The sequence below is a fragment of the Chelonia mydas genome, chromosome 2, assembly GCF_015237465.2.
Source record: "Chelonia mydas isolate rCheMyd1 chromosome 2, rCheMyd1.pri.v2, whole genome shotgun sequence".
Classification (NCBI taxonomy): Eukaryota; Metazoa; Chordata; order Testudines; family Cheloniidae; genus Chelonia; species Chelonia mydas.
This window is the reverse complement of record NC_057850.1, coordinates 243220850-243292938: the sequence shown is the minus strand read 5'-3', so window position 1 is coordinate 243292938 and position 72089 is coordinate 243220850. Positions and strand designations below refer to the sequence as shown.

Here is a 72089-nt window from a genome sequence, read left to right as displayed (position 1 = left end):
ACTGGCTTTTAAGCTGGAGACTTTCCTTTGTATTTTAAAGACACACGCATTTGCATGTAATATGACATTATGCTACTTACTTAATATCACTGCATAGTTGTGGAATTGGCCTCAAGTATAATTTACTTCTAGACAAGCCATTCTTTTGAAGTGGATGTCCTGGTGATGTTTCTGGCAAAGCTAGAAAAAGGGACATTATATTTCAAATTCTTTGAAATACAGAGGTCTTCCCCCTCCTCAAATAATAAGTTACTGATAATATTATTGCTGACAGAGCTGAGCTTTTGCATTACCATGCCATGCAATAATCAATACATCCTTGTTGACCAACTCCTTGGCCAGGTTCAAGCACAATCACCTTCTTCTACATGCTCCCGGTCCCACCCTTGCCATGAACTCCTTTCATTCATCCACAAGGACCCATTTCAGCAGCCGTCAAAAACTCACATTTGCCAGGCTCTTACAGTGAATTGTGCTGATTTGTATATAAACTGTGCTTTGTTCCCTTTTCCTCAACCTCTCCCTCTTTGTCTGTCTGTCTGTCGGTCGGTGCTGAGACTGTGAACTCCTCAGGGCAAGGACCCACCCTTCTTAATTGCTTGGAAAGCACCTAGCACATTTAGGGCACTATCGTGGAATTAATAAAAAAAAAAGACTGATTTTAGTAGTCCTTTCTTTCACATGACTTTGCAGCTATTCCATTTTTCTACGCGTGCACAAAATTCCTGTTGATGCTAGCGGAAGTTTTGAGGTGTACTGGTGCAAGAATATACTTTTGATGTTAAGGAGAATTATTTACACAATCCACCTCCACTTTCTGCTTTCTCATGCTTTGGAATCTATTATTATTTGATAATGATAATAAATCACCCTTTGCATTTTCAGAGCACCTTTCAATTCAGGCTCTCAATGAGCTTTACAATGATTAATTAAACCTCACAACATTCCTGTGATGTCAGTATAAGTGTGCCCATTTTGCAGATTGAGAAACATAGGCACAGTGCAACAGGGCTGATCGTCAGCTGGGTGGGGCTGAGCTCCCTCAGCTCCCAGTGACTTCAAAATGGGAGCTAAAAGAGACCAGCATCTCTCAGGGAACACTGTGTACTTTTTGAGCTCTCAGGTGATTAACTTATTTGCCCAAGGTCACACAGAGCCTGAGTGTGATCCTATGATGGACTCCAAGGGCAGCAGAAGCAGGCCCACAATGAGTCATATCACAGTGGAACAAGAAAGACTTAGAAGAGAAAGTGTGCTTCTGCTTTAAGACCACTCAGAGCTCAGTCTTCTCAATCAGCTGCAGGACTGGAAGAATATTTTCAACAGCTTACAGAAACTCTTTATTTCAGTCTTGGCAGAACATTGCAGTTGCAGCTTCAAAAGCAAACCATTTTAAAGGCCTGATCCTGAAAGATGCTGACTGACTCCTGTGATGCACTGAAGGCCTTCACCTCCCACTCATAAAATCATGGGAGTTGGCTACATTGCAACTTTAATTCTAGAGATAGGAAAGGTTTTCTCTAGTTTTCCCTTTCACTCATACTGTGCTTCCATGCTTGTCTAGCTCTTTTGCACACAAAGAGCAGATGCAGATGCAGATTTGGCAAGAGAAGTCAGAAAGAACATGGAATGCTTCATTTACTGGAGAAATAAAAAACCTACTCAAATATTAATTAATTCACTTATTATTAATTTATTATTATTATTATTATTTGCATTCTGATAGCACCGAGAGGTCCCAATTAGGGATCAGCTCCCTATTATACTAGGTGCTGTATACACACGTTACTTAAAAAAAAGTCATACCCTTTCCCAAAGATCTTACAATCTTAGCATAGGATGAGAGCCAACGGATGAATGCAACTACAAGGAAGAGTAGGAGAGTCAAGGTAACTGTGTATAAATTAGGGCTGGCTGGAAAACAAGAAATCCGATTCACAAAAAATTTTGAGGCTGTGAGATCTGGTTTTGTTACAATGAGGAATGAAATGGAGACCTTTCAAATTTGTTTCTGAAAAAACAGAGAGAGAGAGAGAGACCTCAGAACAGCCAATAGCCTGGTGGTTAGGAAACTCATGGTAGGATGAGGGAGACATGTAGGGTGTGTCTTTTTCTCCCTGTCTCTCTGGTTTTGACCACAGATTCCATCCTGGACCTGAGAAAGTTGAGTTGAACCAATACATTCCCAGGAAAAGTTTTGATTCTGATGAATCAGCATTTTCTGGTGGAATAAACAATTCATTGAAAAGTTCCCAGCCCGCTCCGGTACCTATTACATTTAGTATAATAAGGGGCAGATGCAGCACACCAACTGCCTAGCTGTTCTTGAATGTTTTGTAGCCATCACAGAAGAAATGAGTTTTAAGGGGGGTTTTGAAGCTTTTTATCGGGATATACACCCATGCATAAGGAGCAGTCAGGTGGTTTCACTGAAAGTAGGTTTTGTCAAACAAACCAGTTTTTTTTTATACAAGATTGTGGGTCTGGGTGATAAAGGCAACTGTGTTGCTATAGTATATGTGGACTTCGCCAAGGCATTTGGTTTAGTACCACATGACGTCTTGATTAAAAAACTTGCATTATATGGAATTAACAGGGCACACTTTAGATGCATGAAAAACTGGCTCACTGACAGATCTAAAAAAGCCATAGGAAATGGGGAGACATTCACGAGGAGCACTGTTTCTAGTGGGGTTTCCCAGGGAAGAGTTCTTGGTTCAATGTTATTTAACACTGACATAAAATCTTTGCTGGCAAGGTTTGCAAATACCACAAAGACTGATGGGGGTGGAAGACAGGTTACAGCTATAGAGTGATTTGAGTCACCTGGTTAAGTGGTCCACACCAACAAAATGTATTCTAATACAGCCAAATGCAAAGCACTACATCTGGGAACCAAAACTGCAGGCCATACCTACGGGATGGGAAAATCTGTGTCGGAAAGCAGTGACTCCAAAAATGAATGAGAGGCCATTGTAGATAACTGCCTCAGTGTGAACCCTCTGTGCAATGATTTGGCTAAAAGGGCTAATTCAGATCTTGGATGTGTAAGGCTTAAGGAGCTAGAGTTGGAACCAGAGTCAGAGGCCAGATGCCAGAGCCAAGGGTCAGAGTCGGGTTACCTGGAATGAGACGAGACAAGGCAAGGCAACAGTGGGAACAAGGCTGGGAGCAAGCCGGCACAGAAGCTACCTGAGCCATGGGCAAATGCTTTGAACAGCTACTGAACTGTTGCTGCTGCTGGGCTTAAGAGCCAGTCTGCTGACTTTTCCAATCAAGCACGTGGCATGGTCAGTCAGTCTGCCTACTACCAACTGCACTCATTAGGTTGCCCAGAGACTGGTTCCGCAGGCCCTGATTCCTGACAGCATGGTAAGAGAAATACCTGTGGATCGGCAAACATACACATTTTTGGGAAGGTGTGAATTTTTGCAAGGTATTTCTACATAAAAAAAAATCTTTGGAGATGAGTCTATAAATTGCAGAAGACCAGAGGTGGTGTTCATCTTCTCTTCCTTGGTGCAATTGGTTCATTGTTTAGTAAATCTTCTGTTAAAGCAAGAGTTCTATTGGGTTTGGTCATTGGACTGAACCACAGTTGTGGATCCAAACACACATGAATTCACTCATGAACTTCCAGTTCAGAGACCAGACAGGAGTTGATTATTTTGATTCCCCTTACATTCCCACAGCCACCACACTCAGCTCCTAGAAATCAAGAAAAAACAAGCCAAACTCTGTCACTCTTAAATGTTTCTGCGTCTTTCCCTTTTGTTCAGTGGGTTTCATACAACAAAGTGAGTGTCACGCATGTACTGTATTGATACGAGATAGTTTATAATCTTTATGTGTTGTACCAGTCATTTATTATCCCAGCATTCCAGAATATAACTTCTACTTTTTAAGTAATAGACACATCTATCATTAAAGTGGAAGGATGGATAATGAGCAGCCATTTAAATGGCACTAAACTCTCCATTTTCTGATCTGAGAACTCATTACATCTGCCTGTTATTAAATAAGTCTCATAACAATATTTTAATATGATTAAAGACACTGCACCTCATCTGTTAGGAACTCTAGAGACTAATCTGTGCAGGATGTTAATACGCTGGGAAAGGAAGGCATGTGAATCTTTTTTATTAGTTTCTTTCTTTGCTGCTAGTAGTGTCACTACCTTATCAGTTAAATACAGGAGCTTAACAATGAGTCCTCTGAGCAAGGCTCTCTGTTTTTGCTGGGCGAGGTTAAAGAGCAAACACATTGTCATGAGCTTTTAAAAGCTTGATCTCAATTACACGGTAGTAGGGCAAAGCTCTCAAACACACAACACTTTGACTTTATAACAATTCTGACCTTCCAGGTACATAGGTTCTATAGAGAAAAACTGTACTTGACATGCCCACTGCTGTTTCCCTGCAGGAGGCGGTGTATGCATTCAGAGGGAGGAGGAAGCAAATTCAATTTGCAATGAGATGAAGGAAAATTTTGTTTGAATGGCAAGAATTTGAGAGAGAAAAATATCCCTTATCATGGAATGACAAACAATGGAAATGGTGTTTTGAATAATCCAGTCTGATTTCCAGCATTTCGCAGGACTATTTACTCACACATTCATATTAACTTCTTAAATAATTTGTTCTTTACTAATACTTGTGGTAGCAACCCCTGTTACAGAAACTTTCCAGGCAGTCAAGAAAGGATGGAGCTTGCAGTGTATGGATGGACAGACAGACAAGTAGACAGAGGTCGAGGAAAAGAGACAACAAAAGGGATTTTCCATGCAAATCAAGATTTGCTATAGGCAGCATAGCAGGAGTGGGTTTTACCAGGAACTTAAAAGTAGAAAGTCAGAGCAGATGATGGCTATCTGCAGCGATGCATTGGTAATGATCACTTTTGTAAAATATTTTTAGCCTATTCTATCACTAGCAAAACTCAAAGCATCACATCTTCAAGAGTGTTTCTTAATTTGTTCCTGCAAGATTTGTGATTGATGCAATCTGTATGTGCAAAATGGGCACTTGTGTATGCAATATGGATAGGGTTTCCATCTCTTGAGCAATATTTTCAAAGGCACCAGGGGGCAGTTAAGATGCTCATTGAAAATCAGTGGGAGCTGGGTATGTAACTGCCCTTTGAAAATCTCCCCCTGAGTTTTAACAGATAACAACTGATAAAGCTATTCTAGTGTCATTGTTTGCTGTTCAGTTTAAAGTAAAATAAACACCAAAAAGAACTGATTTTAACTATTTTGAAATTTCAGTTTTTCTTTTCAACTTTTCTGTAGGATTCTGTCCAGAATCTGCTGGAGAGAAATTAAATAACTTACTGAGGCCTGGTCTACACTGGGGAGTGAGCTAAGTCGGTCTAAGTTATGAAACTTCAGCTATGAAAATAGCGTAGCTGAAGTCAACATACTTAGAGCTACTTACCGCGGTGCCTTTACTGCAGTAGGTCAACTGCTGATGCTCCCCCGTCGACTCCAGCTACTCTTCTTGCTCCAGTGGAGTACCAGAGTCGACGAGAGGGCGTTCGGCAGTCGATTTATCGTGTCTTCTCTAGACACAATAAATGGACCCCCGCTGGATCAATCACTCCGGAGTTAAGTGTAGACATGCCCTTAGGCTACGTCTACACTAGCACTCTTGTCAGTAAAACTTTAAAAAGCGCCAGTGTGGACAACGCTATGTGAGTGGGAAACACTCTCCCGCCAACATAGCTACCGCTGCTTGCTAAGCGTGGTTTAATTATGCTGACTGGAGAGCTTTCTCCCATTGGCATAGAGTCACTACACAGGAGACCTTATGGTGGCACAGCTGTGCCACTGTTGTGCAGACATAGCCGAAGAGAGAGAACTGCCTAATGGACTTTGGTTGTTTATGCAGTATTGTTGTAGCCCTGTCGATTCCAGGATACTAGAGAGACAAGGTGGGTGAGGTAATATCTTTTATTGGTTGTCCCTCTCGCCAGCAGAAGTAGATCCAATAAAAGATATTACCTCACCCACCTTGTCTCTTTGATAGATTATAATTTTTCCTATGTTTGGCCCATCAGAGGAACTGAAATTGTAACTGGGAGGAAATTTCAGCCTAAAATACAATGAAAATAAAATTTAACTTTAAAAAAAGTATTAAAACTAAAATAGACAGCTTGAAACCATGATATAAATTGCTTAGAATCAACACAGTGGGCCAGAGGATCTGGAATGATAAACAGATCCAGAAAAGATGCTTGGAATAATTAAGTCTGATTCCAGGCAGTTCTGTCCCCTTTGCACAGCTCCTCTTGGACAAAGGACACAGAATCATGCCCTAACGCCCCTGTTGGACATATTTTTGTGTCTCCCCTCCTCAGCTTTGCAAGTGCTTATTGCATGTAGCTAAGGAACTAGCAATAAATCCATCATCTGATCAACAAATGGATTGTCACTGTGTTTGAACAGTGTTTCTGTTTTTCTCTTACTTGTTTAGACTGTAAGTTCCTTGGGCAAGAAGAGTGGTCTTGGTATGGTATGGGCTGGCATGGTAATATATGGTATAGACCAGTACAGTGAGAAGAGATTAAAAATTTCTCTCTTTGTTATTAGGTGCAATATTACTAGTGTGAGCTTGTGTTTGCTAGTGTGAGCATAGGGAATACTGCTAGACCCAATATCTCACCTATTGGTAAACAGGTAAATGAAGCTTCTAACTGTACAGGTTGTGCTATAGAATTCCATTGGCATTCAGTGAATAATAAATAAATAATAATAATAATACAAAAATAATGATGATAATGATAAATAATAATATAGTTATTAAGTAAGTTCCCATTTGTGGGCGAAAATGTGCAGGAAAATGGCCCAAAGCTCAGGAAAGCTCACAAATATTTCAGGCATAGATTAGGAGGCCTTTTTGAAAACATTGTGCCTACTCTGAATGCAATTTTCAAATGAATTCATTTAAAGCCCTACATACACTGTGAAAATATAACATACCTGCATTGTGACTACATACTACTGTGCAATCCAGTTCTAATAGCATGTGCTATCATGCATGACCTACATAAATTATTTATATTGAGTTAGATTTGACCGTGTATTCACAGTACAATTAATTCAGGCCCTGAGACTGACTCTGCATGGGCATAGGAGTCCAACCACACAGTTAATTGCAGGACGGGGACCTTAATGTGTAACTATTTGTCTTCAAAGTAGACTGTAGCTAAACAGAATGTGTACATAATATATGTATGATTCAGACTGAAAGGTTACTTACAGTACATGGACATGTACTGACATGGCCCATGTGTTCATGTGTAAGCACATGCACAAGGCTAATGTAAATGTTGACATGAAAAACCACTTCATTTTCCTAATCTAATGTGCATCACAGGCCCGAAAGAAGGTTTTTATCCTTAAATTGTGGGAAGTGTGACCTAATTCTTGTGAAACTCATTTTGCAGTGGTTTGCCAAGTTCCTCCATTAATGGGCAATTTATGTCAGTTAATCATTTTGAAACATAGGAATTGCCATAATGGATCAGACCAGTGGTCCATATATCCCAGTCTCCTTTCTCCAACAATGCACAGTGCCAGCTGCTTAAGAGGAAGATGCAGAAAACCTTGTGCAAGACAGATATGGAGTAACGTGCCAATAAAGAAGTTACTTACTAACCCCCATCAGAGGTTTACTTATGCCATGAAGCATGAAGATGTACTTCCCTTCCAAAACTCTGGGGTAAAATCCTGGCCCCCTTAAAATCAATAGCAAAATTTCCATTAATTTCAATGGGACAAGGATTTCACCCTTGGTGTTTTATTATTTTTTGAATTCTTTCTGTCGTAACTTTGCATGTTCTTATTGTCCATATAAATGTCCAGTCCTTTTAAATTTATTTTTAATTTCTTATCATATAACACCCATCACCGCATACAGTGTTGGGGCCCTCTATAAAAGGCAAAAACAACGCTGTGAGTTTATGGCATACTATGCTTATGTACTGGAGCAAGTTCAGTATGTAATCCACTATATTCATGGATTATAAAGACAAAAGGGCCCACTGTGGTCATCTAGTTTGACCTCCTGTATACACCGGCTGTAGAAAGCTATTGAATCTTGTTATGTCTTTGTCTGCAAGATTGAAAAGCCCCTCATTATCAGATATCTTTTTCATATGTAAGTACCTTTACAGAGAGATCAAGTTACCCCTTATCTCTTTGATAAACTGAATAGATTGAGCTCCTTAAGATCTCCAACTCCTGGTGCCTGACACCTGTTCTAACCACTAGGGTTGATGCCCGCTCTAACAAGTAGTCATGACTACCATGTCCTGGTCACTGACACCCATTAGTTACCTGCAAACATAAATTTCCAGCTAGGCTTCTACCCACTCTCCACTTGTGCAAAGAGTTAAGGGAACTCCAAGGAACACAACACACAACAGTGAGAATGCTATGATGATGATATTGTCAAAGATGACAAGTTTCCAAGATCAATCAGTGAATTTAGTGAATAGTCCAATGGACAAACATTTTTCAATAGAAAACAGCTAGAAACCCAAAGATTCTTAAAGGGAAAACACTCAAAGACAGAACTTCACACTAAATGCATCAAAGGAGATTCTCAACCATTAAAAATGATAACACTCGAAAGGCAAGAGTTGTCTCAAAGTAAAATAACCCTTGAAACAGTAATAACTAAGGAGAATTCAGAATGACATGAAAATTGTCAATGATCTAGATCTGTGAAGAAAAGCTATAGGACAACCAGTGAAAAGGGAAATTTCCTTTCAGAGATGTAATATCTTGTAAAACTAAGTAGACCAAAACTTGTTTGCATAAATGATTTGTCAAACAATTTTGAAAAATGACCAAAGCTATAAAAATTTTGATCTCTTCACAGACAATCTGTGAAAAAAGAAAGAGGCAACAGTCACAAAGAATAATTTGATCCACTCTTGCTGACTGAATGCCACCCAACCCCCGCCTCCCCACACACACTGGTTATCCAAACTACTCCAGCTTTAGGGTGGGTTTTTTTGTGTTTTGTACAGCCGGGGACCAGACAGTCACCAGATAAACAGGCAGTCAAATTATTTAGGGCCAGATCCTCTGCTGATATAATCTGGCAAGGAAACTAGGCCAGTTTACACCATCTGAGGATCTGGTCCTGTTTTTATCGGTAGTAGTAACTATTTATTTGTATTATTGGAGCACTTAAGAGCCTTAGTCAATTTTCAATTGCTGGTTTTGGCCGCATGCATTATTGTTGTTATTCTGTATTGTTTTTATTGCAGGAACATCTAGAGGCCAGGGCCCATTGTGCTAAGCACTGAACACACATATAGCAAAAAGCTGGTTCCTGCTCCAAAGAGCTTATGCTCTAAATTTAATACGAGAGGTGGATACCAGCAAACAGTGACACAGCTTTGCACCAGGTAATAAGCAATGGTCACAGTACACCAGCTGCCTCCCCGTTGTTATGGGTTTTGTAGGCATCATGGCATAACTGTAAATAATTCACCTGAAAATTAGAGTCACATACAATCACAAATGATCCATCACTAGAATGACTGAAAGGCCTATAGGAAAACTTTTATATGGGCCATTTGGCTAGCTTCAGGACTGTCCCTTGAGATAAAAAATCACAGAAATGCCCCTCATGGGCACAGTACACATAGTCATTCTTATGAGAGGGAGAAGTTTATGCTCATTGATGAGTATGAGTGAAAAATATTTGGCTCCACTCCTGGTATAAACTCCCACGCATCACTTTGAAAATCCACTCCTATGTGTCCTTTGCACTGATTTTCAAAGTAAAACACAACAGCTTAGAGACAGATGTGCCATTATTGTTTGTGGTTCAAAGGGAGAGAACTGGTTTGGTGGGGAAATAAAATCCATAGTAATAGAGAAAGTACCCAGAAATGTTCTAAGAGAGGATAAGCATGTTCTAAGGTGTTTTAACAATCTTCTGGCACTTCGCCCAGAACTCAGTTGGCACAGTTGTATTCAGCACCAGGCCAGCACTCTTTGAACTTATGGAAACCTAGAGTCATATTTAGGCTTGGCAAAATTCATTTTTTTTAATCATTTCAACAGACAATTATTTAATGACAGTAGACACTGAGAATCAAAGAGGTAAAGTGTTATGAACTGTTCAAACACATTGTCAACATCACATGTCAGAATATACAAAGTACACAAAATATCCTTAAATCAACAAATCCATTTGTAACAATTCTAATTCAAAACCCTAAAGCACTGGATTTTGACTAGAAGAAGTTCTCAAACAGCACTTTTCTTACTTTGGCTGTCTGTACATTTTGATGATCATTGATGCAAATATAGTTATATTTAGCTAGTGGAAAGATCTATGACTTAGGTATAATAACCTGGTTGTCAAGGGCTCCCTAGTATAACTTAATTTTACTGGGGTTTTTGTTTGTTTGTTTGTTGTTTGTACAATTGCTTACCGCAGGGGTTCTGCTGAAAGGGATAGAACAATAGATGGATGGTTTGACAATGTCATTACAGGATGCTGTTTGGGCATTTGTTGCCTAGAAAAGCCAGCGTGCTTTAATCCTCCTCAGTAGTTGGTCTCAGTTTTACATGTGATCTGGACTATCCTCAGTATGCTAACTGGCCCTTACAGAACTGCTATCAATAAAAGCATTTGGTACCAGTCAAAGCACCTAATTTACCATGCACCTGGTTCAATACTCTTTGCAGATTTCAACATTTAACACCAGATATTAGCTAAACTACACATTAATAATTTCATAGGTATTAATTTTAAGGGACACAGACTAATACTGTTTTATTAAGGAAAATAAAAGGCGTTAGCTTAGCAAGTACAGACCCACATCTTTAAGTTACAATGAGCTTAATTTTCACTCACAGAGGTATAAATCAGGAGTAACTCAGTTAAAGTCAATAGAGTTACACTGTTGTAAGATCATTGTGAAAGGAGAAATAGGCCCACTGACTTCAGAATATTAATAACACTGTTATCTTCTTTTCTATTTGAAAATCACACAGGATTATAAAGATCAGTTTCAGAGATAATCTGTCAAATAGATCAGGCTATTCAAAACATTGCGACACACCATAGCTCCAGTCCAGTCTGGATGAGAGTCAATAATAGGTTTATTATTGAAGGGTATGACGCTAGTTCATTAAAACTTTAGCAAGGAAAAGTTCATGGGTACGTCTACAATGTAATATCCAGCTCAGGTGGACATACCCGCACGAGCTCTTATTGAGCTAATGTACTAAAAAATAGTAGTGTAACCACAGAGTGTTCGGATGGGCTAGCCACACAAGTGCGTGCCGAGGGTTCCAGATCACAATCTGGGTGGCTAATCCATCCCACCCTTGCAATGTCACAACTACACTTTATTTTTAGCTTGCTACCTCAATCACAGCCTGTGTGGGTATGTCTATACCAGCTAGAAATTACACCTCCAGTTCCAGTATAAACATATCCTAAGCAAATGAGAATATGAGTGAGAAGGGTTGGCTCATATGATGAAATGAGAGCAGACTTGGACATGCAGAAGAATTAGATGGCCTGGTTAAGGTTGCATTTATATCTACATCTATAAAATAGCAGCAAAGGGGCAAAGCCTGTATAAAGAACACCAATAGGGTTACAGCCTAGTAGTTTTATTTAATAAGTTATTCAAAAGCACGCCTAATACTGTGTTTGCAAATGTTTGTGGATGTATTAAATGCCTATTCACTGAGAAATTGCATTGCACTCTCTCTCTGTAGCAGCTGCTAGCAACACCTACATTCAGGGTTCTACATACAATAGCCCTGAGGTTTAACTCTGTGTAACACCTTTCTGAAAAGACTTATAGAAACAGAACTCTGGCTTCACCAGAAAAGTGAGATACGGTGCAGGAAAAAGAGGCTAATATAGTTACATATAATATTACCTCCTAACCCGTTATACACACTTCCTCCAAGCAGGCCCAAAATTCTTACCTGTTCATTGGTTTTCTGCAAGTCAGTGGCAATAAGCAACAAGAGTGTGCATCTCTCTTTCCTATAAGTAGAACATAGAACCATAGGTTTAGAAGAGACCACAAAGGACATCTAATCTAACCCCCATTGGTAGGCAGTTGAGGAGACCATAGCCATAAAACTAAATACCTTTTCTCTGATTCTTCTTTCCACTCTCTTCTCTTCTCAGACAACCTCCCTTGCTAATAATCTTGACATCTCCTCTGTATACTATGTTCTCAGGGCCATACTTCCAGTGAGGCTTGTCTAGGCATACCTGACAATATCTTCCAACAACAAAAACAAAACCCGGAGAATTAAGTTCCATAACTGTGTAAAATCTCAGAAATGCATTACATTTGCAAACAATGACAAAATTGCAGAAGAAAAATCTGTATGACAATGCAGGGGCTTTCAGGCTGGGAAGGTGGGGAGGGACAGCACCGGGATCTTCATCCTTCCTACTCTAGGCTAGGGGGAAAGCATGAGTATATGACTCCCACCCACACCTACAGGAAGGCTCTGATGAGGTGAGACAAAGCCCTTGGTCTTGCCTAGATTATGCAAACACAATATAAAAACAGAACTTACTGTGTGATTTTATAGGCTAAAACCAATTAATTGTAACAACTCTATACAAATAAAGTGAACTTTGCTGTAGCACACTGACGAGCCCTAAAGAAGCACATCAAGGATTTCAGACTGAGTCCATTAAAAAGAGGTTTATTAATTACAAGGGTAGAAACATATGGCCAAGAATTAATTTCCCACTCCCTTTTATTGAGTATATCATTTTCCATTTTCATTCTTCTTTAAATACCCACAATGGATTATTTCCTTCAAAGTTCATTTCATGCCAGTCTAGACTGAGATGGCTTTCTCTTTGAAGAAGGCTACAGAGCAGAACAGTATTTCACACCTCACTACACACCTGATCCTACAAGGGTTTGAGGCCCATCAACTCCCTCTGACTTCAGTGGAAGTTGAGGGTGCTCAGTACCTAAATAGAGAGTCTAGCATGTTGCAGGACAGAAGCTTAGAAGAAATTCAATGTGAGTTATAAATAGACTTTCTTGGAGCAGAGGAATCGCACGAACCAGAGCTTTTCCATCCATACGGCTTTTTTGGGTCATAGAATTTTGTTTCCTTCCTCTGGACTAAATCAGTTGTTTATAGATATGTCAGGTTTGGACTATGTCTCATCCTGCCTGCTGACAAAAGATTCCTCTTTCCACGGCCGGCTCTACAGTTTTTGCTGCCCCAAGCAGTGAAAAAACTGCCGCCACGGATGGTGGAACAGAGAAGCTGCCGCCGAATTGCTGTCGCAACTGGCAGCACAGAGGGGCTGGCGCCAAATTGCCACCGCTGCGGAAACACTGCTGCCCCTTTCTAACTGCCGCCCCAAGCACCTCCTTGGAACGCTTGTGCCTGGAGCTGGCCCTGCCTCCTTCTCACCTTAATGAGCCTACTGGGGCAGGTCTTCAGCACTTTTAAATAAATTATTAAGTTAAACTCCGTTTTCAGTTACACTACTTGTTAGCATATGTGCAACGTGACCGGGGTTCATAGAATCATAGAATATCAGGGTTGGAAGGGACCTCAGGAGGTCATCTAGTCCAACGCCCTGCTCAAAGCAGGACCGATCCCCAATTAAATCATCCCAGCCAGGGCTTTGTCAAGCCTGACCTTAAAAACTTCTAGGGAAGGAGATTCCACCACCTCCCTAGGTAACGCATTCCAGTGCTTCACCACCCTCCTAGTGAAAAAGTTTTTCCTAATGTCCAACCTAAATCTCCCCCACTGCAACTTGAGACCATTACTCCTTGTCCTGTCATCCGCTACCACTGAGAATAGTCTAGAGCCATCCTCTTTGGAACCACCTTTCAGGTAGTTGAAAGCAGCTATCAAATTTCTCCTCATTCTTCTCTTCTGTAGACTAAACAATCCCAGTTCCCTCAGCCTCTCCTCATAAGTCATGTGTTCCAGTCCCCTAATCATTTTTGTTGCCCTCCGCTGGACGTTTTCCAATTTTTCCACATCCTTCTTGTAGTGTGGGGCCCAAAACTGGACACAGTACTCCAGATGAGGCCTCACCAATGTCGAATAGAGGGGAACTATCACATCCCTCAATCTGCTGTCAATGCCCCTACTTATACATCCCAAAATGCCATTGGCCTTCTTGGCAACAAGGGTACACTGTTGACTCATATCCAGCTTCTCGTCCACTGTAACCCCTAGGTCCTTTTCTGCAGAACTGCTGCCTAGCCACTCGGTCCCTAGTCTGTAGCGGTGCATGGGATTCTTCTGTCCTAAGTGCAGGACTCTGCACTTGTCCTTGTTGAACCTCATCAGATTTCTTTTGGCGCAATCCTCTAATTTGTCTAGGTCCCTCTGTATCCTATCCCTACCCTGCAGCGTATCTATCACTCCTCACTGAATTTGGTCCACTGCTGCATCACTAGCTTCCCCAGCCCAGGTTGGGTACTGACAGTGAGAGTGATATGAATGCTGATCCATGCCCCCCTCAGTTACACTGGTACACCCCATTCAAATCAGTAACGTACCTGAGACCAGAATTTGGCCTATTATGCGGTGTGCAAAGAGAATTTCTCCCATGGTTCCCAAAAGATAGTTATATCTTTGGTTATACATGGTTATAAGTAAGCTACTGTGATATTCTGTACCTCAAAGTAGCACCCTGGACTGCCATATTCACCATTGTGATATGATTATGATATGTTTTGTGCAAAGTATGCCTTGTGAGGTATCATTTAAAAAGTCTTGTCCATTGAACATTGCTATCCTGTTGGATTGTATGTACTATCATTGTCTGCGAAGTTATGAAGTATTGCTATACGTTTAGTACTGCAATATCTGGTGAGTGGGGAATGCCCACAGCTAGCCTTTCATTGGCAACAAAGGAACAACTATCACTTGCCAGACAGGCATTGATGGCCCATCAAGAAGAGTCAGCTCTCCCAGAAAATCCTTAGAGAGAGCATGTACACTATGGGGGCAGCCTAAACCAAGTCACAGTAAGGATCTTTCTAGCAGCTGTAAGAAAGAATAAAAGAGGGACAGTGACATCATCACTGGGCCTGCCCTACCACATCTTAAGACCTGGAAGATCGTCTGTAAGACAAAGACTTTGAACTGGGGAGATTGGTCCCAGGCTGAAAGGGAGTTCTGTCTATGTATTGGGAACTTTGAGCTGCCTGTAACATCTATTAGGGTAAGAGACTGCTTGATTCAAATCTTGCTTAGTCTGTAGAATTTAGACTGCAAATTTATTCTTATTTCTTGTGTAACCAACTTTGGTCTCTATGCCTGCTACTTATAATCACTTAAAATCTATTTTAATAAATCGGCTTTATATTTTACTTAAAACTGTGTGTTTTTGGCTGAAGTGCTTGGGATATCTCAGCTGAGGTTAGCAAGGGCGCTTGCATGTCCACTACCCTTTTATCAGAGTGGCGAACTATTTAATGAGCTTGCACTGTCCAAAGGGGTCTTGAGCAATATAAGATGGTATATTTCTGGGGTACAAGGCTGGGGGCTGGGACGATTGGCTGGTGCCTCTCTCTGTAGATTCATGAGTGGCTCAAGCAGCATTCATGCAATTTAGCTGGGTGTGGGGCTCCACATGCTGATGGCTGAGTGATCACAGCACTTGGAGGGGTTTTGCTGCTTGTTACAGCATTGTGTGAGACAACCCAGGCTGCAGAGTTAAGGGAGCCCAGTGGTCCCATAGTTCCAGGTTGTACCCCAGGGATCCCCTCACAGATACCCATATAAGGGAAATTATAGGAGGGACCAAAGATATATCATGTCCATTGTCCTGGCCACGTAGTCTAATTCTCTTTGCACATTACTGAATGGTGGAGATTCCCTGCTGATGAGGATTATTATATCGTACCTGTTTGTTTACAGAGCACAGAGCTGTTGTAAACACTGATGATGATTCTTGTTAGATACTATGTATTATTAATCTATAACACCTTTTTTTCAGAAATTCCTAGTATAATAGCTACAATACAGCAAAAGCCTACTCTAGAACGTTACTTTATTACGCCTGAAAACAATTCAGAGTCTGCTATAAATAGCAAAGGATTTAAAGCAAAATCTAAAGCATTGTTGAGTAAACCTACATAAGCTGCTATAGCATAGTGGCCTTAGGATGACTTCGTGAACTCCAACAAGTGCCAGCCGAGGATCCAGACACACAGATATGCCAAGCCTGAAACAGAATGGCAACCCTGGGTGCTTATTTTGCCTTTTTGCAGTTCATCAGTGTCATGCAACTGTTGGCTCAGTCAGCAACTGTGTCAGCCCTTGGAATAACAATTACTTATGTAGGTTAGGTACAATGCCAAAAGTGTTTCAAAGAGTAAAATCATGAAACATTATGAACATAAAGACAGTGATAGCAAAGGTGCCCCTTGGCATCATCCACCATAACAACTCGTTTCACCAAGGGTATAACAAGACACCTTTGTTTTCGCCTCCATCGCAAGTCATAAAAATATTGCCCTGTGCAATTTTCTTTCATGTTTAAACAAACACTTTTCTGAGAAGTCATTTTCTCTATTTACAGTAAACACAGGGCTCCCAATTAACTGTTGCCCTGTTCATCTGTCGTTGTTTACCCCAGCGCAAAGTGGTGCAAAACAACACCATTTTGATTTGGTAAATTGCACACTCCCTGTGCGCAGGTGACAATGACTGACAAAGGTGCAGATACTTTAATAAACCAGCAATATGTCCAATATTCTATAGCAAAATCGTATAGAACTATAGTACTGTATAGCATAGGCCTATGTTAGTATAGTCTCTATACTGTTACTAAAATGTAGAATATCTAGAATAGCACTAGAATATGATATATTGGTGGAGTAATATTTATAATTAGTAGTTAAGCACAGACGGGCAGATTCTGGTATCCATACTCAGTATGAGACATTCTGACACCTTTACTTGGTATCAGATGGAACTATTCAAGAAGTTATTACAGAGTGACTAAGAGGCTCAGAATCTGGTCTTTAATTAGTGGATACTAAAGCAGAGTGAGAACTATACCCTGCTAATAATAATTTCAGTTTTCTGGTAAGTGTGATTCTCTGATGGTAGCATTTCTACCAACAATATTCAAGCAAAAGATGACATTTTATTCCATAAGAAAGGTGTCATAGCTAACAAAAATCTGTCTTTGTGTAACACATACTGGCCAGTCAATTAACCATATCAGAATATTGCCATTATACACTGTTTTGTCCTTCTGAACAATGGAGCAAAGAGAACATGATGAGGACATTTGTATGTTTAAGGGAAATCACCAATATTATTAATTACATTTCAATATGCACTGTAGCGTGAGGTTAAATCCTTTCATTAGAGCCTCTGATTTTCTTCTTATGCAATTTTAATTGTCAATCCTATTCCTCCTCTATTTTCCTGCACCAAATTCCTCCCCCTCCTCAAAAACTTATGAAATAAATTCAAGCCATGCTCTTTGCATTACAATCAAGAGTATATCTTTCTTTCTGCATAAACCGTAATACAACTCAAGAGTTTCAGAATGTCTCATTGACTTCAGTAGGAGCAAGATTAGACACCACAGGAACAATGCATGGTATCCCCAAGGCAGTATTAGCAAGCATAAAATCAAAGGGCCATTGGTAAAATAGCCTATATGGGGTATCACTCTTTTTGTAATTTGTTCCCGGCACACGCTGAAAGGAAAGAGCATCCACATGACAATTAAATGATAGAATGATTCATGTGGGCTCTTTTAACAATAAATTATCTATGGATTTCTAAAGACCCCCAAATTCAATTTTCATTATAATCTCACAATAAGCACTGCCATCTATGCTGTTCAGCATTTGACATAAATTATTTGAGGCAGTATGTATTTCATCTTGGTTGATACAAGAAATTACAAGTGGCCTAATAGTTAGTGACAGAAGTTGACATATCAAAGGATTCATAGGAACATAAACAAAAAATAAATCACTGTTTCACTGCCCCTCCCCAAAACTAAATTCCTCGTTTTACAAAGACCATATAATCCTTTCATTTTCAAACAAATACCACTGCATCATTGTTATTCTAACATAAGCTAGCATAAAGCTTACAACAAGGAGCATGTTTAATGTGCTTTTTAATAGCTCTGTTTGAAGGACTTCTTACTGACATCATATCATTGGGGAATCCAGAGGGGATTACATGTGTCAGCCCAATCAATTGGTGGTAATTGTAGCACAAAAGACCTATCTGAGAGCTAACACAGCCACAGTAAACTATGCTCTATATTCTCCTACCTTGTAAAAAAAACAACTGTTAAATTAATTGGCACTAAAAGCATGTAATAGTTATCTAATCTATTAATTTTTAGTTTAATATTAACTAGGGTGTCTCCTATGACAAGTATTTGACCTGCAGAGAAAGAATGGAGTAAGATCACCATTACAGTCTTTCAAGTTAACGAAATAGTTGCTTGAAGAAAAGAGGTGAAGGAATTCTTTAGCTTCTACCTTGTATTCTAAGTTTTTATTTGTTTTCATACAAGTATTGACTTTATGTGGGGCCAGCCTGGTGGTACCTGATGCAGCATGTTCCTTTGGAAACTTGGGAGCTTTCAGCTCAGTCACTGGGACAATAGAGGCTACATTGCCACTTTTCAGATCAGGGAAGGTGCATTAAATGCTCCTGACCTTGATTCAGTTGCACAAGGGGCACTAAGAAGCCATGTGCCAGGCTTCCTGGGTTTTGTTCCTACCTCTGTTACTGAGACACCTGCCTCAGTTTATTCATCTGTAAAATGGGTATATTACTATTCACCCACCTACCTCAGGGTCTAACCAGAGAGATGCTGAGATCCCACAAGCTCTTTTGCAGTCACTGGGAGTTAAAGATGGTCAGCACCTCTGAAGATCAAGGCTTTAGGGACAGACATTGAAGTTTTATACACTGTATGTGCCATATTCTAACTTCAGTTACACTAGTGCAAATCTGCAGTAACTTCATTAAGTCTTCCCCCTGCAGAAGCCAATGGAGTTACTCTGGTTTATGCTGGTGTAACTGAGGTCAGAATCTGGCCCACTGACTCCCGATGGTGTGAGATTAGGCCCTTTCTGCCTTCCGCAAGTCCAAGGCATTTTAGAATATCAACTAATAACAAATATGGCAAAAATTATTTGCCACCTTCTAGTCCTGCAAATGGAGAGGTTTGGGGAAAGCATCATGAAGTGCAAGATAAATGTCACAAATATGTATAATTATTTCATGCTTTTGAAAAATGACAGGTTTGGTAGCTGAAATGATGAATTGATCTTTGATCAAACAATGTTTATTACTGAAGCAATGCTGCTAGATGGGGTGTGGCTGTCACAAGTGGCTAATACACCTGTGAGATTATCAGGCATGGTACCACATCACTATTTTGTGATCACCACACCTCAGACAGGTGCTATAAAGTTGACTATTTAGCAGGTTTAATACAGTAACACATGAGTTAAGTGTTTCATAAAGATAAGGGCATTTTCTCAGAACAGTCAGTCACCAGGTAATCTGAATTATCTCCTGCTGTATTCCAAATAGTTTTAAAATGAGAACACTTTTTATTTATATGGAACCCTACCTGCCAAGACTTTCTAAATACCTCCCAAAACAAACAGAAGATATTAAAATGAACCAAAGTGATCTCAGAGGGCAAAACTTTCCAAAGAGCCAGATCTGCCATGAGACAGGCAACACCCATTTTTGTTCCTTCATTTCCATGGAAGTAAAAGCCAACACAGGGTGTCAGAAATTGTGTAATGTGCATGGATCCAAGCTTGTTTAGGGTCTTTAGAGCCAGATGTTCAGAACTAAAATTACATGCAATTTCATGTGCAAAAATACACACCCATTTGCATGCACAGTTACTATGACTGAACAAACAATTGTGATAAATTGAATGTGCCAAAAAGTTGTTGCAACCATGCATGCAATCATGGGAAATGAGTGCACAAATTAGGTGTGTGAATGCAGTTCTGAAAATCTGGCCCATAATGTTAAACCTTAAATTCAGTTTCCATCCCAACAGGCAGCCAGCACAATAAGCCAAACAGTGGCAGAGAAAATCCCACTGCCCAGCCCTAATAGCGACACTGATGCTTACTGTGCTAGTAGCAGGTAAATGGCATATTATGTAGTCAGGCAGCCCAGTCCAACCCAGAGAACACTGAAGTAGTCTTTGGGCATTAAACATGGCCTTGTGGTGAAAGCACAGGACTGAGACCGGAGATCTGGCTCTGAGGCAGACTTCCTTAGGTAAGTCACCTCTCTGTGTCTCCATTTCCTCATCTCTGAAAAGAGCAATTCAAATAATAATAATTGTTTCTTCACAGGACTTAATTCATGGTTGTGAAGTGCTTTCATATTTTTCAATGGAAGACTCGGTGAAAGGGCAGTGTATCATTATTAGACCAATCAAAGGCATGTGTTGTGGTATTCAGGACAGTGTGTGACAGACCAGGCTGCAGTCTGGAAATACTCTTTCAATGGGAAAACCGTCCCTTGATTTTACAAGAGACTCAAGAATTTGTGCAGATTGTCCACACAAGCTCTATTCAACAGGTGTATTTAAAGAACATGGGGCCATTGTTAGGATCAGTTAGTACTCGTTCCCATGTTTTGAATGAGAAATGCCATCTCCTGGAAAGGATTCTATCTGCAAAATATGATCCTACATTGAACAACCCTAGGAAAACTTGCTGGTTAAACAGAATTCATGGAGTATATCATTTGGTGAGTTGGGTGGTTTTGTTTCTGGTTCCTGGTTGGGTGACCAATTTTTTTTAACAGGAGCGTTAATGAATAGCAAACAGTGAATGAGACATTTATGAAATATTCAGGATTTGACTACCCTGTGGGAGGAAATGCTGCCTTTTCCATGTACCTGTGGCTTCAACACTTTCCCTTTTTTCCCCTAGAAGAAATTGAGGATATGGTGTGGTGGCAAGATTACATTTTAATGTTCTCCCCTTTCTGTTTAATTGGTTCATAGAAATTCCTTTCTCTACCCCTTTGCAAGGTTTCTGCACTCAAACACACCTTGTGTCACTTTTTCCACAAACTCTACCCTCTAAACCAAGGGAGGCAGCTAATTCCAAATCAGAGACAAAAAATTAAAGTTATCATATTTCAAGACCATTAGAGAAGTCAAATAGTTGTAGAACCTCTTCTTTGAGGTTGCTGTTCTCTTCAGGACTACTCCCCACCCAGCCTCTGCTGGCCAGCGTGTAGGTGAGTGGGGCTATGGACTATCTGATACCCAAACAGGCACATGGAGAGTGCAGTCCCTTGCATAGGGACTGCAGTTGTGCCTGGCTACTGTACACCCTTCCTGTATACCTTCTCCCTGTGCTGTTGCAGAGCAGCCGGGCACAATCTAGCCCATAAGTTGGGGGAAATGCATTGAAATGGGCCCCGTTTTACAGTTAGATGTTGAATCCACTTTGTCTCACCCACTCACTCCCTTCCCTTGTCTTTCCTCAGAGATTTCAGTACAATCTAAGGCTCATACTGTCTTTTGCCATGACAATGGGACCTCAACCCCTCCCATGGTGTCTCTCATCTCCATTGCCTGCCTCCCCCAAAAATGAAATCATGAGGAGAAAGTGATCTCATTCTTTGTTGTCTTTCCCTCTTACAAAAACGACACAATCATCCTTTAGGCCTGCTCCTCACAGAAAGCTGAATACCGCGTTCCCGCTTCCCCAAGAGAGCCACTGCATTGGGTGAAAGTCAAAGCTTGTGAGCTTGTTCATCTCCATCCAGGTTAATAGTGTGCAGGTGTCCAACCACTATGGATGGGGATCATAGACCTGCTCGAATACGTGTGACTAGTGTTATAGCCTATAAGAGGTAGCATGGTCCAAGGGGCAGGTGCTAGAGTGGGAATCAGGAGACGTGGCCATTGACTGGTTGTGTAATCTTGGGCAAGTCACTTTGCCTCTCTGTGCCTCTGTTTCCCCATCCCATCCTTTGTTTCCCTTGTCTATTTAGACAATGGGGTGGGCAAACTATGGCCCGGGGGCCACATCCGGCCCTTCAGGCATTTTAATCCGGCCCTCAAGCTCCCGCCGGGGAGCAGGGTCTGGGGCTTGCCCTGCTCCGCACCTGCCATGGCTCCCAGAAGCAGCAGCATGTTCCCCCTCCAGCTCCTATGCGTAGAGGCAGCCAGGGGGCTCCACATGCTGTCCCTGCCCCAAGCACCGCCCCCACAGCTCCCACTGGCCGTGAACCACGGCCAATGGGAACTGCATGGGCGGCGCCTGCAGAGGGGGCAGCACGCAGACCCCCTGGCTGCGCCTCCACATAGGAGCCGGAGGAGGGACATGCCGTTGCTTCTGGGAGCTGCTTGTGGTAAACGCCACCCAAAGCCTGCACCCTTGACCCCTTCCTGCATCCCAGCCCCCTGCCCTATCCCTGTTCCCCCTCCTGCCCTCTGAGCCCCTCGGTCCCAGCCCAGAACACCCTCCTGCACCCCCAACCCTCATCCCCAACCTCACCCCAGAGCCTGCACCCCCAGCTGGAGCCTTCACCCCCACACACGCACCCCAACCCCCTGTCCCGCTCTGGAGCCCCTCCCACACCCTGAACTCCTCATTTCTGACCCCACCCTAAAGCCCTCACCCTCTCCTGCACCCCAACCCCCAATTTCATGAGCATTCATGGCCTGCCATACAATTTCCATACCCAGATGTGGCACTCAGGCCAAAAAGTTTGCCCACCCCTGATTTAAGCTCTTTGAGGTAGGACTGTCTCCCATTATGTGTATCTACAGCACCCGGCTCAATGAGAGCACCAGTCTTGGTTGAGGACTCTAGGTGCTACGATAAAACAAATCATGAATAGTAAGATAAAAGCCTCCATACTTCCAGCACTAAGAGAGAGCCTCCTTTAGCTCAAGAGGTCATTGCTCAATTTTTGAGCAGAAGATCCTGATATCTCTTCCCCGTAATGTGTGCATGCAGTTTCTCTGCCCTCAGCACTATCCATTGTTGATGGAAATGGATGTATTCTAGGATGAACCATTCAATGCAGATCAACACGCAAGTTAAAGAATTAATGTTGTGAATATCTAGCATTTCTTGCTAGTGATAGAGCATCAGCTGCTCTTGTGATCATCAGAGTAAAAAATTAGGCACAATGGCAGAAACAGGAATCAAAAACTTACAAATAAATAAAAATTAACCAAGTATCTGCTTTAACTGGGAAATGTGAAGTGCTAAGTATCTCTCCTGTACGCATAATAGTTTCGCTTTAACTTGCTCTGAACAGTGAAAGTATCCTCAGAGTTAGAAGTTTCTTACATTCTTCCCTGGTGATTTGTTAGTGCTCTTGAGTGATAAAAATCATGATTTTCATAATAAGTGGAGTTACTGAAGTATGTTTGGAATGTGAAAGAAGTGTTGAATGCATGGGGTTCATCTCATTCCAGCCAGAGAGCCTTTACAATGGAATGAAAGGCTAAAATGCAAAGTACAAATTATTCCTTGTCCTTCACAAATGTCTGCCCTGGCTGATCCCTTTAAGACTGCAGTGCACCATTTGTTTCATTACTATACTAGTAAGATTGCACTGTTTGAACCATGGCATCACACTATATTGACATTAACACTAAATTGCTAAAACTTTCAGAATAAAAAGAATAAATGACTATTCTCCACTTGTCTGAAAAAATCTAGGTCTGCGTAACATTGGTTTTGTTTTGACTCTGGCATGCTTGCAGCACCTGGATATTTCTGTCCTGAAGCACAGATCTTCTGCATGACACACTACGTGGGTTGGCTTCATGGAGTTCAGTAATTATTTTATATTGCTAAATGACAGTAAGTAGGGGCAGGCGGATGGACTTGTGAGACTGGTGATCTGGCTTCAATTCTTGGCTCTGCCATGGGCTTCTTGTGTGACAGTAGGCAAGTCATTTAATCTCAGGTGTACCTGATTTCATAATCTTCTCCTTGTATGTTGTATCCCTTTCTTACTTTGTCTATCTTGTCTATTTAGAAAGTAAGCTCTTCAGAAAGAACATGGACTAGTATGTGTTTGTACAGTGCCTCGCACACTAGAGCCCTGCCTCTAGGCACTCTGTAATACAAATTATTACAAAAAATAATGGTTAGATATGTGCTCACACAGAGCCTTAATTCCATAATTACAGGGTTAACTGTCTCAGTGGAATGAGTAGTCTGAATGGGTTTCTATTTGTATTGGCCAGAAGTTCTTGGGAACACTAATAAGTAACACATTAGCTGCAACTAGAGTTCAGGACTTCTGCCCCTCTGTGTTTAATTAGTCTGGAGACAGCTTGAGAGATGGTATTAATGATTCCATGTATTTAAACTGGTTAAACTGCTGTTTCAAATATGTTCTGAAATATGTTCATATAACTTCTATGTTTCAAATATAAGCAGACCTCTGGGCTCAGGCTGCGTAAGGCGTTCTATGGCAGAGTTGGGAGTGGAACCAGAGTCTCCTACTGTCCTACCTTTTTATTTTAACCACAAGACCAGCCTTCAGCCTCAGCAGAGCCACTATTCATGAGCTGTGCTGCTCACTAGAGCTGAACTAGTAACTCATAAGGAATAATTTACATAAAAGCAAATGCCTCAAAATCCGAGTTGTTCACAAGCTAATGGACAGACATCTTTTGCTACATAAGTTGAAACATCACATTTTTCCCAGAGCTCATAAAAAAATGGGAAAAAATGTTTGGGGAAAATGAATGCAGTTTTTCACCAAATGTTTAAATGTTGATGAAAAATAGTACTGATTTTTTAAAATTTCAATTCTTGTCACTAGAGCTATAGTTTGCAAACCACGAAAAAAGACACTAAACATTCATTACATTTTTCTTTATATTTTTTCCACAGAAATTGACCAAAAAATCTAATTTTGCAAACTTTCAACTCAAATTTTTCCTCATGGTGACCTTGCTTGCAGATTGCATTGGTGATGGTGGCCTAGTGAGGATGGTGTCACTTATTTAAAGTTTATCCAATCGATATAATGTACTCTCCCTTACTTTAGAATTTATTTTTTTCTGTTCACACAGTTCAATGGCACATTACCTAGAATTTAGGAGGGCAGAAAGGGACTTGGAAACCATATCTTACCTTATGGAAAAGTCCTATGAAATCTCATAGAAAATGGTAACTTTCTGATAGCATTCTGACATCACATAGAATTTGAGAACATTATATTTCTGATACACAAACAGATAAAATTATTATTACAACAATCTCCTTTTCTATTCAGGTCTATAGGTTTTTAGAATAGTTTCTATAGAGCTCTAAAATATTTGTAGAATGCTATTTGTCTCCTTCCTATTGAATTCCATAGGATTTTCCATATGGATTAAATTATATTTTTGACAAAACACAGTGTAGCTGCTCCTCTGTTTTACTAATGGCCTGTCTAAAAGGGGAAACTTAGGCAAATTAAACCAATTTAATTTTTAAATGGATTAGTTAAACCACATCAAACCCCTGTTTACTGAACTAAGCTAAACCAAATTAAGGTCCATTTAGTGCTGAATAAAAGCATGCACACAGGGGTTTAATATTGTTTAATTAATCCTCTTTAAATTCACACCTTTAGTTAACTTGGATTAATTTCCCGAGTGTTACCATGTAAACAAGCCTTTAGGATGTTCTGTTCAGATTATCTAGGTTTATCTTATATTGGGATGAAGGATGGTATTTTGGTTAAACCATAGGAAATCTGGGTTCTATTCCAGCTCTGCCACAGTTTCTTCAGCAAGTCCAGTAACCTCTTCATGCCACATTTTCCCCATCAATAGAATGGGAAGGGTAATACCTAACTCTCAGGGCTGCTTTGAGGCTATAAATTCAAAGAGTTAAACTATTATTAGTCCTTCTATTATTGGGCTACTCCCTTCTGCATGTAGTTTTATATTCAATTCACCCTCATTCTGAGAATTCCATATGTGATAACACCCCAACATGTATTTTCTAAAAGTATCTGACAAGATTCCAGTTTGAGCTTGCATTTGCGGTCAAATGCTTTCAAGATTGATCCTTTCTCAGTCTCTGAAGTTCACCCACACAATTACCTCTGCTGTTCAAAGCAACACAGGGCTTATGAGGAAATAAAGAACAACAAAGGATTCCCCAGAGTGCCTTGGGAAACCTGAAAAAGTGTTACTCTTCTATTTCATGTAGTGGTGGTAATTCATCCCACATTAATGGCAAAATGCTGCTCTCAGATCTGCATGGCAAGGCTAGGCTAGGCTATTCTGTTCTTCCTACAGTAGATGTGTGAACTCTAGCTCCCATTAGTTCCACACAGGTAGGGAGAATAGAATATGGGATCTGTGTAGACCTGAGAGCAGAATTTTGCCCTACAGAGATATGAGGAAATGTGCAGGCAAGCAGGGACATCTCCATCCAAATACACAGACAGATCTTCTGTAAACTACTATAGCTATGTCGACTTCAAACTATGCCAATTTACAGCATTGGAGGATCTGGCCCAGAGTGCTTTAACAGTGAGGCATCCATATATAAAAACAACACTTTTCGGCTATTGCAATTGTAAAATATACAATATGTTAACTAATGCTAAGTTGTATAATAACAGTATTACATTAACAGTTTCCTTTACAATGGTTAAAAATCAGTCTATGACTTGTATATCCCTTATTCTCTCCTTAGCTTCCATTATCCCACTTCCAGCACTGATCTTACTTCTACCTGTATTTCTCTTCCTTCACCTACTTTTACTAATTAGGGATAGTTATCTTTCCTGCTCTTGCTTCTTATTTCCCATCTGGACTAAAATCCTTTTTTTAAAAAAGTTTCTGTTTTTGAGAAGATTTATATATAAACTTCTTGGGATCAGTTTTGACCTACATCTTCTTATACCAAAATAATAGGCTTTTCCTTACTTGGTGCTTAAAATGTTTTTCATTTGACAGATGATTCTGTCATCTACACTTTCCTTCTCAGCCCATCTGTTAAAAAAAACATTACAAGGAAAAGTAAAGTCACCTATTGGCTACAATCCGTTTACACTGGGCATACAGCTTTATGAATCAGATAAGAACTTTGTGTGGTAGCACTAAAAGCTTTATGTATCACGACATCAAAGCAGCTAGAAGATGAAAGGGCATATTTTTGCATCATAAACAAAATTTACATATTGTGATATTCCAAGAATCTTTCATTTAAACAGGTGGAAAAACAGGTAAGTAGGCACACATGTAAAGCAAAGTCTTACTTGTGGTTGATGATTAAATTTTATATGGCTTTGATATAATCACTGCAATTAAGTACAGTGATGAGCAAGGACTTGTTTTGCTCTTTATAGGGTACACATTGTTTACTAATCCCTAGTTTATACAATAAATCTATCATCTTTTTGGGCACAGCTGCAAATAAAATTTTAAAAGGACAATTTTCATTCTGTGGAACAAATTTCAGACTTTTTCATCTCTTTTTCTTTCTTTTTTTTAAGACATGCTAACTTAAAAGAAACAACTTTTACGTTCAAACTTGCTGAATGCAAGAAAGCATCACTTTGCAGCTGATATTTTAAATTATAATTGCCACCTTTTGTCAAGCTCTCAAACAAGGTATATGTAATGTAAACATAAGCTGAAGAGCCATTTACCATTCCGGTTGAAGGTAACTATTAAAAACTGTGAACAGTGACTCAATCATAGCAAATCAACTCACTGCAATTTTCACTTTTCCTGATTTTAAGCATTCATCACCACTTGTACTTCACCCTTGAAAAGAAGGGCAAAGAGACAAATTACTTTAATTAGGAATTAGTTGTGAGAGAATGAGGTGTTCTAATTATATCTAGAACCTTTTAAATAGTTTTACTCAGGCTTATTTGATTTCTTAATTACTGAAATAGAAAAGCCACGCACAAATTGCACAGGCTTTGAAAACATAAATGCTGTCATTCATCTGATATTATGGATTAGTGTACAATGAACAGTGGTAAAGCAATAACACCTCCAAGACAGCACTTGCATTAACACAGGATACATTTTTTGTTGAAACATTAGATAATCACCTCTTTCCATATCTCAACATATATAATTTTATGCACTATGATGTGAAACCATAGATGTGACAGGCTATAATGGTTTATTTATGAGACATTATTCTTTAATGCAAGAATACATGAGGTTAAAGATCCCATTTCCACATATATAATATGTCGTGCTCTGCATCTGAGCTCTAATTGAGCTACAGTAGGCTGTAAGTTTCATTTACTATAAATATAATTACATATGTATATGTTTTATGGAGATCCCAGCAACTAAGATTTCTCCACAACTTTAAATTCATTGGGGCCTTCAAAATTTTCTATTTCTTATTTCTTCTCTGACTCAAGTGAGCATATAACTTACTTATATGATTAGTGGCTCAGTATAAAGGAGTTTGGACCACAGTATTCATGAGTAGTTTACCACACCATCCTCTGTAGTGTATATACCATGTATTTTTTTAAATCTATTTTAGAAATGGTTTAGAAAGTTTTAAAATTAATCATCAGAACTATTTTGTGTCCTTCCACCTGTAAAGCTATTTTGCCTTAATAGCATGAGTCTAATTGTACAGAGATCAAAGAGGAAGTCCTACTCAAATTTAGAACATCTTCATAAATGACAAACACCTTCTTTAAAAAATAAGGAGTGGGATGTTAAAAGCTTTCCGTATCAACTCTTCTTCCAGAGTAGTCTATAACCAACCCAGACCACTTTTGAAAATATCACCCAAACATATTAAGCCTTTGAAGATTGATATCTTATGACCACTCACATCTAGAAGAAACTGCTGGGTTCCAGTGGAAAACCTTGACTCTCTTCTTCCTAACAGAACATTCCTGTGTCTGTGTCATGGCTGTCTCCTGTATTTGCTATGTATTTTATAGGCTTATCTATGGCTCTGACCATTGTGGTGTCTGAGTGCCATTGGGCTAAGTATGTATCAGAAACACTCCATATTATAAAAACTAGGTACACATAAAAACAGAAGGAAAAACACATAGGGTGGATTTTCTGGTCCGCCATGTTCCTTACTCACTGTAAAGTGAACTTAAATAAAGTTTTTTGGGGAGGCAGAGGAAAGGGAGGGAAGAAGAGGGCCAGTCTTGTGCCTCACATTTCATAGAAAAGCTATTTTAGAAATACTTTAGTCAACCTGTGGAACTCATTGGGAGGGGATGTTGTGAAAGCCAAAATTAATCTGGGTTCAAAAAAGAATTAGATAAGTTCATGGAGGATAGGTCTATCAATGGCTATTAGCCAAAATGGTCAAGGATATAACCTATGCTCTGGATGTCCCTAAGCCTCTGACTGCCAGACGTTGGGACTGGACAACAGGGGATTGATCACTCAGTAATTGCCCTGTTTTCTTTATTCCCTCTGAAGCATCTGGCATCGGCCTCTGTCTGAAGACAGGATACTGAGCTAAATGGACCATTGGTCTGACCCAACGTGGCCATTCTTGTGTTTCCTATGACACATTGTTTGATCACCAGTCATGGGCCCATCACAGCTTAAAAACCTCTATTTCCACAAAACAGAAGTCCCACATGCTGCTGCCTTAGCCTTCTGTCAATGCCTGCTCAAACAGACGGGCTTTGTCACATACCTGGAAGGTCAAATTGGGCTATTTCAATTGTTCAGGATGTTCCCTATTCAGTCTTTTCATCACCTAGTGAATCAGACAACCAAGCAAATTACAGTTGTGGTTTCTAGCTCCAGAGCAACCAAACATCCTCTCTACGGGCCTGGTCCAATACCCATGTTAATCAATAGCTGTGTTTCGGAGAGTGCTGAATAAGGCCCTGTGGGAATAGTTAGAATCTCAGGTAGATCGGAATGTGCTTTGGTATGTTCCCTCAGAGAGGCCATGGAGACACCTTTTCATGTTCTACAGCACCCAGCTGGAACACTCCTGCATTGAAGCAACTAAGCAATTGCCAATTGTGACAAGGTAGTTTATGGCTAGAGGAATAAGATTTTGCCATAAACACTGGAATTTCTTTTAGCAAAGATTCAAAATGAATCTGTATGAACATTCGGAAAAGAACTTATGATGCCTATGTTTGATTAATAATATCGGAGCAGAAGTTCCCAAACGATGGTTGTGGTTTGCAGAGAGCTGGCAGGTCATGTTGTGCTGGTTCTCCTCATTGCTTCCAACTACTGAACAGCATTAACAAAAGCTTAAAATCCATTAAATATTTCCCTCAAATTACTTTTCAATGTAATCAATTGCTGTAGCTGTCACAGGGATGTTCCTTGGTTGCAAATGACAGATGAATTGTTTCATGATATTGTCCACCTTATGAAAAGGTTTAGAATCCCTATAATAGAATATCAATATTTAAAGCAACAGAGGACAAAATGATAATTGTGATGTGTCATTTCCAAATAGAGATTACAATGCTTCAGCCATACAACAGTCATTTTCCCACTTAATAGGCTCACTGGAATTTTTCAGGAAAGAAAACAAACACCTTTGTTCCAAGGAACTCAAGAGGCTGAAGAGAATGAGCAAAAAAAAATGGTCCTATTTCCAAAAGTTGTTAAGGGAAACTGCTCTTCCCAAAATGCTTTTTTTTTTTTTGTTGGGTGGTCGTCTTCTTGGGGCTCAGAAGCTCCAATGAGGGCCTGTAAGGTTATAATGAGTTCTTCTCCATTTTGCAGAATGAAAAGTCAGTAGACAATTAAACCCTACCCCTTTCCATTCCCAGTTATTGCACTGCTACATTTCCAGGTGTTCCCAAGGTTAGAGAAATATCATTTGGTATTTTACAGTGATCTTTCCCTTTCAGCATAAATATATATATGAAGAGGACTCCAGGATACATCCATCATTCCCTATTCTCCCTCCTTTTATGTTTCATCTCTCATCTTGATACACTTTCTCCAGATAGGAGGCCTGTATATGGCTCTCTTTGGAGTCCAGCAATTACACTCCTTCAGTTAGATGGAGGAGGTCAATAAGGAAAGACATTAAGGACACCCTTCTCCCTGGGAACAGTGTGCACAGCCTCTGGAGCTGTTACAGCTCTTGCCAACCCAGTAAATGAGAGATTTCGTCATATTCATTTTAATATCTTTCAAATGGCTGCATGGATGGCTCGCAGTCCTGGTAGAATATACACGACAGGGTAGTCAGGGAGTGTGTATTGGGAACAAGTGTTTTTCTTGGCATGGACTTAGCATGCCATTTGTTACACAGTGAGATTTTTTGTAAGAATTCTACTCAGTACAGTAGCAGATATCAAACATTGTCTTGTGTACATTGAAGCAAAAGAGTTTTTTAAATAAGGGATTTCCCATTGCCCATAATACCATATATGGTGGTACCTGCTTGCCCTGGAACAATTTGTATAGTGAGGGTGCTGAGAGCCATTGAACCAAACTGTAAACCCTGTAGGTAATGGAAACCACTTTGAGCCGGGGGTGCGACAGCACCCCCAGAACCTCTAGTTCCAGCACCTATTCCTGAACCACTGTAATAATGTCTGTCAGTATCTCCATTATGTAACACCTCTCTTTCCCCTGCTGTTATTTCCAGAGGTTTATACATCAGCTGAAAATAAAGGGATCTGGATTTAATGTTGTTCTTTAAAACTTCAGCTGAGTGCAAAGCTTTTTCTGTCTCTCTTTCTGTCTCGCTCTCACACACATACAGAGAGAGAGACAAGCACAACATCTGATTTCCCAGACTGACTCATTTCAAATATAAGAATCCTCAAACAAAAGGAGTTTTATTTTCAGATGTTTTTTAATTCCTCTTAAAACAAAGCTTCATGTTCTAACTTTTAAAACTGAAATGTTTAAATCCATTAGTGTACATTGTGGATTAAAGTCTTTGGGTATTTAAAAAGAAAAAAACAGTTATTTAATTTTAACATAGTGTCTACTATGCATACAGATACACTAGATTTTGATAAATATTTCATAAGGAGTTTTAGTGAACATGCAGCATCTGCACTTACGCTATAGACCCAAATGACTTCTTGTCCATGGTGACAATGATTTCTAACCTAAGGCATCTCTAAGCCAAATTTGACATGATAGCCTATAACTCCTCCTTTGGAGCGACCACAGCCTGAGTCAAGAATTAGCATGCTCAAGAAGTTCCCAGGATGGCTTTAGCATTACAAAACATAATAGCTCTGCAATAATGCACATATTAAAAAGTCCCCAAGTATGCATTTACAAGTAGTGTCTAATACACTTCCTCTGAGATGGTAATGGCTCCGAAGGAGTTGTCATGATCTCAGTGGAAAAATACTAACATAATATGGAATTTCAGAGCTAGCCATTGAGATCTAGACTTTAATGATAAAGTAAGTTGTGAATGTTTTAGTTCTCTTGAACATGAAGGACCAGCATAAGAATATCATTACTTGGGCGAGGGTAAAGATTGCACAGCTAACTTCTATGCAGCTTCTCAACACTATTTAAACAATACACTTTGATGCTGACCTGAAATAACTCTGCTGTTCCAGTCTTGGCCTCCTCTTGAGTGGCATCAGCGAACCATGCTGAATTGTGGCAACCTGTCTGGTGGCCAAATGTGGACAAGTGGGAATTAGCAGAAGATTAAACAACTCTTTTCTACTAACTCAGAATTGATGGAGGGAACAATTAGGGTAAATTAAGAGCCATCCTAAACCTTTTTCACAGTTCAAAGTTCTTGGTTTTGAAGAAGTTCTTTTTATGCCACATTAGCTTCTTCTGCTCTTGTGGAAGAAGATGTGGTCTTTGCACATCTGCTATGCTGCCTCATGCACTCAAGATGTACTCAACATCTTGTCCATAAAGCAACCTTCCTCTCATATTTCAAATCCCTCCTTACAACGTATTTCATACAGAAACACTTCCCACTTTCTCCTCCTTACCTGTGACTTTGTCTTGTCTGTTTCAGACTGAGCTTTTTCCTATATGTTTTGTAACACCAGGGCTGAAATCCCAGCCCCAATGGGGATGTCCACACTGCAATATAAGCCTGAGCTGACATTCAGGCTTAAGACCAAACTCCTCTTCCATCTACACAAAAATCTCTCAGACTTGAGCTCAGACCTCGAACCCTGTAGGAGTGGAGGGTCAGTGCCCAATTCAAGCCAGGATCCAGGGTTTGAGCCCTATTGCTCTGCAGTGTTGATGCAGCCCCACTTGACTCAGATCCTGGGAGTCAGCCAAAACTATCCCCACAATCCCATAAGCCAACCTTCTTTGTCCTCTGTAGCCCAAGAATCTCCAATCGACTCAAATGAAAATGGAAGCAAACTCTCTTGGTGTACAGCAGCAGTTCAGGGAGTCAGCATTAACCCTTCCACTGGCTTCTGACCACCAATTTGCAAACACACCATCAGAGAGCCTTCTGGGTTTATAATGGAGATGGACCAGAACAAGCCTTTTGCAAAGCACGCTGCTTAGTGGTCATGGGAGCACAGCCAGATTTGGGTGAATCTCCGGTGTGAGGCCAGCAAAACTGTGGACTTTCGTAAGACTGCCAGGAATGACCACGCATACCAGCAAATATCAAAGAAGCTGACATCTTTGCAAACTTATTAGACCAGTGAGCAGGGCAGGGAGTGGATTAAGCAGCTCAAGAGTGAATACCAGAAAACCAGGGACCAGAACCGCACTTCAGGCAAATCACCAATATCATGCCCATTTCATAAGGTGTTTGACCAAGTGCTGGGCACTGTGCCCATCACAGAGCTAGCCCTGGTGCATGATGACCTGATCAGCTGGGATGGTGCGCTGCTGGCCCCAGAATCCAGCATGGGAACTGGTAGCCAGCAGCAGGCACCAAGTGAAGACCATTAAGTCACTCTGTTGCTGAAACCAGTCCCAGAGCAGGCTTTCTGGCTCCATTTTAATGTTCATTAATACAATAATAGGAGGGACTTCCACTCTATGAACTGATGCAAAAGTTGTGAGAAGCCACAGCCAGCAGCATGTATCCACTAATGGCAGATTGTATACTGGCACCTTGGTGTCTTCTCTGCCACTCCACTCCACCACATGGGATTCAAAATGGTGCCCGGGAAATACAAAGAGTGGAGAACACCTTGAAAGAGTATTTTTACTGGAAAAGCACAGAATTTTGCTAGTGCCATTCCTGTTTCTTAAAAAGAATAAACTTATATTGCTGTGCTTTAAGTTTACCACTCTGTAACCACTCAATGGTCTATGGTTCCCACCTGGGAACAAACACAACGAGGAGTCCTTGTGGCAGACTAACACTGCTACCCCTTTGAAACCTGTCACCTGGGAACAATGAACTCTGAGGGAAGGGGAAAGTGAAAATGTGTTCCATTTCCAAATCTAGTCCATTTCAGTTAGAGGCAGGCCATGCAGGCCATGGGTGACAAAATCATTTGTCCCAAGTACAACTAGGGTTTTAATATTTGTCCAGAAATGTGCTGGGGGAGGGGAGAAGAAAGGCTGTGAGGTTCTATGTGTTTGCGTGCAGCCATAACAGCATAAGCCATGTGGTAGCTAACACCTGTTGGTTTCCTCATGAATTCTGATCCAATCCCAGGTGCTGATAGCTGCAAAGGTTTCCTGAAGCAGGAATTTCAGCTAGGTAGTCACATTGCGGGAAAAGGCATATTTCCAGGGCCACCTTGACAGCTGACCAGCCCACTACACTCACAGATGTGATGGTCAGTCACTATAGATTTGGCTATTTCAGCTGCATAAACTGCAGGTTTCCCACCAACAGCTTGTAATAACATCTCCTTTTCTCAGCGGGGCACCACAAGAACAGATATGTCCTCCAAAATGTGAAAGACCTGAAATGATTGAAAAAGCTTTTGAAGCAAAACTACTCACCACCCGTTCCCCAACCCAAGTAGCTATGCAATTTTTCTAAAACAAAACCAGCTTTGAATTTTTAACTTACCATTGTCTCTGTATTTCTTTAACCACCATTAACCAAGCTGTGTCCAAGGAGATTCTGTGGCCTGGAGCATCCCTTCCATGATATACTGAAGTTCAGTTTTGAAATGTACTATTCCATGTCCTGGAAATTCTACACGAATATTTTCTGTGCTCCTCCACTGAGCTATCTGAGACAATAACCCGCTGTGTCTTGTCCTATTGCAGCCCCTTGGCTTCTACTGGCTGCTGTACCTCCACGGCTCACCCACAATACAGTACAAGCCTGGCCCAACGTACCTTCACAGACCGTTCCAAGCAGAAGCACTTCCACGGTAAACTTATGGTTGAAGTTCTGGAGAGGGCCAACAAGAAGTTCCAGTGCCAGAAATAGACGGACTTATGACTAGAGGAAAAGCCTGCCAAGAGGCAGGAGGGAAGGCTGAGGCTTGCTGCACAGCTTGAGGACAGGGTTTCGGTGCAGGAGCAGGCACTTGCCATACAGTTCCCGGAACAGGAATGGTGGCTTAGGGAGGAGGGAAGAACTCAGCAGAGAGAACTGTTGGAGTGGTTCATCTCAATCATGGCTGCAAGCATACAGGTTCCTGCTGCCTATCCCACACCACCGCCTTATTCCCCTGTGATGTACCCTCACTTCAGAAACAGCTTGAAAACTCTATGGCTGGGTGGCACATGCGATCAGGCCCCATGAGCAGCTGGGCAGGGTAACTTAGCCCCATGAAGTCCTCCATCTTGAGCCCCTATCCTGTGGATGGCCCCACCCCTGTGCCAAGTGCACAGAAATTGGGGAGTAAAGGCAAAGGAGAACCAGGGGCCGGGGACATGCACTGGTAGGGAGTTTCTGTCACGTTTGTGCTTGTTCATGCACTTCTTTAATTTTGTTTTGGAAAGGTTCTGTTGTAATGTCAGCAGGCGGGCCTGGCAATGGGTGAATCTTGTACTGTTTTATTACATGTTTATGAATAAAGCTTTTTATGTCATCAAGAAAATTTATTGCTATCACTGCATCTCATCATACAATCAGTATTTGACATAATAAAGCTAAACACTTGATCAGGAACAATTAGGAATTAGTAAGCAGACACTATTCCTTTGTTAGTTAGGTAACAGCAATGCACATCAATCACTTCCTTATATGAATCATCCCGCACTCTCACTCCATTTCATAAGTCATCATGTCATTCATAAGTACATTGCATGACAATCAAGCCCCCACCCCTTCAAAATATTGAACCCCCCCAAATAATTAGCCCCATCCCCCTCAAGCACATTCATAGAGGTGCTATTCCCCCTCTTCCCTTGAGCTATGCAAGTCCGTAATGTGGAAGCATAAAGCATGCCTGACTTCTGTTGCCCAGGTACAGCTCCAGCAGTAGCAGGTGCACTTTCTGGCTGATGTTTACCAATTCAGAGGCCCCTCACTGTCATAGGTCCATTGAGGGGGTAAATGGCTCACCTCTGGCTGCACAATGATTGTGAAGACCATAGCAAGTCACAGTAGACTTCCAAACAGGTCTGTAAACATCTCCAATTGAGATTTCAATCTGCCCACAGCACATTCAACAACCAATCTTCACATGCTTAGAGTGTAATTAAACCATCTTTTGCCAAGGGCCTCTGAAATAAGGGCATGGTCTCATAAGCCAAGTCTATGAATGTAGACTCCTGATCGGCAAAAAACCCTGACATCATGAACTTTCCCAGTGCAGCCCACACGAACGTTCATAAATTGACATCTCTGGTCAATGAGGGCCTGCATAACAGTAGAGTCATACTCTTTTTGATTTATGTACTCATGTGCTCCTTGAGAAGGGAAAACTATGGGCACACCAGTCCCATCAATAGCCCCAGAGCAGTATGGAAACCCTATTTTCTCAAAGCCAGCAATTACTTCAGGAATATTTTTTACACCCACCTCCTTAGGTTAAACCACATGGCTGGTTGCGTCAGAAACCTCCACCACCACTTTACCTATAGTCAACTTTTCAACACCAAACTGGCTGGCAACAGATTTGAGCCCAGGTTAGAAAATTCTTAACACAGGGTTAAGAATCAGTGTAGATGCTCAAGCCCTGGGTTCTCTAACCCGGGTCAGCTGACTCAAGTCCCACTAACCCTGGGCTTACATTGCAGTGATGACATACCCATTGATATCAATGCCAAGACTCCCATTGACTTCAGTGGGGCCATGATTTCACCCCAGGTATTCAAACTAGGCCTTTAGCTGGACTTAAGTAGAGCATAGGCCTCTCTGCACAAGGATGAATCTCATCCACTGTACGCATTTAAAGCACATTGTACACATGGCACCTGCACTGTACACAGCGCAACACATGTTTTGTGTTGCACTTTTTCCTGAAATAAATATAGTCTGACAACAACATAGTATCTTAGTGTGAAAAACAAACTAAGAAACAGTTTTATATGTAATTTATATAAAGCATTTTTTCGTTAGCTGGTGAATGTATATATTTGCAGACATCTTATCTACACGATGCTGTTTTCCTGACAATACATTGAAACATATTTCATGGCAACACAGTGTATTTTTCTCTCCCCCCCACGTACTTGCCACGTACATTCAAATACAAATTTTGAAAAGACTTAAGATTGAAGGGGGGGGGGGAATAATCTTATTATGCAACAATTTATTGTCCTGCCAAAAGAGGGTGCCTTGGAAGTCAAGAACAGCCAGCCAGCACACCTGTGTACATTGGCATGAAGTTAAATCAATAACAAAAAAAATAGGCTAACAGCCAATTATCTGCCACAAAGAGATTCATTTTAAGTATTTAAGTGGAGTTTTTACAAGCACAAGTTGAATCATTTTCTAGTTAGAAGATAGTCCACACAGGATATTTACAGACACTAAAATGTACAATGATATTTATCTAAAATTGGTCCATAATATTAATAATCAGCACCTAATAATTGTAATACTATTGTTTGCCTCTGGAAAAGTTTATTCGTGTAAATGAGTGTTCTGGGGTGTGAATTTATTTTCAGTCAGTGGGATTTCTTGAGATCATCATTCTGGAGTAGCTGAACATTATTGAAATATGTCCTGTTTGCTCTACTGCTGGAATTTAATAGTCCTGCTTAGCATGTAAATGACAACGTCTTTGTAAAATATCAAAATCAGCCCTTCAGTTATAAAAAAGCAGCTGAAACTCCATAGAAATCTTTTATTAGCAAACAATTCCATTCTTGTAAGACATTAGGGGCCAGATTCCCACAGTTACACAGGTGGAAATCAAGGACAGTTTCATTAGGGTGGTGCAACCTCTTCCTACCTGGGAAGCAGATGTCTGCTGCAGAGCACTGCAGACAGGAGTCAGAGATAGGGCTTCCCCTCCTATTCACCATTTCTGGTTCCCTGTGGGGAGCACGCATAGGAGCACATGGGAGGAAGTAGTTCTTCAACTCTCTCAAACATGGGGTCCAGGTACTTCCATGACCCATGCCATGGCTAAAGGCTCCTTGCAGACTCTCCCATCCCATCTTTGAACCCCCACACAAGGACCTGCCACAATCTGGCCCTTAATTTACAAGATATTTTATGTATAGTACATTCAATTAACTCTCCCAAATGACCAATAGGTAGCTCTGTGCTACAATTTCCCTGTAGGCCAGTGTAAAGAACTACCTTGCTGATACTTCCCTCCGATACAAGCTGTCATGGGCAGGCTGGCCATCTGAGCATGACTTAGCAGCTATCCCTCAGCCTCATTGAAGAGCTGGCAACATAAGGGCTAATTAGTGACCCCAGCTGGGTGTAATGGGGCTTAATTAGAAAGACTGACCCCAGCTGTGGGGGTGAAACAGGGAGATCACTACCTAAATACAGCTGGGAAGTCAGTACAAGAAGAAAGACCCTGGAGACAGGAAGAAGGGGACTTCACCTCTACGAAGCATGTGAGGAAGTTAGACTAGAGGCACCCACAGGGAACAGGGTATGCATCTGTAGGGGGTGGGAATCTTGAGTTAGGGGCTGTAGCAAGAGAAAGAGATCCATAGGGAGCAGAGTAGTTTCTTGTGGGGGAGCCCTGAGATGGGGCCTACAAGGGGCAGGGAGATTCACAGAGGTAAACAGTTGGAGTCCCTGGTAAGGGAAGCAGTGGGAGAATCTTGCTGAAGAAGAAGCAATTGAAGAGACTCTCTGCAGGGGCCAGGCAGCAGATTTCAGTCAAGCCCAAGAGGGGCAGAAGAACTATACGTTTGGACATTGTGAACTTTAAGTTGCACCTGTAGTTACCCCAGAAGGGGAGTGAACCGTTATGTGACTTGGCTGCAGGGCTGAGCAACAGAAGACCAAAGAAGAGGCTCAGGAGTAGACACTGTTGACCCCCAGAGGAGATTGGCTGTATCCTGAAGAGGGTAAATGGGCCCAAGAGCTAATCTCTTCTATACTTCTCCCACTCACAAAGCTCAGGGGAATCTTGCTTCCCCTGGGTACCCACCCAAGGACCCTCCTCTGCCTTTCCCCACTGCATGGCCCCCTGTAGCCCACCTCTGCCTGATTCAGACCCTCACCCGGCTCTAAGAGCTTCATTATTGGCTCCAAGTCTCCTGATCCATGTCCTGAGCCCAGCTCTGAGCTGTCCCCATGGAACCCATGTCCACAGCCTGGCAACCACTGCAGCATCACAAAAGGCTTGAATCCATGTTCAGAGTGGCTGACAACCCAGGTTAGCAGGGTCAAGGGAAGTGGGACATGGACTCCTTGTTTCTGCCCTGAATGTCACCACCCCACATGGCCACCTGACCTCCTGCCATCTACCAGTCCAACTGAAGAGTGTCTTGAAGGTGTATGCCACCCTCCTGGAGGATCACCAGACCTGCAAGGATCAAGCTCAGCATAGTTAACTAACATTTTATAACCCTGAAGACAGATGGCTTTTCCACCGCATGTGTCCACTGTGATAGTCTCACATGGTTCATAGTTTTTCAGATGATTGGAATTGCATGGTGATTGCCTTTTGCTGAATACTCGTACAATTCAGGGCAAGCTTTAAAAATTTCTTTTCATACATGATATTGAAAAGGGTGAGTGCCACCGCCATCTTCCACAATGATAAAGCCATTTTATTTTTTTACTGCCACTCTACCTAGAACCGCCTCCTGTGGAACATGCAGTTTATTGGTACTGATCTGTTCCGTGACAATCTCCCAGATCCAGAGTTTTACTTTCAGTGACGTGACAGTTTTTGACTTTGGCCCAGCATGTCTAAACCTACTGTTGTGTGATGCAGATCTATAGCATAGTCTACAGGGAAGATGACAGTCTTTTTTTCTTTTTCTACTGAGACTACATGAGACATGCCAGTAAGAATCCACATGCCTGTCGTTATCTCTCTCTTTCTCCACGATCCTATCATCCTATTCAATCTGTCTACCTACCTATTTATGGCCTCCTTCACCATAGTATCTGAGCATCAGTGTAGGGGCCTGGTAAATACTGTGCAATCCTATGCCCTCAATACTGTCCATTTAAGGTAAATTTATATGCGAGTATAAATTGAGGCCAATCAACTACTTAAAGATAGTAGTAGTCTGTGTTACAGGCATCTTTCAGGAAAGCTATAATGAATGATACTACTTCCTGAAATCTTCTTCCTGGAATCCTGAAGAATGATTTAAACATGACAAATCAACAATACCCTTTTGGCAAGTCACATGAGTCTACAACAAGGTAGGTGCATGGCTATGCAGGCATATTTCTGTGCACTTCATAGCAATTCACAACTTGATATGCTTGGAAGGTATGACAGTATATCCCACCTACATACCAGTTAGGAGTCACTATACCTTAATCTTAACTACCTTAGAATGAGATGTCCTCTCTGTTATTCTTTCCAATGTTTCAAAATTGGTGGATTTGATCAAAATACATTTGCATCATCCTCAGTTCTTGTAGAGTGCAATATTCTTTAACACTAATATCATCTGAGTTTTTGTGGGCTGTGGTGCTTACTAGATGTTGGTGTATCTCATCATGCCAGAGATATCAGAAATTAATTATTTTCAGCTTAATAGTACCTTATGGATTGGAAAAGTTGTAGTTTTCCTGACTATTAGATGAGCTTGATCAAGTTCAGTGTTTCCAAAAAGAAAATTTACAGTACGTTATTTTTTGTACCATTGAGTACATTGACAATTGTTGATAGGGAGAATTCTCCCTTATGGACATCTTATTATTGTTCCTCATGCAAATGTAGACATCCTCTGATACTTTTTAGTATAATTAAAAAAGTGACTTCAAGATATAAGATTTTCCCCCTCAAACCGAAGTTTTTACTGTTTCACATTCCTTAATCTAAAATAAAAACTGCAAATTAATTATACAAAGATGTCTCAATATTCTATAGTGTTAATATTTTTATATTGTATCCATTCTAGAATGGAATTCACCACTACTATAAACACCCACAATGTGATTGGGCAATTTACTCCATTTTACTGTATTAATGACCCCTTGACTGGATATACACATCCAGGTATCTAATCCAAAACTGTACTATTATATAATCTAATATAAGCAATATAGAACTCACCTCATTTTCTTTCTGGTTCTTTGGGTCCTGAATTAAGCCATATTATTCTGCATTTTCCACATTGTTATACTTATTTATAGTAGATGTTATTGTGGTATCATTAAGCTTCTGTGGCTGCTGGCTATTAGACTTTAGCTTGACTTTACCTTCATTCCCATCAACATCATCATCTCCCAAATTCTGGTTCTGAACTATGTCTACAGCAAGAAGACCTTGGATTCTCCCTAGTCTACTTAATGTCTGCAGTTCAAGATGCTCCCACGAGTCCTGAGGACACACAACATTCCTGAAACATGGCCCCATAGTAATATCAGCTGTGGTCAGAGTGTGTGGCAGGATCCATGTAGGGAAAGAACATTCATCATATTCTTGGGACCTAGATATCAGGTTTCCTAAAATTACCAAGTATTTTAATATTAGCACAGCCATACATTATACCTCAATCATTGCCAAACTACCAGAGACTCATAGAAGCCAGAGATGTGAAAAACCTATTAGGTCTCCTAGCCCATGTCAGTGTAGAAATGTTCCACACACTATGTTCCAAAGGGTAGAAAGTTTTAATTATTTAACCCAGGGAGGTTTTGTCTGTTATTTCATTCTAACTCTTAAAATGCAACACACACATAAGAGGTATGATTCACCGCTGCATGACTCCAATTTCACACCAGCATCACTCCATTGATTTTGGACTATAAGGTGGATAGAAAGTTGGCTAGATTGTCGGGCTCAATGGGTAGTGATCAATGGCTCCACGTCTAGTTGGCAGCTGGCATCAAGTGGAGTGCCCCAAGGGTCGGTCCTTGGGCCGGTTTTGTTCAATATCTTCATAAATGACCTGGAGGATGGTGTGGATTGCACCCTCAGCAAGTTTGCAGATGACACTAAACTGGGAGGAGAGGTAGATACACTGGAGGGTAGGGATAGGATACAGAGGGACCTAGACAAATTAGAGGATTGGGCCAAAAGAAATCTGATGAGGTTCAACAAGAACAAGTGCAGAGTCCTGCACTTAGGACAGAAGAACCCCATGCACTGCTACAGACTAGGGACCGAATGGCTCGGCAGCAGTTCTGCAGAAAAGGGCCTAGGGGTTACAGTGGACGAGAAGCTGGATATGAGTCAACAGTGTGCCCTTGTTGCCAAGAAGGCCAATGGCATTTTGGGATGCATAAGTAGGGGCATTGCCAGCAGATCGAGGGACATGATCGTTCCCCTGTATTCGACATTGGTGAGGCCTCATCTGGAATACTGTGTGCAGTTTTGGGCCCCACACTACAAGAAGGATGTGGAAAAATTGGAAAACGTCCAGCGGAGGGCAACAAAAATGATTAGGGGACTGGAACACATGACTTATGAGGAAAGGCTGAGGGAACTGGGATTGTTTAGTCTGCGGAAGAGAAGAATGAGGGGGGATTTGATAGCTGCTTTCAGCTACCTGAAAGAGGGTTCCAAAGAGGATGGATCTAGACTGTTCTCAGTGGTAGCAGATGACAGAACGAGGAGTAATGGTCTCAAGTTGCAGTGGGGGAGGTTTAGGTTGGATATTAGGAAAAACATTTTCACTAGGAGGGTGGTGAAACACTGGAATGCGTTACCTAGAGAGGTGGTGGAATCTCCTTCCTTAGATATTTTTTAAGGTCAGGCTTGACAAAGCCCTGGCTGGGATGATTTAGTTGGGGATTGGTCCTGCTTTGAGCAAGGGGGTTGGACTAGATGACCTCCTGAGGTCCCTTCCAACCCTGATAGTCTATGATATTCTAAGACCTTCTTCTCTCCTGGAGTCCTCTCAAAAATCAATATTACTTCCTGTTTCCCAGCTATGTGTACCTGCTACATCTCACAAACAACCATTAGGTGGCTCCATTTTACAACCTGTCTATAAACAGTCATATGACAAAATGTCTGCTCATTTATTGCCGAGGTAATAAAATCTAGTAGAATCCCAAGAAAAAAAAATGGTTTCCAAAAACGAAACAGAAAGGATAGAATTCTCTTAAATCTGATAATTTTCCAAAAAGCTTTGATAAAAATGTACACTAACTTTTCCCAGCTTTCATGTTGGAAGTAGTGTAATAAACATAGATTCTAATAGATGATCACTATTAGGAAGCCTGTTTGAAGCTGCAGAAACAATAATTAATTTACACTTATTAATACGTGTTAAGCTCTGACCATGTGCTCGGATAGATAGTACTACAAGAGGCTCTGGGGAACATCAGGAGGGTTAGTACGTTATGTATGACCATCAGGGTCAGTTCACACAGCATATGAAATATGAAGCTGCAGGAGGCTCCGGGACTGGTGCTGCCAAAGGCAAAGCATCATGCATGTTCTAGGAGAGTTCACTATGAAAAGAAGGAAGGAGCTGTGTGTGCACCTTAGACAGCATAAAGGCTCTTGAGGTGATCAGGTTGAGACTGCTGAGCTGCACTTCTTGCTTGCTGGGATATCTCTGTCCCCAGGTGCCAGATCAGACCATAATAGTGCCTTGGGTATGAACAAGCTGACACTGTGTTGAGAGTCCTCATGTGCTGTTAGGCTGGCTTGAAAGGGGCAGGGTTGATTTCTCCAGGATAGCGTCTCCTCACTTCCAAGGCTATGATAGAGTAAAATTCCCAGTGGGTCCTTTTGCTGTACTTCAGACTGATAAGGTGGAGGGGGCTGATGTATCACTTCAGCAGGAAAAGCCTGAGATGGAGAAACCTTGGTTCAGAGTGACAGGGTTGATCTTGGCTGCATTATTTTTGGGCTGCTGGACTAGAGAAAAATGAGATATGTTTGAATTTACCCCTTTGGGAACAAGTCCCTTTTTGTCAGAAAGAACTGAGACCTCTCTCACAATTTATAAGCTTGCTCCCAGGTCAGGGAAATGGCAGAGACACAGGTAGGTGGTGATGACTTCAATCTTCTTCTAAGGAGCAGGTCTGCATTTTTAACTTCACACTTATTGCATGGGATGGTAGTTTTACTTAGACAATAGAGAGGTGCACAGAACCTCTGTAAGATAAACATCAGACTTAATTTCAAGTTATCCCTTGCTAAGATTAAGTCCAAGGAGGATCAATATAATGCCTCCCACCAGTAAGATTTTTCCCTTATTTCCTCAGACTTAGTGAACCAATATTTTAAAGGCCTAGTCCAGAACCTTCCCAAGTCAAAGTAGAGTTTGTAATTGCTTTCATGAAGGCAAAAGTCACAGTGATGTTCTTACACCGTGATCACTACACATTCAAAGATTGGTTCCAAAACACAACTTAGTCAATGCTGAAACATGGGGATTTTTAAAGAGCACAATTAGGATGGTTTCATATATAATCTTTCCACACCCATATGGTCGGGTTTGGGAGGGATTTGGGTAACAGGTGCTATTGTGGAATTTCATGTTTGTAATTGTTGCACTCAGTGTAGGGTGCAATTGAGATAAAGATGTTCAAATATTGATAATATGTTTAAAAAACTGGAAACTCACATTTTTTCACATTTTGTAACAGGCTTGAAAAGTACCAATGGGGCGGGGAGTGTTGCTGAATATTTTGGAATTTTGAGGGGTGAAAATGTGCCTATGTTTGAGTGGAAAACATTACACAAATGTTTGTTTTCAGTGCAAAAACAAATACTACAGTGAATTTTCATTCATTTTCAGAGAGGTACTGTTGATGGTACAAAAAGTGAGCAAGTTTTCACACAAAATGTAATGAAACAAATCACTGCATTCAGCAAAAATCTCATTTGAGACCAATCCTGACTTTTATGATCACTCTAATTCAAAATTAAGAAACAATAACTTTCCCTTTAAGTATATATTGATGGAGCATGTAGGAGTCCATATGTTTGCTTAACTGGCCCTGCAACCAGCACTGCTTACAGTAAAACCCAAAGTTCAAACTTAATTCCTTGCTTTCAAGTATGCCCTTCAAACAGCAAAGATCAGTTGATCATCCCTCTAAAACAGGGTATACCTTAACCAGGTGTAACCCTTCTGCCCATCAGAGTTGGCAGCAACAAGGGCTGGGTTCAGTATCTAGGGGTTTCATTCCAATAACACAATGCAAAACCGGCTTGAGCCCCCACCCAGTGACTTGGGACAAATATATACCACCCCCGCTGGGCGCCTCCAAGAGGGAATACTTCCCCTCTCACAAGCACAGAGTCTGAGTGTAGCAAAAAGCCTTTTAATAACAGAGAGAAACAATGTGGCATTATGTTGGGGAAACACCACCAACAGGATTCATAACACAACCCATGAGCAAAAAAACCCACCCCAAGCAAATTGGGGCATGTTCTTTTGCTTTGGTTCTTGAGTCCAGCAACCCAAAATCACCCAAAGTCCCAAAAGTCCAACGACCCAGAAGTCTCTGTCCCTGGTCAGGGCAGCCCCAGAGTTCGAAAGTTTATCTGCAGAGTTTTACCTCCCAACCTGGGTGGAGATGGGGGGGAGGGGGAGAAGAGGTAAGGGGCACCTTACATGATCTGAAGCTGACTGCCCCGCAGCTCCATAGGGCTTCACTCCGATCCGCTCCACGAGCCGCTCCGCTCCACCAGCCGCCCCACAAACTGCTCCACTCTGCTCGGCTCCGCTCAGTGTCCCACAAGCAGCTCCCACTGTCCCACGAACTGCTCCACCAGCCGGTCCACAAGCCGCTCCAGCCGTCCCGCAAACTGCTCCACCATATATCTTCAGGATCCCCCACTACTTAACACAACACTCAGTGATTTCAGCTCTTAGTCAGTTTAGCTCTTTTGTGATTTCAGCTTGTAGTAGGGCAGCCTCAGTGCTGGTGCACCATTAGCCCAAAGTGAATTCAGCTCAGAAGCCTGTAACTAGACTCCTAATAGAATCAAAATTAGCTCTAATATTCCACAGTGGAGAGAGGAGGAAATGCAATTAGCATGTAATGCCCTCACCAGGGGGCCCATGCCACCAAGTATTAATACCTGTCCCCAGCCTCTCTCTAGTCACTAGATTTTGGAACCCATGACCCTTGCCTAGCAAGTGCTGCTTAGTTGATGGTGAGTCCCTCCATCATAACAAAAGGCCAAGTACAGTTCCACTGTCCTTGATTCCCATAATCAGGGTAATAACAATTTATTCTTCCTCCCCAATAACAGAGACACTGGGGAGCCCACAGCAGCCAAAGTGACAGCAGACAAATTTGGGCAGCTATGGCCTCATTCTAGGTGGGGTGGGTGTGCCTATGCAAATGAGATCAGCCCCTGGAGTTCTTCTACAAAACTTCCACACCTCACCACCAGATGTCAGGGTGGAGCTCATTCTGACTCTGCTTACACAGGAATATATCCAATATATCCACATCAAGGTTCCTAGCACATAATATACCAAAACATTTTACTGACATTTTTAAACATACTTGCCACCAGCAATAACTGGTTGCAGTGTGTGTGTGACAAAAAAAAACCCTGTATTTCTAAGTACTATAATATCCTGCCTGCTTCCTAGTCTTGCAAATATCCTTGAAGTGGAACAATATTTAACAGAAGGCAATGCAGCTAGAAAACAGTCAAAGAAATGGGGGGGGGGGGAGTCAGTCAAAGTAAACCGAAGAATATATCTTGCACCACCAAAGCCACAAGCATTATACAAACATTGACCTATTTTTAGGGCAATCACAGTTAGCTATTGCCCAAAGGTTGCAGAAGGTTTCCAAGATTGTTTAATAATGCATGAAACCAAAGACTGAGGTATTATTGAAGAACTTGAGGTAACTTTTGATAGTGAAGGACAATATGATGACAATGTCCTGTTTTCCCACCTTTTCTGCCCTCTGCTTGAAATATTGTGAGTGCTTACTGTGAAACACCATTGTGGAGCTTTTCAGCTGAAGTACGAAACCACACAGATGAGATGCTGGTCAACATTGTGATTGAGGATATGTCCACACAGCAACTAGAAACCCACAGCTGGTCCATGTCAGCCAACTCGGGCTCACAGGGCTTGGGCTGCGGGGCTGTTTCATTGTTGTGTAGACTTCCGGGCTCGGGCTGGAGCCTGGGCTCTAGGACCCTGCAAGGTGAGATGATCTCAATGCTTGACCTCTTGCCTGAGCCCAGAACTCTACAGAGCAAAAACAGCCTTTCAGCCCAAGCCCTGCAAGCCCAAGTCAGCTGGCACAAGCCAGCCACGGGTTTTTCTTTGCTGTGTAGACATACCCATAATGCCATCTGTTTTTCCTTTGTCTTCATACTTTAGTACATTATTTATTTGTTTATAAACATTTCTCTGTTCTCATCACCCTAGCATATCAAAGCATCTCACAAACATTAATGAACTTGATCATCCATCTGTTTGCATATTTCTGATGTCTGTTACCTGTCAGTGCAAAATCTGAGCAGTGAAAGTTTCAATTAAAATATATTTTGCGGGCATATTGGCAAGAATCAGAAGAGATTTTTAAAATGCAGCATTCACACTGAATGAAACTGTGTTTACCACTCTTATTCAACTCTTTAGAACCATATAAAGATAAAGAAACATGCAGTGCCTTAGTGGGTTTATTCAAAATGGCAGTCATTCATCCCATAATTCTTCAGTAGCAGAGCAAAACTGAGCCATGAATGAGTTAGGTGAGATCATCCCAAACAGCTCAGTGTCAAAATTATTTTCGCCTTCCTTTCAATGGATTCAACACACTGAGCACTTCAGATGATTATGGTTGTTGGCGATAAAGCAATAAAGGTAAGTTTGAGGAAACCTGTTATTTTTTGCAAATGGTATTATTGAGCAATTTTGAAATATTCTACGTAGAAAGACCTCAGGAAGAATACATGGTGAAGAGGAGTGTGAGATGAACCCACAATTCACAAGTGGCTAAGCCAACCAAACCTACAAATTGTTTGGAAACAATTTTCCTAGAGCCTATGGGTGAAATCCTGGCTGCATACCAGTCAATGGGAGTTTGGGCATTGACTTCAGTGCAGCTAGGATTTCACCCTGTAAATGAAAACTATATCACAGTATCCTTGTGTCACATGCTACAGTTTATTTAAACAATGCTTTAAGAATATGCTATCATGTATTAGTATATTAACAAACGGCTACTTACTGAAGTAGCTTCTGTTCTCCAAATGTATTGCCTCTGCAGGTCCAGCCTATGGAACAGTTGTCATGCCATGCAGCAATGAAACCCATTTCAAAGCAGGTAGCCATAGGGGAAATAGGTGACACTATGTTCCAGTATTCTAGAATTGATTACATAAAGGCCCCCACCCTGCAGATGGACCTCATTTCCTCTTCAATTCCATCCAAATCCTTTAAATTTACAAACCAGAAGTAAGAAGTATGAGTCATTATGAGTCTATGGACACAATACGTTTGGAGGACAAAATTACTTTGCTCGATAACCCCTTTTTCTCCTTCACCGCTTTGCCTCTACAGATTCCCACTTTAGAAAATTAGCTAGCAGTGCACTCCTCAGGAGAAGAAAGTGTGGAAGGGAGGGTAACTACAACACTTCTCTCTTGAATGAAGCATCCAATCTGGTCTGGACCAAGTATTCAGCAAACAGCATTTTGTAAAGAGATGCACTGAGCTCCAGGTAGTAGCCTTTCCGGCAAAGAGATAGTGCTGAAGATGCTTCTCCATCTTATATAAAGTCATGAAGTCCTTCCAGTACAAGAACATCAGGGAGCACATAGCTTGTCTGCTTAGATCATTTCTCGACTGTCCCTTGAATTTTCACAAGAAGCCACAAACATGCTTTTTAAAAGGTATTGCTTATATCTTTGACAGGAAAAAAGTCCTTTTAACATCCAAGATGTGCAATGACATATAATTTGGAAGATCATGAGTCTTAGCACAAGTACAGACAGAGAAAAATTCTGATTTAAATGAAATTCCAAGAACACTATAGTCAAGAATTTGGGATGGGTTCTAATGTCTATCACAATATTTCTGCTTTAGAATGTTGGACCGCTTCATCCTTGGAAACATTTGTATCAGGAGTTATCTGCCACTAACGGCTGCAGTTCTGAAACTGTCCTGAACAATGCTATTGTCAAAAGTGAAGGACCCTTCAATGACAAATGCTAGAAGGAGCATACACAAAGAGGAGCCTGCAGAGAACTTGTGAGACCAAGATCTCAATATCATGCGCTTGCAAGTTATGATTCTCAATATACACTTTCATCTAAACTTCAGTAGAGTATATTGTTTTCCAAAGGATGACAAAAGGCTGAGAGCCCCTTGCACAAGCACATAGAAGGCAGAGATGGCAGCCAGGAAACTTGTGGTCATACCTCAAGGCAATCCAGAATCTTTCAATAATAAAGGATAATGTAAAGTGACCAGTAAAGGGAAAAGGGACTAGATGCACCTCTTTGGACTATCCAAATCTTTAAATATTTTCCACTTACAGACATGACCCTCTAATGAAAGAGTTTTGTGTACATGTTTGACTTTCCCAGAGAAATACAAGAATTTCCCTTTTAACAACCTAGCAACCAGGCCATCAGATAAAGTGATTTCTAGAGTGAGCAAAGACCTGGATTGAAATCCTGGGCCTACTGAAATCCATGGGAGCTTTATCATTGATTTCCATGGGGCCAGGATTTCATCCCTGACCTTACTGCTGAGGCCAAGTCTCTAAGTAGAGGGACAATCCCCTTTTAAAGTCATACCAGTCCCACAGACCCATTGCTATTTGACACAACTGTGGTATCCCTGTCTATTCAAATAAACCATTGCACAGAATATGTGAGACCTACCCCTGCTGTCCATCTAATCAGGGAGAAAAAAAAGCACGAAATGCAAGTCAGATGGACTTTCAGCCCCAATTAGTTCATGTGTCTTGTTAATACCAGATGTGGCCACTATGTCTAGATCTCATTTTTGAGATCACCTACCAGAATTCTTCCCGGGATATTCTGAGAAGACAGACTAATGCAGGGAAGCCTTTATAAATCTTGAACCTGTGTGGAACTAAGACCAACTTTCCCATATTCACTCTTACCCTTAAAATGCTGGATAGAGAACAAGTTATCCTTAGAGTATAAATCACGCCCTGATAAATTCAGGCCCTTAGAAGCCAGTTGTGTATACATGGAAACACCTGCAGTCCTTGATAACAAAGGTTAGCAGCCACACCTGCCAGACACCCAGCAAACAACCTTATAGTTGCTGCTTTCCCAAGTAAGTATTATATCTGGTACAACCACAATGTCCTTATTTAACCTGAGGTGCTTCCTGTGCTCCTGTTGAGATATGGAACTGTGTATCCAGAAGGCCCTGACCAATCTTGAGAAGTCAAAGCAGGGATTTTCTCCTCAGAGATGGAAAAGAAAGGACTGGCACTAGCATACATTCTGTAGCCTCCATTTACAGAAGAGACTGGGCCACACCCCACAGAGTCTTTTTGTAACGAGACCACTCAATGCAACAAAAATAAATCTATTCATAGCACTGCAAGCTAGGAACTTGCTATTTAATTTGACTGCATCACAACAGCATGCAGGGAATACAGCCATTAAGTAAACAGGATGTGAGGGTGGATGAAACATGACTCCAACCCATAATACCCAGTCAATCCTTAGTGACCATTCTGCTACAATTATCATGAGCAAATAGAAACAGAGGGGATTTTGTTTTGGTATGACCTTAAACTATTGAATGAGGATTCACTGATTCAGAAATATCCTCCTATGCCTGTAAAAATCTGGACTACTGAAAACTAAAATTAAAGTCAGTTCGAGATTCTCTAGAATCAACAGAAAAATCAGACAAACCCACGCTGGGCAAAGATGACCATCTACATTTCTGGCAACCTCTGATTTTTCCCCCCACATTGACTAGAGAACCATGATGGACCTGGAATCCCCTTTGAAGAAGAGGAGTGGAAAGATCAGGCTGTCTGATATCAGAAAGAAGCCTGCAGCTTCTTATGCAAAGATCAACAAATTAACCAGGAAGGCATGGACCCTGGGTTAAAAGATGGCTGTCTGCATTTGGGATATAACTGGACCTAACCTTTGACTAAGTCCTTACCAGATCCAGAGGTGTACATTATTGGATGCTTGTTCACCTCTATGTTTCCTGTTCTTCCTAAAAAGGGAAGCAGGTAAATCCAAAGAATCCCAATTCTTAGACTACATGGCTGCTTTTCTTACAGGAAAATAACCTTAAGACCTTGTGTCCTGATGTACAAAAGAACTTCTCCAACAAGACTGAGACCTAGAAGAGGCTGCCAGGAGCAGGTCTCTTCCTGATGGATGTGAAGATTTCTTAGGCAAAGACAAGTAGGCCTGGGATCTTTCCCACTGAATATGCTAACTCCTTCTTAGGCAAAAACAAATATTTTAAACTAAAACTATTCACTAGTAGAAATGCTGATTGTGTAGGGAGAAGATTGGGTTCCATTCTGATCAGGCTGATGGAAAGAAAGGAAAGTCAGTGTTGGAGTTTCAATACCCTCTTTCTAGACTGTTGGAACAGAAGGGCGTATACATTCTCCTCCATTGGCTAACTGCTTTGAAATGGATCCAGTCATCATGTGGCCAGGCACGCAATCTCATAGTGGGGATCTGCAGAGGCAATGTCATGAAGAAGAAGAAGAAGAATTAATGTGCTCAAGAAAAATTGCTTTATTATTAGATGCAATAGACTATATTGTAAAGACATGTAAAAAAATAATTTAAAAATACTTGACAGATGGTGTTAGCCTGTTGCAGCCTGTTACAAAGCAATTATAAATTGGAGTACATACAATGGTTCATACATGTGGCTTCATGTCAGAATACAATATCATAGCCTAATTTGTTAAAAAAACCAAACTCTATAACTTATATAGGTTACCTTAATTTACGTTTGCCTGATTTGATAATTTACTATATCTAGGGCCCTACCAAATTCACTGCAATGAAAAATGCGTCACGGATGGTAAAATCTGGTCCTTTGTGTGCTTTTACCCTATACTATATAGATTTCATGGGGAAGATCAGCGTTTCTCAGATTGGGGGTCCTCACCCAAAAGGGAGTTGCGGGGGCGGAGGGTCGCAAGGTTATTTTAGGGGGGTCACGGTATTGCCTTCTGTGCTGCCTTCAGAGCTGAGAAGCCAGAGAGCAGCAGCTGTTAGCCAGGCCCCCAGCTCTGAAGGCAGCGCCCATCAGCAGCAGCGCAGAAGGAAGGGTGGCAATACCATGCCATGCCACCCTTACTTCTGGGCTGCTGCTGTCGGTTGCTCTGCCTTCAGAGTTGAGATCCCAGCCAGCAGCCGCCACTTTCCCGTTCCCCGGCTCTGAAGGCATCCCTGCCACCAGCAGCAGCGCAGAAGTAAGGGTAGCAGTACCGCAACCCGCCCTACAATAACCTTGTGACCCCCCCAACTCCTTTTTGGGTCAGGATCCCTACAATTACAACACTGAGAAATGTCAGATTTAAATAGCTGAAATCGTGACGTTTATGATTTTTAAAATCCTATGTCTGTGAAATTGACCAAAATGGATCATGAATTTGGTAGGACCTTAACTATGTCAGATTGCAGAATCTTCCCTCTGTGGAATGCTGAACTAACATAGCTGGGACATACAGATTATGTCAAACCCATCCAACTCCTTGAAGGATAATTACCATAGACATGTAACCACATGGTCAATCTCCTATGTGTTTGTGTAGGCAGAGGACATTAATTTAACAAACTCTCCAGCAGCTGAACTTTTTTCATATCTAATAGTGGACCCTTAGATATGGCCTTCCACCGAGCAGCTGCAGGAGGCTCACCACCATGCCCATGACATCTCCCTGGAAAAGCTATAAAATACCCTCCAGATCTGTTATGTTAAGAAAAGGGCCTTGCCATCAGTTATGATGAGATTGTATGACACTTTTTATTGTTTCACAGAGGAACGCCTTCCAGACCATAGACTGTACTAGGATTACAAAAGCTATATGGTAACTGATGCTGCTGTAGCATGATTTATATTCTGGTGTTTATTATTGTTTTAACAGTGTTTGCTGACGTTGACTTAAAGAGGTATTGGATTTAGTGTGAGTTTCTGCAGTTATCTGCTAAAACATTATTTTCCAATATAACACAGCAAGACTCTCCTCAATGACTCACAAAATACGTCCCTGCAACTCCTGCTACAATTGGATTAGCAGGGCGATTTCCCACAACATCTCCAGCATCAGAGATGATGAGCGTCATAAGAGACTATGCTGTCATATATCAGGGATGTTCCTATCTTCACAATCTGGATCCATATGGTTGGCTGGGAAGAAAATAACCAGAAGAAATGGCAAGTAACAACTGCCCATTTCTACCCATTGGAAACGTTTTTAGGTGCAATGTATAAAATAAATAAAACATGCTGCTCTTGATCTGCAGTGAAATAAGTGGTCAAATATGCCTGGATCAAGGCCAATTATGTCCCCAAGTGTCAGAATCCTATTGACAAACTTTAGGTTATTGTAAAACTGTATATTTTTGAATCTATGTCCAGAGTAGCTTATAGCTCATTAAAAATGCTTTGTCAAGCAGATTCTATAAATATCTATAATATCTATAACACCTGCAATAAAATTCATTACTTATGCAAAACTAGTAACACAAACAAAGAACATTAAATGAGAGACCTTTTACTTACCGAAAACATATCATAGCTATTTTACTTCAAGATCTAATTAGATTTAAGGCTTCATTTTGAAAATAGAAGATGAAAATGAGCCTCTTACCTTAGGGAGATCTGGCAATAAGTCAACAGCATACATTTTTTATCATATAGCAAATTTGCCCACATAATAAGCAAACAAAAGAACTCTGCTGATTGTGCTTAACTGAAAGAAAAAACCTCAACTATATAGTGTGACATCAAAACATCAATTATTTGGATTATTTTTATCAATTACATCATTTTCTTTACTGCTACTCAGATGCATAAATATTTTTACAATCATGATTGTTAAACCAGTACCATGTATGCAACTATACAGTAGTTAATAATCATTGTTTTCACAGCTAACCTCTTTTTTTCCAGGCATTTCTAACTTAGACATAAATGAACTCCAAGCTCAAAACTGGCATAAACAATACCCCCAAAAAAGTATTTTGTTTTGTTTTTTGAGGGACTGCAGTATAGTAGACTAATTATGGGATTGGGAGTTGAACTCATTAACTTGTCTATGTCTCAGTTTGCCATCTCTAAAATGGGAGAACAATTACTAACCTACTTCACCAAGAGAATTAGTTAGTTTGTGCCTGGTCCAAAGTCCACTGACATCAATGGAAAGACTCTTCATTGATTTCAGTGGGCTTTGGATCAGGTCCCAAAATGCACAGGCACTTTGGAAATCCTAGGTTCTAAGCTCTCTGTACTCTATCCGCCAAATAGGTATTACAACACCTACCGGTATCTATGTCGTAAGAGTGCTGTGATGTCAGGCCTAATAAGTCACCTGGTTTCTCCCAGAGACACCCAGTTTTGAGTGCCCTTTACTGGGTTCCTGAATGGTGGCCTCAATATACTTGTTTTCATGGACAGGGAGTTGCTCATTCAGCCCAACAGGGGGGCTCATGCAAGGAGATTGTCCTTATAAACTACTTGCCTTCCTTTGTGAGATCCTTAGACAAACAGCTCTATAATATAATTAATTAACAACATTCCCAGCCCAACTGGAAGTAGGAACTATTGCAAATTTTGAAAGACAGCCTGTTCTTATGAGAATTGCAGCAGATACCAGAGGTTCAGACAAGATTTGGAGAAGTATCCAAATCCTTGTGAGTTTATCTGAAAACAGCCTCCAAATATGTTTAAGTTTAATTAGCAAGTGATTGTTTAGGGTAAGTCTGTGAGGGGAAGCCAGGATGTGAAAAATATCTGTGAGCAACAGGAGAGGAAGGAAGATACTATGGACAAATTCTGCTCCCACTTAGATGCTAGATGACTCCATTGACTTCAGTAGGCTTGTATGTTGTATGTAGACTAGAGCTTGTGGGAAAACAACAACTATTCTTCACAGGACATTTTGGAAATTTTTTAGGGTTTTTTGGAAATGTTTCAGTGTTTTTTAATTTCCCACAAAAAAATCAGTATTTCAAAACTATTTCAAGATAAATGTTAAGTGTTCGGTTTCCAGTCTTTAGACAAAAACCAGAAAAAGCCCATTTCACTTGAAAACTAATCAACCAGTTATAATCTTGATTAACCTGTGGAGATAGTGTGCATTCACTTATTTATTCAGGCAAGCTGAGCTGAGAAGAATGTAGTATCTGGTTCTACCACCGAGGTCTTGATTCTTATTAGAGATGGATCTAAACCAAAAACCCAGATCCAAACACCAGGCTTTAGAAAAAATTAGATATGGATCTGGAGCAGAGCTTTGCAACACCAGCCTTTCTCTATATCTGACCCAAACAAGAATGTGAAGTTGAACATCCCCAAACTTGATAAAAATTAAGGTCTGCAGCCAGAATGGATATCACAGTTCCACACCATCTGGTCTTTTCGTCTTCCTTTCAGCAGGGTTAAGCAAAATAAATGAATACCCCAAAACCATATATTGTGAAGCTACACCAGGATTACAACTAGCCCTCAGTACAGCATTTTAACCCAACAGGCCCAACACACTACCTCATTTGTTTTTCTTATTATAGGTTCAGCTTCAGTCTATATTGTGGGTTAGAGCCCTTTGTTGTTTTCCAAAAGAACAAGAGTAGAATTAATATTTGAAAATTTGCTACAGCATACAGCTTTACCAGTGATGCTTTTTAACATGCATACCATTGTCTTGTAATGGACCCACTCTGTAGAGTCATACTGTATGTTACATTGATTGATTGGTTGATTTATTGAGGCAGAAAGAGAGTGTGTATGACTACTAGCAACCTAAGGATCCTTTCATTACATCAGGGATAGTTATACCATAAAGGTTCAGCAACCCAGTTTGTTTGGATAAGTAGCCAAACCCCTTTAAACCTCATAAGTCTACAAAGTCAGGCTGGAAAACTCAGGAGAAAAGTCTTGATTGCAAGATTTCTTGTACTTCCACTTCTAGTTACTGTCTGAAATACACATGAACAGCCTCCCACACAGTATTTCGACCATTCTTGTGCCGGTCCCAGCTGGGAATTGAATGTGAAAAAGGCATCCACCATCTCAGAACCTTAAAGAAGGGACCAGTACAAGATTGGATCTAATAATTAATGAAGAGTCAGATGTGGGAAGTTGTGTTGTTATATTTCCCAACCCTTCCTTACCCCTCCTAGTAAGTCCTGCACTATGCTGTAACATTGTGGCATGAGGCTACTGTGTTTGTTTCCTAGAAAATCATCCTTATAACAGCATTCCCCTATTGATGATAAACACATTTCTCAGCTCCCAATTACAGTGACATACTCTAGCTCCAGTAAAGCTCATTAAATAACTCATTAGAGAATGTAGTACAGCTATATCATTTTTGAATTATGAATATTGAAAAGCAGCAGCATGAGCGACTTTGGTTCTTTACATAATATTCATTAAAAAAAAAGACACTTTACAGAGACTCATTCCTGAGTTAATAATCCAGGGCCCATTCCTGCTCCCATTATGTCCATGGCGGAAGTTCCAAAGCAAAAGGAATAGGCCCAAGCTAAAGAAAACAATGCCACAGTTTAAAACAATCCCCTTGCCTTAAACAATCTTCTAACATCGCCTACTCAAGTAGATCAAGACAAGTTTTATAGCTTGCTTGCATGTTCCAACCTTAAAAAAAAATGATTATTTATTTATGCCCTTTTTATTTAAGAAGTTAAATCCCCAGAGCATCTCAATTTAGATCAAAAGCAAGCTACCAAGCTTCACCTGGCACACCTGTGCCTTATGATTTCTTAATTACCTGCCGAACATTCCCAGAGCTATAAGGCAAAGATGCAGGATTCATTTAGTGCATATACAAATCTCTGAAATACACCTAATGTAACAGAGCCTTTCCAGAATGCCCGAGGTGTTAACCAGTGTTAAATGATCCCACACCTCCTAAGACACTTGCATTGCAGCAAATTGCTTTCTTCCAGGTTTCAGAAGATAGGGTGCTATCACAAGGCTATGAATCTGCGGAAAGTTATTTACTTCTTTCTGACTTTCTTGAGAAAATGTCTTAACACTGTGGTTCTCATCCAGGATGTGTACTCTTGGGGGTACATAGACGTCTTCCAGGGGGTACATCAACTCAACTATATATTTGCCTAGTTTTACAACACACTACCTAAAAAACACTAGTGAAGTCAGTACCAACTAAAATATCATACAAACAATTACTTGTTTAGACTGCTCTATATACTATACACCAAAATGTAAGTACAATATTTATATTCTAATTGATTTATTTTATAATTATAAGGTAAACATGAGAAAGTAAGCAATTAATTTTTCGGTAATAGTGTGCTGTGATAATTTCATATTTTATGTCTGATTTTGTAAGCAAGTAGTTTTTAAGTGAGGTGAAACTTGGGCTAGGCAAGGCAAATCAGACTTCTGAAAGGGGTACAGCAGTCTGGAAAGGTTTAGAACCACTGTCCTAATAGACTTAGCGGACTATCCAGAGTCTTCTGTCATCAGAAAGACACTGGACTTGATCCTAATATCATTGAAATCAGTGAAGGTAGGATAAGATCCTTTAGCTACAATAGCTACACTACATTATTATTAATCGTGTTTATTACAGAAGTACCTGGAGACCAGCCAAGAACAGGGCCCAAAGGTGCTAGACACTGTACAAACATAGAGTAGTAGAGAGTTCCTGCCCCAAAGAATTGATAATTTAAATGGACAAGGCAGACATAGGGTGGAGGAAAGGGGTATAACACACAAGCAGAGTGATCAGTGAAATGCCAGCAAATATCATTTGGTGCCACAATTTTTCTTGTTTTGAGAAGGGTTGCGGAGGGATTAGTTAGGCAGGGATAATCTAAATAGAAAAATAAGGAAAGGGAGAGGAGTGAGGGGGACAGAGCAGTGGAGAAGAGGCAGGAATTCTGTTCCCAGTTACATTTTGCAAGTATGGAGTAACCTTATTGTTTTCATCTGACTTACTTTCAACTTTGACTGCTATCAGAATCTGGCCCCTGATTTCTGTATATGAGCAGCTTTGTAATTTAGTAGGACATTAGCAATAATTTCTTGTTTGCACTTGTTTTGCTAACAGTTAGACTCTTTAACCCTCCATACAAATCCACAGATCTCAGTATGTCTTAATCAAACATTACAGTTTGTTTCTTGGGCTATTTGTCAATAGTGTAATTTCACTAACTGGACAAATCACTGACTGAAGTCTCTATTAATCTGAATTTAATTTATACTGCCAAGAGGAGTTCTTTGGTTTTCCTTCTCAAACTGAGGACATCTCTGAGGTTGGTGCTACGTTCCCTGCACTGCTTTAGATGTCATCTTCAGATCAGTTGGTCTAGAGAAAACATATAGGACCTTAATTACAGATGATTAAAGGAAAACATTATTAATTATATCATGATTATACATTTTGCAATATTGTGTGCATAGAAGCCCCAATGAGACCGGGACCGCTTACAGACACACAGAGTAAGAGGAAGTCTGTGCTATTAAGAGCCTACAGTCCAAATAGATGAAGGTGAGAGAAATGGAGCCCCATTTTACAGATGGGTGAGTAACTGAGATACAGGAAGACTAAGGCCCAGAATTCCAAGAGTATTTAGGCTCCTAACATCCATTGAAATCAGTGGAAATTAGGAGCCTAAATTCCATTGAGGATCTGGGCCTAAGGGACTTAAAATCATAGAATCATAGAAATGTAGTGTTGGAAGAGACCTCAGGGAGTCATATAGTCCAGCTCCTATGCCCTGTGCTGAGGCAGAACCAAGTAAACCTAGACCATCCCTGACTAGAGTTTGTCCAGCCTGTTCTTAAAAACTTCCAAGGATGGGGATTCCACAGCCTCCCTCAGAAGCCTATTCCAGAATGTAACTACCCTTATAGTTTTTCCTAATGTCTAACCTAAATCTCCCTTCTTGCATCTTAAGCCAATTAGTTCTTGTCCTACTTCCTTCGTCGTAACAGCCCTTAACATATTTGAAGACTGTTTTCAGGTCCCACCCCCCCCAGTCTTCTTTTCTCAAGATTCAACATGCCCAGTTATTTTAACTTTCCTCATATTTTCGAAACCTCTTTTCATTTTTATTGCTCTCCTCTGGAGTCTCTCCAGTTTATCGACATCTTTCCTAAAGTGTGTCTCCCAGAATTGGACCTAGTACTCCAGCTGAAGCCCCACCAGTGATGAGTTGAGCAGGACAATTACTTCCCACATCTTACATACAACACTCCTGTTAATACACCCCAATATGATATTACTCTTTTTCGTAACTACATCACATTGTTGATCCACCTTCAATTTGTGATCCACTGTAACTAGGGCCCTACCAAATTCATGGTCATGACAAACATGTCACAGACCATGAAATTTGGTCTCCCCTGTGAAATCTGGTCTTTTGTGTACTTTTACCCCATACAGTACTGATTTCACAGGGGAGACCAGTGTTTCTCAAACTGGGGGTCCCAACTGAAAAGGTGATGGCAAGATTATTGTAGGTGGTCCATAGTATTGCTACCCTTATTTCTGCACTGCCTTCAGAGCTGGGTGACCAGAGAGCACCAGCTGCTGATCAGGTGCCCAGCTCCGAAGCAGCTCTCTGTCAGCAGCATCACAGAAGTAAGAGTGACAATACCATACCATGCCACCCTTACTTATAGCTGCTGCCTTCAGAGCTGGGCAGTCGGAGAGTGGCGGCTGCTGGCGGCGGGCCCAGAGGTGAAGGAAGCAGCACAGAAGTAAGCGTGGCAATACCATACCATGCTATTCTTACCTCTGCAAGCTGGGCTCCCAGCCAGCAGCTGTCACTCTCCGGCTGCCCAGCTCTGAAGGCAGCGCTGCCACCAGCAGCAGCACAGAAGTAAGAGTGGCAATACCGTGACCTCCCTGCAATAACCCCTTCTACAGTCTCCTTGTGAGTCAGCACCCTACAGCTACAACACCATGACATTTCAGATTTAAATATCTGAAATCATGAAATTTATTATTTTTAAAATCCTATGATCATGAAAGTGATCAAAATGGATGGAGAATTCAGTAGCCCCCTAACTATAACCCTCAGATCCTTTTCAGCAGTAATACTGCCTAGCTGGTTATTCCCCATTTTGTAGCTGTGCATTTGATTTTCCTTTCTGAAGTGTAATACTTTGCACTTGCCTTTATTGAATTTCATCCGATTGATTTCAGATCAATTCCCCAATTTGTCAGAGTTGTTTTGAATTCTAATCCTGTCCTTCAAAGTGCAACCTCTCAGTTTTCTGGCATCTGCAAATTTATAAGCATAATCTCCACTCCATTATCCAAGTCATTCTTGAAAATATTGGCTGGTATCAGACCCACAACAGACCCCTATGGGACCCACTAGGTATGTCCTCTCAGTTTGACAGTGAACCATTGATAACTGCTCTTTGAATATGGTCTTTCAACCAGTTGTGTCACCGAATAGTGATTTCATCTTGACCACATTTCCTAGTTTGCATATGAAAATGTCATGTGGGACTGTGTCGAAAGTCTTACTAAAATAAAGATAGATCACATCTACAGATTTCCCCACACCCAACAGGCCAGTAACCCTGTCAAATAAGGAAATTAGGTTGGTTTAGTGTGTTTATTTTTGACAAATCCATGATATATGCCATCATGTGCCAGCAATGCCCCTCTGCCATATACATTGGCCAAACCGGACAGTCTCTACGCAGAAGAATAAATGGACACAAATCTGACATCAAGAATTATAACATTCAGAAGCCAGTAGGAGAACACTTCAATCTCCCTGGACACTCAATATCAGACTTAAAAGTGGCAATTCTTCAACAAAAAAAACTTCAAAAACAGACTCCAACGAGAAACTGCAGAACTGGAATTAATTTGCAAACTGGACACCATCAAATTAGGCCTGAATAAAGACTGGGAGTGAATAGGTCACTACAAAAACTAATTTCCCCTTGCTTATACTCACGCCTTCTTGTTAACTGTTTGAAATGGGCCACCTTGATTACATTGGCCTCATTAGGACTACAAAAGTGATTTCCACCCCGTCTTGTCAACTGTTGAGACTAGCCCACTTTCCACCTTAGTTGAATTGGCTCATTAGCACTGACCCCCCGCTTGGTAAGGCAATTCCCATCTTTTCATATGCTGTGTATTTATACCTCTCTACTGTATTTTCCACTCCATGCATGTGATGAAGTGGCTTTTAGCCCACGAACGCTTATGCCCAAATACATTTGTTAGTCTCTAAGGTGCCACAAGGACTCCTAGTTGTTTTTCCTTATAACCTTGTGATCCGCTAGGTGTTTACAGTTTGATTGTTTAATAATTTGTTCCAGTATCTTTCCAGGTATCAAAATTAGGCTGACAGGTCTATTATTCCCTGGGTCCTCTTTGTTCTCCCTTTTTAAAATAGGTACTATGTTTGCTCTTCTCCAGTTCTCTGGGACTGCACCCGTCTTCCATGAGTGTTAAAAGTTCATTGCTATTGATTCCAAACTTGCTTTAGCTAGATCCTTAAGTACCCTAGGATGAATTTCATCAGCCCCTGCTGACTTGAATACACCTAACTTATCTAAATTTCCCTATTTTGGCTTGCGGTCCTTTCCTCTTTATGTTAATATTTATTGTGTTGAGTATCTGGTCACCATTAACCTTTTAGTGAAGACTGAAGTAAGATAAGCATTAAACACCTAAGCCTTCCTCATGTCATCAGTTATTAGCTCTCCTTCCCTACTAAACAGAGGACCTACACTTTCCTTCATCTTTCTCTTGCTTCTAATGTATTTAAAGAACCTCTTTTTGTTGTCTTTTATATCCCTTGCTTGGTGTAATTCATTTTGTGCCTTAGGCTAGATCTACACTTAAACTGCTATGACAGCAGCCCTGCAGCTGCACCACTGTAGCACTTCAGTGTAGATACTCCCTACTGTAACAGGAGTAGAATTTTTCTGTTGACTAGCACTTCACACACCTGAGAGATGTAGCTGTGTGATGTAAGTTACCATTGTAGACCAGCCCTTAGCCTTTCTGATTTTGCCCCTACATACTTGTGCTGTTCTTTTGTAGTCCTCCTTAGCAATTTGGCCATGTTTCCATTATTTGTAGGATTCCTTTCTGATTTTCAGGTCTTTATAGAGCTCCTGCTGGAGCCATATTGCTCCCTTACTATTCTTCCAATCTTTCCTTCCCTTCAGGACAGTTTGCAGTTGTGAGTTTAATATTGTCTCCGTGAGAAACTGTCAGCTCTCCTGAACTCCATTATCACTTAGGGTATGTCTACACTACGAAATTAGGTCAAATTTATAGAAGTGGTTTTTTTAGAAATCGTTTTTAGATAGTCGATTGTGTGTGTCCCCACACAAAATGCTCTAAGTGCATTAAGTGCATTAACTTGGCAAAGTGCTTCCACAGTACCAAGGCTAACGTCGACTTCCGGAGCGTTGCACTGTGGGTAGCTATCCCACAGTTCCCGCAGTCTCCGCTGCCCATTGGAATTCTGGGTTGAGATCCCAATGCCTGATGGGGCAAAAAACATTGTCGTGGGTGGTTCTGGGTACATGTCATCAGGCCCCCGTTCCCTCCCTCCCTCCGTGAAAGCAATGGCAGACAATCGTTTCACGCCTTTTTTCCTGAGTTACCTGTGCAGATGCCATACCACAGCAAGCATGGAGCCCACTCAGCTCACTGTCACTGTATGTTTCCTGGGTGCTGGCAGACGCGGTACTGCATTGCTACATAGGAGCAGCAACCCATTGCCTTGTGGCAGCAGATTGTGCAATAGGCCTGAAAACCATCCTCATCATGTCCGAGGTGCTCCTGGCCACCTCGTTAAGGTCGGTCAGGAGCGCCTGGGCAGACACGGGCGCAGGGACTAAATTAGGAGTGACTCGACCAGGTCATTCTCTTTAGTCCTGCAGGCAGTTCTATTGTACCATCTTATGCTGAGCAGGCAGGAGAAGAGGATGGCTAGCAGTCCTATTGCACCATCTTCTGCCAGCCAAAGATGTAAAAGATAGATGGAGTGGATCAAAACAAGAAATAGACCAGATTTTTTTTGTATTCATTTGCTCCCCACTCCCTCCCTCCGTGAAATCAACAGCCGACAATCGTTTTGGTGAGGTCTGTCAGGGGCACCTTGAAAATGGAGATTCAGTCCTACCTGAAATACCAGAGGGAGGGATAGCTTAGTGGGTTGAGCATTAGCCTGCTAAACCCAGGGGTTTTGAGTTCAATCCTTGAGGGGGCCATTCTGTGTGACAGTTGTTTTTGTTTCTCCTTGATGTAAAGCCACCCCCTTTGTTGATTTTAATTCTCTGTAAGCCAACCCTGCAAGCCATGTCGTCAGTCACCCCTCCCTGTGTAAGAGCAATGGCAGACAATCGTTCTGCACCTTTTTTCTCTGCAGACGCCATACCACGGCAAGCATGGAACCTGCTCAGATCACTTTGGCAATTAGGAGCACATTAAACACCACACGCATTATCCAGCAGTATATACAGCACCAGAACCTGGCAAAGCGAAACTGGGCAAGCAAGCGATGTCAGTGTGGTGATGAGAGTGATGAGGACATGGACACAGACTTCTCTCAAAGCATAGGCCCTAGTAATGTGGGCATCATGGTGCTAATAGGGCAGGTTCATGCAGTGGAACGCCGATTCTGGGCTCGGGAAACAAGCACAGACTGGTGGGACCGCATAGTGTTGCAGGTCTGGGACGATTCCCAGTGGCTGCAAAACTTTCGCATGCGTAAGGGCACTTTCATGGAACTTTGTGACTTGCCTTCCCCTGCCCTGAAGCACATGAATACCAAGATGAGAGCAGCCCTCACAGTTGAGAAGTGCGTGGCAATAGACCTGTGGAAGCTTGCAATGCCAGACAGCTACCGGTCAGTTGGGAATCAATTTGGAGTGGGCAAATCTACTGTGGGGGCTGCTGTGATTCAAGTAGCCCACGCAATCAAAGATCTGCTGATATCAAGGGTAGTGACCCTGGGAAATGTGCAGGTCATAGTGGATGGCTTTGCTGCAATGGGATTCCCTAACTGTGGTGGGGCCATAGACGGAACCCATAACCCTATCTTGGCACCAGAGCACCAAGCCAGTGAGTACATAAACCGCAAGGGATACTTTTCAATAGTGCTGCAAGCACTGTTGGATCACAAGGGACGTTTCACCAACATCAACGTGGGATAGCCGGGAAAGGTACATGACGCTCGCATCTTCAGGAACTCTGGTCTGTTTCAAAAGCTGCAGGAAGGGACTTTATTCCCAGACCATAAAATAACCATTTGGGATGTTGAAATGCCTATAGTTATCCTTTGGGACTCAGTCTACGCATTAATGCCATGGCTCATGAAGCCGTACACAGGCACCCTGGACAGTAGTCAGGAGCTGTTCTATTACAGGCTGAGCAAGTGCAGAATGGTGGTAGAGTGTGCATTTGGAGGTTTAAAAGCGCTCTGGCGCAGTTTACTGACTTGGCTAGACCTCAGCAAAACCAATATTCCCACTGTTATTATTGCTTGCTGTGCGCTCCACAATATCTGTGAGAGTAAGGGGGAGACGTTTATGGTGGGGTGGGAGGTTGAGGCAAATCACCTGGCCACTAGTTACATGCAGCCAGACACCAGGGCGGTTAGAAGAGCACAGGAGGGCACGGTGCGCATCAGAGAAGCTTTGAAACCCAGTTTCATGACTGGCCAGGCTACGGTGTGAAAGTTCTCTTTGTTTCTCCTTGATGAAACCCCCCGTCCCTTGGTTCACTCTACTTCCCTGTAAGCTAACCACCCTCACCTCCTCCCTTCACCGCTTGCAGAGGCAATAAAGTCATTGTTGCTTCACATTCATGCATTCTTTATTAATTCATCACACAAATAGGGGGATAACTGCCAACGTAGCCCGGGAGGGGTGGTGGAGGAGAGAAGCACTGGGAGGGGTGGTGGAGGAGGGAAGAACAAGGCCACACAGCACTTTGAAAGTTTAAAACTTTAAAACTTATTGAATGCCAGCCTTCTGTTGCTTGAGCAATCCTCTGGGGTGGATGGCTGGGTGGCCGGAGGCCCCCCTACCACGTTCTTGGGTGTCTGGGTGAGGAGGCTATGGAACTTGGGGAGGAGGGCGGTTGGTTACACAGGGGCTGTAGCGGCGGTCTATGCTCCAGCTGCCTTTCCTGCAGCTCAACCATATGCTGGAGCATATTAGTTTGATCTTCCAGCAGCCTCAGCATTGAATCCTGCCTCCTCTCATCACACGGCCGCCACCTTTCAGTTTCAGCCCTCTCTTCAGCCCGCCACTTACTCTCCTCAGCCCACCACCTCTCCTCCCGGTCATTTTGTGCTTTCCTGCACTCTGACATTATTTGCCTCCATGCATTCATCTGTGCTCTGTCAGTGTGGGAGGACAGCATGAGCTCAGAGAACATTTCATCGCGAGTGCGGTTTTTTTGACTTCTAATCTTCACTAGCCTCAGGGAAGGAGAAGATCCTGTGATCCTTGAAACACATGCAGCTGGTGGAGAAAAAAAAGGGGACATTGGTATTTAAAAAGACACATTTTATAGAACAATGGGTACACTCTTTCACGGTAAACCTTGCTGTTAACATTACATACATAGCACATGTGCTTTCGTTCCAAGGTCACATTTTGCCTCCCCCCACACCATGTGGCTAGCCCCTCACCCCTAACCCCTCCCCGTGGCTAACAGCAGGGAACATTTCTGTTCAGCCACAGGCAAACAGCCCAGCAGGAACGGGCACCTCTGAATGTCCCTTTAAGAAAAGCATCCTATTTCAACCAGGTGACCATGAATGATATCACTCTCCTGAGGATAACACAGAGAGATAAAGAACGGATGTTGTTTGAATGCTAGCAAACATACATTGCAATGCTTTGTTCTATAATGATTCCCGAGTATGTGCTACTGCCTGGAGTGGTAAAGTGTCCTACCATGGTGGACGGAATAAGGCTGCCGTCCCCAGAAATCTTTTGCAAAGGCTTTGGAAGTACATCCAGGAGAGCCACAAATGCCAGGGCAAATTAATCATTAAATATGCTTGCTTTTAAACCATGTATGGTATTTTAAAAGGTACACTCCCCAGAGGTCCCTTCTCCACCTGGCGGGTCCGGGAGGCAGCCTGGGGTGGGTTCAGGAGGTACTGGCTCCAGGTCCAGGGTGAGAAACAGTTCCTGGCTGTCAGGAAAACCGGTTTCTCCACTTGCTTGCTGTGAGCTATCTACAACTTCATCATCGTCTTGTTCCTTGTCCCCAAAACCTGCTTCCGTGTTGCCTCCATCTCCATGGAAGGAGTCAAACAACACAGCTAGGGTAGTGGTGGCTGAACCCCCTAAAATGGCATGCAGCTCACCATAGAAGCGGCATGTTTGGGGCTCTGACCCGGAGCGGCCGTTTGCCTCTCTGGTTTTCTGGTAGGCTTGCCTCAGCTCCTTAAGTTTCACGCAGCACTGCTTCAGGTCCCTGTTATGGCCTCTGTCCTTCATGCCCTGGGAGATTTTGACAAATGTTTTGGCATTTCAAAAACTGGAACGGAGTTCTGATAGCACGGATTCCTCTCCCCATACAGCGATCAGATCCTGTACCTCCCGTTCGGTCCATGCTGGAGCTCTTTTGCGATTCTGGGACTCCATCATGGTCACCTCTGCTGATGAGCTCTGCATGGTCACCTCTGCTGATGAGCTCTGCACTCACCTGCAGCTTGCCACACTGGTCAAACAGGAAAATGAAATTCAAAAGTTCATGGGCCTTTTCCTGTCTACCTGGCCAGTGCATCTGAGTTGAGAGTGCTGTCCAGAGCGGTCACAATGGAGCACTCTGGGATAGCTCCCGGAGGCCAATACCATCTAATTGTGTCCACAGTACCCCAAATTCGACCCAGCAAGGCCGATTTCAGCGTTAATCCCCTTGTCGGGGGTGGAGTAAGAAAATCTATTTTAAGAGCCTTTCAGTCGAAAAAAAGGGCTTCGTCGTGTGGACGGGTGCAGGGTTAAATCGATTTAACACTGCTAAATTAGACCTCAACTTCTAGTGTAGACCAGGGCCTAGAGTTTCTTCCCATGGAACCTTACCTTCCAGTTCTCTGAGATTGTTACAATCTACTTTTTTGAAGTCCATTTTCCTTACTCTGCTGCTCTAACTCCTTCCTTCCCTTAGAATAATGAAATCTAACATTGCATGATCACTTTCCACCTTTAGATTCACAACCAATTCTTCCCTGTTGATCAGCGTCCAGCCTAAAATGACTACCTTTCAAGTTACTTCCTCCACTTACAGAAACAATAAGTTGTCTCCAATACATTCTAAGAACTTATTAGAAATTTAGTGTTTTGCCCTATTACTTTTCCAACAGATGTCTGGGTTGTTAAATGCCCCATTATTACCAACTCTTGTGTTTGGGATTTCTGATACCTGTTCTAGAAATGCCTCATCCACTTCCTCTTCCTGATTCGGAGATCTGTAGTAGACCCCTACCATTACATCACTCCTATCTTCCCCTTCTATCTTCATCCAGAGGCTTTCAACTGGTCTGCCTCCTGCCTCCTTCTGGATCTTAAAACCAGTGTACAAATTCTGTATGTACAATGCAACACCTCCTCTGTTTTTTGCCCTATTTGTCCTTCTTGAACAAGCTATATCCCGCTATACCAAAATTCCAGTCATGAAATTTATCCCACCAACTCTCTGTGATGCCAATTAAGTCATAATTTAGCTTATGTACTAATACTTCCATTTCTACCCATTTATTCCCCATACCTGCCCAAAAACACACAAAAAGATCATGGCAGAGCTGGTAACTGAGCCCAGATCTCCTGAGCTCCAGCCCAGTGCCTTAAACGCAAGATCTCTCTTCTCCCAGGAAATAATTCTGAACTATTTTGTTTTAAATTGTAGTTACAATAGAACCTTGATTATCTAAATATAATAATTGAAAGTAAATGGGAATTAGACACTTAACTCCATTAAGCGCTTTTGAAAATTCCACCCTAAATGCCTTCAGGCAATCTGAGGGTTCAGATAAATGAGGAAAAACAGTTATGTGCATGAAATCAAATGCATAATCTTTAGTTTCTGGACAAACTATTTTCAGTGTTTTTATTAAAAAGTAGAAATTTTAATGAAATATGTGTTTACTTGAAAACCCAATTTTCCATCAATAAGCAAACACTTCCAATGGAAATTTTATAACCAGCACTGACTGATATCAGATCTCAGCACATAGCTATGGATAGTCTGAACTCTGCATGCAGTACAAACTTCAGGCAGAAAAGACTTCAGCAGACAAATATTTATGTGTGTATTTTGACACCACCACATAAATAGCTTTGCAGTGAAGTTTAAATTCCTGAAGTCGTCCATGCATAAAAGCTTTAACACTTTTTAAAAAAAGAAATGGAAGGATGTGATCCTGTTTTTACTAAGAATGGGGAGGGAAGGTCCAAATAAGTGAGATTTGGTTAAAGAAGGTGCTATTGCATTTGCTACAGTTAACCTTGGAACTTAAATAGATTCCTCTACACCCCCAAAAAAGTCACTACTTTGAAGTGAGGGTTGCTAGCCCATATTGGTGGTCTGAAAGCATGCTACCTGTCAAGAACATTAAAATTAAAAAAATCTTCAAATATTAGATATGCAGAGTTAAGGCAATACTTTTCAAACAGACACTTCCCTGCTTTCTGCAAGCAATAAACACCCTGTGATTTGACAGCAAGGAATTCTTCTGCTGCAAAACCATAAGGGAACATCAGAGGACCTCCAAAGGTCTGCAGAGAAGAGGACTGGGTGAGAATTGGGAGTGGGGGATGAGAATGCGTGCATTTTCCCACTCCAGTCTTGTGGACCTCCTCAGGCCTCCAGGAGGAGAGAACCACAAGCTCAGAGGCCCAGTGACAAGTCTATTGATAGAGAAAATGTTCTCATCCTTTGACACACCTCTTTCATTAATGGGTTTCACCATTAGCTCTGTCTCTGCCAGGAGAAGGGCTGGAGACTTTAATTTAAATGAAAGCTGAGATCTCCAGCAAGCATTTGGCATTCTATATTAAACTCACCAGAACTAATGATCCCAAGTGATGTTACTAAAGAAAATACTTTTAAATTTGTATATTACACAACTAAATTTTGGTCCTGTGCACTAGATCTCAGCTAGATCTTATAGCAAGATTCTACCTTGGACCCAGATCTAATTTACGAATTTTAAGATCAGTTTGATTTTGGCAGGGAGGTGGGTTGGGGTGTGTGTGCAAAAATGGGCATAGTGTCAGTTCATTTACATCTTTAACTACGGAGTGACTTCCACAGTACCCATATAAATAAGAGAACACACCAGCTGTAGGTCAACACCAAGTTATCTTTAATGGAGTTTTTATTTCTTCAGAGACAGACTTAAGATCGCTGCTGCTACCCATAATTTCAAGGTAGACACGTCAGATGAGAATTTCCAAAGTGTTAGTTGGCCTAACTCTGCTCCCATGCAAGTCAATTGAAACGTCACCACTGACTTCAAGGGCAGCAAAAAGAGGTCAATGATTTTGAAAATTCCACCCTTAAAGTTGACGATTCAGCCAACGCAAAGAGAGATGAAATACTTCTACATACCCATTACTTTTTGGTCTAAATTTTAGTTATTTATTAAATTCCATCAGCATTTCCAATGCTATAAATAAGAAGTCATGATCTCTGATGAAGTTTCTTATGATCTCCAAGAAGTTTACAATCTAATTGAAACAGAAAATAGTTCAAGCACATATATCACACTTAAAGACAGTTTAATGTAAAGTTATGCAGATGTCTTTAGAGAGATCTAAATTGGAAAGCTTTGCAGAGGAAGTATTTTATTGAGTGAAGATGAGGATGGGATGCCTGATTGTTTATTCTGTTAGTAACCTTAAGAATCTTAAACTGCTATTTAAATTCTTTTAAAATCACCTTTCAGTTAGAAATCTATTTCTTGTAAAATGCTAAACAAAATTTTCATCCAAATATTGAGTGAGGTTTCGTTTAGCTTCTGAGCGTGGTGGCCAAATTGGAAAAAAATTCAACACCTGACGTTTCTATCTACCTTTCTTTTCATGTAATTTACTCAGTAAATAAATAGATGATTACCAAAATAGGTATTCCTGGCTTTGAGAAGATGGGCTGTCTACTGGGGGCAACATATTTAAAGAATTGCACAGGTTTTAAAAAGCCTCTTGCAAATATTTATGACATTCAAACAAACAACTGGATTTTTTTTTTAAGCAGAGAATAACATTCTTTACTCCATAGCATTTTCCCTTAAATCTTGGCTGTCAACACTGGCTAATATCCCCACCTATCAGATGTCATGGATGTCCCAGAGTTCCCATCACCCTTGAGCCATTTAAAATGCTTTGCTTTCTTTTTAATTGGAATAAGCTCAGATTAGCTCCCTTCAAACTTAGAGTGTTGTTTTTATAACGTTAACTGTCTGAGACAGAGCATGACAAACAATTCAAACCTTTCAATTGTTTCAACATATTTTAAGAGTTGTCACAGTTCTATAAATTGCTAGAAAGATATTAACACTGGGCCTCAGTCGCCACTCCAGTTTGATTTCAATGGAGATATAGCAGCATAAAGCTGGAGTAATGTGGTGGTGAATTAGGAATACTGAATATACTCTGTGTGTGTATGCACACACACACACACATACACACACAAGGTGCGACTGGTAGAACCCCACTTTCAATTTTTTTAAAAAATTGCAGTTCATACATGCTTAGTAGACATCTCTTAAATTTTAGCAGCTAAAGTCCCCAAAGATTCCATCCATGCTACAAATGCTCCAGGCCAGAAATGAATAGGACTTTCCCTGACATTGCAGATCTGAGCTGCTGGAGACCATGTCAGGTCCAGGTCTGGGCACCTGAACAGAAAGCAGAGAGAATGTCTCTCCTCTGCTGTCAGTGACTCACTGAAAGGGATGCCAATTTTGTTTGGATGTATTCCTGGAGATTTCATCACATGACATTTAATTAAAATAATCTTTAATTCCTGGAGACTCCTGGCCAATCCTGGAGAGTTGGTAACTGTACCCACCTACTGGGCCCAAGCTCCACTGAGGAGGACACTGCCCGATTCAAATGCTGAGGAGACAAGAGCCAGACTTGTTGGAGAGCCAGGAGGAATAGAGTAGGACAAATATCCTGGAGTGCGGGGAGACTGGAGACTGAGAGTGGGGAGAGGGAAACTGGGACTCAGATTTGAGGGAGATACTAGGCCTGGCTGGACAAGGGGAGCTGGGACTGGTTGGGCAAGGAACCTAGGACTGGGAGCTGGAAAGGGAAATGGGGGAAAGGGAAAGACTGTAATTGTATGAGGAGCCTAGGAAGGGAGAATGGGACTGGGAGCCAGTGGAGACAGGGATTTTGGGTAGGATAGGGGAGCCAACTGGAGGCAGGGGGGAAAGGAGAGAGACTGATGGGATGAAGAGCAGGGAGTGTCAGGAAATTGTACTGGCTGAACAAGGAGACTGGAAGAAAAGGAGACTGGTTTGGCAAGGC

At 41.5% G+C, this 72089-nt stretch overlaps 1 long non-coding RNA gene across 1 annotated transcript; it reads right to left on the bottom strand.

The window, feature by feature from the left end:
* Positions 1-24718: 24718 nt before the first annotated feature.
* Positions 24719-48367, bottom strand: LOC122464354. The gene is made up of 3 exons (XR_006288302.1): positions 48357-48367; positions 31404-31535; positions 24719-24729 (listed from the first exon to the last, which is right to left on the bottom strand). It is a non-coding gene; the product is annotated as an uncharacterized LOC122464354 (long non-coding RNA).
* Between the last annotated feature and the right edge of the window lie 23722 nt (positions 48368-72089).